Here is a 71,653-nt window from a genome sequence, read left to right as displayed (position 1 = left end):
AAACTGATACTTGGGTATTCTAGGTTTGCCTGAATCCTGTTTGGACCATGAAATGGCTCAAAATTTCCCCCCTTCCTATCATCATACATCATGTATTGCTTGCTGAAAAAATAGCACAGGCTAACATTTTTGTATTTTAATCCACAAATTGTACATATGAATCCATAAGAACTAAAGTGCAAGAACAATTCTAAATGGTAAAGCAAAAGCTTGTTTTTCAAATTGTCTTTTTTACCTATGAAACAGCACATAAAACTCATTCACGGAGATTAGTTTTTTACTAAAAAGCTGCAGGATCTTTAAAAGAAATGGCCCTTGATTATGTGCTTATCTAACATGTGGGGAGTTTTAAACTGACTACAGTGATTTGCACTTTGACCCTGCCTATTGAAACAAAAGTATACTACAGAAGGAACTAGAAGAAGCCAGTATTAATAATGGATGCTTTTATTATTCTAAAGCAGTTGCAATCTCATTTCTAGTTGGGCAAGTACTTATAGGGGACTGAAAGGGCTTTTACACAGAGATATGCTACATAATTTGTTTTGCATGCTCATTTGGAGTTCTAAGAGAAACTTATCGGGACCTGAGCTGAAAAAGTCTTCCTAAGCAAATAAAACTATAATAGTGATCTAACATATGCCTTCAACCATCTGTGCTTTGCTGGCTTATAAAATTTCTATGAGAGTTTGTTTTGATGATGTAAGCAGCATTTTCTCATGCTTTCTATGCATGAAAATACAGACAAATGCAGGGATATTACACTGCCTTTCCATAAATGAAATATTGTCAGTAACCTGTTTTCTTTAGGAAACAATGCTATACTGGCATTCCATATCCTCTCCACTACTTATAAACCAATAGGCCCAAGACTTAGGGGAAAAAAAAAAAAAAAATCAACCTTCTCTCTTATTCATATGGATTGCCTTTTTCCTTCACCTTTCTTCTGTTAAAGCAAATATTATCAATAAAGATTTTGTAAGTAAGTCTGACGTTCATGTTTAACAAAAGCTAGAAAGAGCTTAGAGAACTCATCCGATATAGAACAGGAACAAATTAATATTGTGATTAATGTGATTTTCTAGAACTAAAACTTTCTCCTGAAAGGAGATAACATGTTTTTTTTTACAGAGAGAAGAGTAAGAGGACTCTAATATTAAATTTCTTTGGTGCTTTAAACAGGCTAAACATATTTCCCTTTGTGTAAATATGAAGTGATGAAATTTTGGTTTTATTAAACTAGGTGGTACAACCACCATTGCAGATTTCTCTAAAGTTTCTAGCACTATCATTAAGACTGAGCTTAAAAGTGTCCATGCTCTCGAGAACCTTTCTGCTAAATGTAAGCTTCCATTCTTCTGATTTAGCAATTCAGCTGAATACTTATAAACACAAAAGTAGCCCCTAGAGAGCTCTGTCTGAAGTGTTCTCTGGACTATGCATTTTGCAAATGTGCATTAAACTTTTGAAGCTAGCATACCTGTAGGGCTGTTCAGTGTAAGTACTGGCTGTTTAAAGAACTGGGAAATCTGCTCACTTACTCATCTGTCTTTTCTAGTCAGTATTTCGATAACGTGTTGAGAAATTAAATTTACAGTGCCATATTTTCTTTTATAAAATTAGAATGTCTGCTTACTAGATCATTTACCATGCAAAGATGTTGAAATTATAATTGTCTATTGACTTTTTCATAGGTATGACAAAAATCAGACAATTTCTGCTTTCATCAAGTGTGATGATGTTACAGCTTTCTCTGAACCCCTTTTTGCCTATTTTTAAGTTTCCTCTGTGGGTTTTGAAAATTAATTTCTCTTATTGTTGGTTTTTTAGTTTTCTGAAAAGGAAGGCAAGAAAAGCAGAGAAAGATATACAAATACAAGGGCAAATGAGAGGCAGAACTGTAGTGAAGTCCTCACAGCATCTTAATCTCCCCCAGAATGGATTTAGTTCAGGTAATGTGGGAGAAACAGGGAGGGTGAGTGAGAGGAATAACAGCTGAGAACTGTTCTCATGTATGTTTTATTTTTAAAGACTGAAGTTAGATGTGCTATTCGGAGGTTGCTGAAAAATTGACCATGTCTTCCTGCTCATTATCAACTACTCTTCCTCTTTCTAGTTCTAGCAATTTTATATCATTCTGATTTTGTATGGGGAAAAAACAAAACACTACTGTTAAAAGTTTTTAAAATACTCTAGAGTAGAAAGACACAGACTGGCGAGATATTCCAAATATTGCAATGCCAGCAAATTTAAACAGAGAGTGATTTTAAGGGCATTGGAAGGGGATTGTTGAATCTGGAGTGGAATGGTGACTCTACACTAAAGTTGAATGCAGCCAGAACAGTACATTTGACTGGAGCCTTGTACACAGCATTGCCTTTCTTTTGCTAGGAAAACTTTCAAAAATCCAGCTATCTTTGAAAAGCAGAAAATAGATTTGACTACCAAGGGGAAAGAGCATGAAGCCTTGCAGAGCTTTTGCAGTCTCATAGAAAAGATGAAAAAAAGGGTCTATAAGAGAGATATAGAGATATAGATGAGATTCAGCCAGGTTTTGCCAAAATGATTGGGGTAAATAAGTCTACAGAGACATGTTCAGAAGCCGTCTTTTAGCAGATAATATTTCAGCTGTAAACCACTTATAATGAACAGTTCAGGTTCTTGTTGCTGATTGGTGTCTTCAAAATCTTTCAGTGTCTCAGCAGTATTGGTTTTGGACTATTAGATCTTGTCTATACAGGTAGTTACTGCAAGGTAAACATAAAGATATGATACTGTAGTACAGTGAGCTTTTCTGCATATAATTTCCTTTATAGGCTACCTGTGGGCAAAAAGCACAAGCTAACCAATTCCACTTTTAATACTAGCCCACGAGGAGTAGCTGTTGCATGTTGAATGCACAAAACAGACTTCTTCCATATCCTAATGCCCTCATCTGTGTTACTTTGCATAACTTAGACCAGTCTTGTGGCCCTAGTGTTACTCTAATTTTCTGTTGGTGCTATGAAACAGCAAATAGGATGTATTTTAGTAACTCAGCCCCCTCAACCAATGCCACTACAACTGAAATCTCAGTTTAGATTTTGGATGGCTTGATTCTTATTTTCTCCATGCTACTTTATCCATTCTTTACATTTTTTCATCATGTTCACTGTAGGGTAGTCAGAGCAGATTATGGGATGTGTCATGGTTCCCAGAAGTACTCTTTGCAAAAGACAATTCTTCCCAAAACAACACTACAACATTAGGCAATGGGTACATTCTGAAATCACTCCCATATATGTGCCTTGCTGGAAACCTTCTCTGGATATTGATTTTTCAGATATGCCAAAGCTTAAAGCTTTTATTTCCTTGGGTATCTTTGAGTTCCATGTCACCTGAAGAGTATGCACGTAAATGAACACACAAATACACACACCCATTCATTTTTCAGCCAGTGTGTTGGGACCTCCAGAGGATGAAAAACACTGTAAAGCAAAGACAATTTGACCCTTATTCTGGTCTCTCTTACTCTGTCCTGTTTTTTTTCTTCAAGGTCAAGTGTCTTTTGCACCTCTCAAACACAAAAATAAAACCTGTGCTTCTTCCTCTGTGGCAGAACTGTTTCTCTGTAATAGCACATTAAAATGGTAACAAAAATGTTTGTTGCTGTAGCAAGGATTCTTTAACCTGAAAACATTGTCAATGAATAATCTAGATTATATTTAAAATAGGATGAAGAAATGCAAAGGCTAGAAACCTTTGTGCTTAAAGGCATAAATCAGCTACTATTTTACCTAACTAAGCAGTTCCTCATATCTAAAGAAGTTATTCTGTAATTTTCCCTTACATCCTTTTCTTGCACTTTCCATAGAAGCTGGTCACCTTCAAAGACAGAATATTGGACAAGATATGTGGTGCTTCTGCTCTGGCACAGCAGATTCAGTGCTCAAATTCAAGGTGACATATGGCACAGCTGTTGTCCTTCGGTCCTGTAGCCTGTTCCCTCTGTCATCCTCTGGTAAGGTACAGCAGAGTGACAAGTCACTTAGATGTATTTAATGTGAAATGAAATAGGTTGCTTTTTGTTGCTTCTGTTTATTAATTTTTTATTTTAATGGTGTGTCATCTTAAAATATATACTTGAAAACACTTTTGAACTAGGGAGCATATTAGTCTACAGGTCACTTTTATTATTTATTTATGCTTTCTTCCCACACTGTCATGCTACCAAAATTGTAGCAAAGAGATTCCAATTTTTAGGAGAGCTAGGTAATGTCTCAGTGCAGAGTGAATAAAATCATAATATCAGATATTATTATCTTTTTTGGTGTGTTTCCTACTGTTTTTTAAAGACATATATATATAGTCTGGCCCACAATGACATTCTTCTACATTTGCATAGGAAAATACTAAAAGTTCTGTTAAATCCTTTCCTGTTCCAACCTTCCAGATCTCCACTGCTTCAGTGGATCCCTTCCATCCTGACCCGTAGCAGATATGTCCTGTTATGACAAATCATGGTAGGTTGTTTTTAAGTACCAAGGCCATGCAGTTTTCCATATACTTGATACTAAGGGCTTGATGTTCTCAGCCTGCTGCATCTATATCCTTTATCCCTATTTAACTGCATACAAGTTGAGGATTTGAGTTGCAAGGTAGCTAAGACAGCTCTCTGCCTAATCACTTGTAAAGGCAGAATTGCCCATAGGGCATGGAAACTTGCAACTAGGTATGAATGTCTAACCTAAATGCTGGGCATATAGGAGAAAATTCAACTGCTAATACTTGCGTGGGGAACTGTTATTTCTTTCTCAGGAAAGCTTGAATTATGACAGAGAATTTACACTGAGATCAAGCTGAAGTTTTTGCTTTCATGAAGAGTAGATGTTAATGGCTACTGATGATAATTATTTTAGCATAATAATCTAGGCTAAAAATCATGCCTGAGATGTATGCCCACAATGCCCAAATGTTTAGGCAAGCAGCGAGTAGGAAAGGTGGATGCATCTGTCACTTTATATCAGCTCCTTGAAAAGAATTCTACTTGCAAGGGTGAGACTGTGCAATTCAAGATATGAGACAGATGAGACCTACTGAAATAAGTAGGGTGAGATACTTGTTGGTTATTTTGAATTTAGTTGTATGTAATACAGTATCTCATTGCCTAATAAGATTTTGTTTTTAAATAGTTTGGTTTAAAACATATTCTTAGGAGTTGCTATTTTCTGGAAATTCTGTAGGACTTTTCCATGGGAGTTGAGCTCCATTCCAGATCCAGTAGAGGAGGCATACTTAGGGCTAAGAACTGCACTCTTACATTAATGTCAATAGCAGCTGTGCATGAGCATCCAAGGACAGACTTTTTTCCTCAGGGTATGTTCTACTTTGATGTTCCTAGAGTCTATAACCCTTTAAAGTTAATGGGAGTTACATGTTATAGTATGCATCAAGGAAAAAGATATACCCCGCAGTTAAATATAACAACACTCCTCTTCATAGACCAGTACGGGGCACTGTGTTCACATTGCTAAAAAACATACCTTGAATTAGGCTCTGAACTAGCGATTTGTGTAGTTATTTGCATCTGTCAGTGTAAACAGAAATAGATATGTTGAGTTTGTCATAGCAGTCAGTAGACTAACAAGTTCTTACTTCACCATGACATATCTTTAGCATGAAAAATCAGCAGTTCTGCTGCCTGCAATTGCCAGCTCCCTAGCAGAGTGCTGCCTGAGACAGGGACTAAAACAAGTGCTTACCTGCTGCAAGTGATTTCCCTCACAATTCTGGAGGCATGTGGGTGTCTAGGAGTCTTCTTGCCCCTATACAGTGTGCAGACAAGACTAGATTTTCTATTTTTATATCATGATGCATGTTGCTGGAATAGAATTTCTTTGTAATTTTCCATCATTCTTTTTAGCACTGCATAAGCATACATGTGTGTGTTTATGCACATTTCCTAAAGAGAGTTCATATGCCTTTGATGAAACTCTTTGGCTGTGAGACCATCTAGTTCTTACTTTCATTACTGTTGAAGCTTGCCACCTATCTTCTTCGAGCTGCTTCTGCATAAGGGCTTTGGTTTGGTGTGATTCTTTGTTTTGTTATAAGAGATAATATCAATAACTATTCAATAACATAACCAGGCTGTGCCCCAGAAATGGGAATACAATGTTTACCCCTGAGTATATAGTACCATTTTATCTGCTTGTTCTGAATGACACCTTTTGTCTGCAACACATTTTATATTGATGAAGCAACAACATAGCAGCTTCCTGCATCTGCTCTCTGCTGCCTGAAAGTGGCTGTAATTATTAACATGATAGCTAATCAACAAAAATAGCTGCCAGACACTACTTAATGGCCACAAATTTCTCTTCTCCAGAAACTGAGGACATGAAGGAGAAAATGAGTGCGCAATATGTTAGCTGATTGCAATATGTTCATTCTTATCTCTTATGTGTTTTGTGTTGAAATCCAGAAGCACTGTTCCACTGGAGTCTGAGCCACGATACTGAACAAGAACCTGTTCTACAGTACTTGTTAAAAGAGGAATTAAAACAAACCCTGTGGATACCGCTAACTTGTGATTATCTTCCTTGAAAATATCCATCTTACACTGTAGTTATAAACAAGTGGTATGCATGCTACCTGCTATGAATGGTCATAACACTATTGTTTTAGTTGAGTAAGCTTTATATTTTAAGCAGTATTGCCATCTTGTGGTTCTGACAGGTTTTATCATTCTGTTTCTTTTTGCAACCCTTTTTTTCTTTATTGTGTTGGCAAGAATTCCTGAAATGCCAGACTACATACAACAGAATTGGTATTCCTCAGCTGCAAAACATTCACTGAAAAAAATTAGAGAGTATATCTGAATGTCATAAAATATTTCATCAGCATTTCAACAAGATCAATTTCTCTCCTTCCACTGAAAGGGAGTAGATAGTCAAGGTTTTTATTAGAAGGGTCACTGTGAGACACCTGATTGTAAGAGCTGCCTCATTAATTATTGCCCACTTTTGAAATGGAGTTTGTTCCAGACACACATCCTTCAGAAAGTGTCTGGACTCTTCATCAATGGCTCCTGGATCACTGATAGCCCACAAGATCATCCACAAGATCATCCACAGTCCAAAAAGAGATGTGTACTACCTTAAGAGTACTTTTATTTCAGACATTAATGGTAAGAGCTCAGAAAAATGTTCTGAATTCACAGTGGCAGAAGTCCAATGATTTTTTTTTTCTCAAAAAATCATGTTTTCTGTTTGTACTGTGCTGGTATTAAGGGACCGTGCTCTGACTCTCTTGTGGACAACCTTAATCAATAGTAATGTACCACTGCCACTGGCCTCAGAGGATGCCCTGTCAGAGTTCAAGACATGCAGCCCATTTGGCAATGGACAGGACCACTCAGTGCTTCAAAGAGTGAATGCAATTAGCCTCTTGGTCCAGAAGACTGTAGATACAATGCTTTTGTCACCTTTGGTGACAGGAAAAGCTCAAGCCTTTTTACTGCACCAGTCACTTGTCAGATAACTCAAGAGCTCTGCCTTGTCAGATGAGTTGCTGAACACCTGATGGTCCCAATGAAAGAAAGTTGCTGTGACATCTGTTGGTGCTTAACAGAATCACAGAATCGTCTAGGTTGGAAGGGACCTTGAAGGTCATCTAGTCCAGCCATTAACCTAGCACTGACAGATCCCAACTACACCATATCCCTAAGTGCTATGTCAACCCGCGAAGAGACAGGCAGGATTTTTTTCTCTCTCTTTTCTATGAAAAATGTCAAACTGCTCATTGTCTGCTCAAATTTTTATAGAAAATAGCAAGTTTCATATTAGAACTACTTATATTCTTGGTATTAAATCTTCTGGTGACCCCAAGAGAGTGCCACCCCTCATGTCCAGAGCCAGGGCTTTCCATATCTGAAGCCAAAGCCCTGTAAACAAGCGATGGTTTCCCTGGGGCTTCGCTCTTTCCCACTCATCTTGGAATTGTTCTACCTAGTATAAAATCAGTAGTTTTCAATATTCTGGATTTGAGGTCCTGTAGAAATCTGCCAAGTACTAAGCAGGTAGCTCTGAAAATCCCACCTATGTAAAACACTGTATAGTGTACATGAACTAATGAACTTGCTGTTTTTCTTGCAGGTTGAGCCTACGAACAAGGATTTCCTGTTTGGCAGGTAAATTCCAGGGACACCACACTGTCAGGGGGGAAAGTTATTGACAAAGAGCTTTTCTTGATAAACCAAGGATTCCTGACAAACTTTCCCCATATTAAAGCTTATCAAAGCTGTACATGTCTGTGAAGTATTTTGTTTTTGATGAATCGATATCATCTCATGAAAAATCCCCATAGACTCAGAAATCCGGCAATTCTTGATTTACAGTATGATGTGTGAAAAGATATGTATATTTGGCATCTATGCACTTCACAAAATTATGCTCTAAGAGTCTATTCTGAATATTTTGTATTGCTAGTAAAAGACAACACACATCCCCCATCTGCCCCTCAAGCACCAGGCATCTACAGCAAGTGCTGCCATATAGTGGTGACTTCTCAGGCTGTATTACAAATCCTACACCTCAAGCTGTCCCAGGTTGAAATATTGTTTTAACTTTCCTGGTGATGAATCTAAAAAGATGAGTTTGTGGAATTAGTATATTCAGACTGAAAAGTCCCCAGATGAGTAGCCTTCTAATGGAAGTAAGCTAAACACAAACAACAGGATCTGTATTTATGCATGAGTTTCAGGGCTGAGTTATAATACTTATTGACATCCATTTTTTGTGCTTGAGCAGTGAGCACTGCTAAAGGAGCCGTGCTACATAGTTCCTATTTTTATTCCTAAAATGAGTGGCCTATCCTGAAAATACCATTTTGATTTGTAAGAAACTTTCTCTCTGTAACAAACCATAAGGCAAATATATGAAAATAGAGATTTTAACAGTATTTATGTCTTCTGATGGATAAAAACAAAAGACATCATTCTTTCACTGTAGTGATACCAGAAAATGAAGAGTTATCATGGTTCAGGTTTCAGAACACACCACGCATGACATACTGCACATCCTTTACACCTAGAACCAGATTGGGGGAGATAAAGGATGAGGATTACGTTTATTTATGCATGAATGTAGTGAACATCTGCCAAAATCTATCCAGTTATTTTAATTCTCCGTTTCAAAAAGTTGACCATCTGCTCTGTCATCAGCAAAGATCTTGTTCTAAAAGCTAAATCAAAAGATCACCTGTCTTGTGCATCTTGTTCTCACTTAACACAAACAAAATTTTAATGGTAGCCATCTGTAAGTATGATGGTGACCTGAAGCAGGTACATACTCATTGAGTCAAAATTAGCAGCTGGAGTTGTAGTAAGCAGAATGACAATTAAAATGTTTAGACTCTATCAATAACTAAAAGGCATGAAATTAGGTGTATTGCTTAAAAGAGTCACTCTGTATAATTGTAATACAGAATCTTCAGACAGCTATAAAAGCCAGTGACACAGAATTAAAACATATAAACTTTCCTTAAGGTGATGCTAAAGTCTGTAATGAAACTGCTGAACTTTTATTCTCTTTATATGTACACATTTAATAACACAGAAAGATTATATAACTGCATGAATATAAAATATAATACAATAATACAACAAATTGTCAAATTAGTTTTTAATATGTGAAACTGAGTTTTATAATATTCTGATTTTTAATATAATTGCTCAAACTACAGAATAGTATATTCCATTTTTTGCCTTCTTTTCTTGTTTCCCTCACTGGCAAAATGAGGGAAAATAAGAGGTAGAACCTTTTACACGACTTCAGTGCTCACTAACAGAAAAGGAAAATGTCAGAGAAGAGGATATCATATCGTTTGAGTTAGTTAATGGGCTTGCACAGCCCTCACTGGCCTCGCAGAATTTTATTGTGTTAGTTTTAATAAGAAGGTGAAAGCTTTACAGGACCATAAAGACTTCAATAAACTGTTGTTTCTCATAGGAAAAAATCTGCCAGAACCAGTAATCATTAGGGATGGACACCCCCCACCCCCCCCCCAGCCCCGGCTCAGGCTGTCTGAGGGACTGTGCTAACAGGAAACTCCATGTGTTACTGCAGCTCAGGCCAGCTGAACCTGGGCCTCCAGACTGCTGCCAATATTTACAATGGTTTTCTCTAGTTGAGGCTGCAGATAACAGTACATTGTTGATGCTTAGCACTTAGCAAAGAGGCAGCATTTATGCTATGCACTTATTTGCAATTGACTAGAACTGTTTCATCTAGCATTGGAGCGAACTTGTTTCGGTGCACTAAATATAGTAGTATCAGCAAAAACTACATGACTTCATCACTCTCTCTCAATACCAATTAGTGGTTCTTTTCCAGAACAGTCCAATTTAGATTAAGCTAAACTATTACGTTATTAGTACTTACATTATCCTGATGATCATGATCCAGTTTCTTTAATTAGGCACATCAGCACGTCTATGTAAGATTGCTCTTTTGTACACAATCTTTTCACATTTCTTTGTTAGAGACTCATTAGCACATCACTTTCTGTTCCAAGAAACACCTAGGAATTGGGCTTTATTTCTGAGTTACCCGTCTTCTGGAAATATATTTTAATTGAACAATAATAGGATTGCATTCAAGGAGTAGAGATGGTCTGAAATTAAAAAAAAAAAATTCTAGTTATGCTATACTACCTGTAAATTTAGGCTGTAGATTAGTAGAGGTAACAAGACTAAAGCACTATATTTACTCATGATGAAAGTAAATTTCTTTGCTCTCATACGAATTTACCCTGTCTCTTTCAAAATATTCCTCACAACAGCACATTCACCAGGTCCGCCTGCAGGATTAGCTTTGCTGGGCACAGGGAGGCCATGTGGGGCCCATCCCGTGGTACTTCCACAAGGCAGCCAGGGCAGGGCTGGCCAGGCAAGCAGCCACAGCCACCACCACAGCCTGGGACGGCCAGGCAGGTCCTCGGTGAGGCAGCCAGGCTGCAGCCATGGCAGGCAGCTGAGATGACTGGTTGGGGTGAGGCTGGCTGAGGTGCAGGCCTGGCCAGGGGCATGGCTGTGATGCAGCTCCGGCAGAGTGAACTTCAGGGTATCTCCACCCGCTCCAGCGTGGGGGTCTCCACAGGCCGCAGCGGGATGTCTGCTCCTCCACGGTCCTCGATAGAGGCCTTTTAAGTGATATACCCTGAAATACACACTCTAAGGCAAAGCTTTCCTGTCCATGACAACATCTATATTTTAATATTTAGGTTTGCTGGGTCATCTTACTGACTGGCTTCAGAGACCAAAGGATAGGAGATCCAGTATTTAGCTTTAAAGAGTTTTAGGCCTGCCACATTTTCAAACACAGACTAAGGATGACTGCTTAGTAATGCATGTGAAATAAAGATGTTGACTGACTGTCATCAGCAACTGTTACAGGCACAGTTACTCACGTGAGGTTAATCTGCTAAGGCCCAGCGCTGGTGGAGCTGTTTTCGACCAGAGTCCATGGTGAGAGGCAAATGATGAGAGACCATCCACCTTGTCTGAAGCAGAGAGAGGCAGAAATCCTAGATTTTTTTTCAGGTAGTGTTTTAATAACGTTTTTCTCTTAAGTTTTCCAGAGACTGGAGCCATGGCCAAGTGACAAAGAGGTAACTCCTGGTGTACAAGGTCCATGTGCACTCCCGGGGGCCCAAGCTCTGTCACTGCAGCAGGGCTTTCTCCAGGGCTCAGCCTGTCCTCCTCAGCCTCTGGCCAAGCCACTGTAGGTAACTGCTCAGCCAGATAATACTGGGGAAAAAAGGTCTCTGATATTTAATATACCCTTGACGCAATTTTTTCTCCATAAGGAATGGCTTGTTTGAATATATCAGATGTTCAAATAGATGACATTAGCATACTATCTCTGAACAAAGCACTTTCCTCTGCATTAAAGTTCTCCAGGTAATGGTAAAAAGTAATTCTGAAGGTTGATATTAAGTGTAATTGAATGCATTCAGGGCACAACTGCAAATCTCTTGAAGCTGTCATAAACCATGCAAAACTACTTCCTTGGTGACAGTTTGTTGAGCATAAAAATGGAATTTGAAGAGCCTAAGCTATTTATTTCAATTCAGTGAGATACTCAGTAAAGCTTACAATTCTGTTACATTCTGTAGAAATTCAGTGTCTCCTGAACATACAGATGATGCCATCTATATTATAAATATAGATACAACACTGCCTTTGTGTATATGTGTGTGTATATACAATATATACACACCGGTAGCTAGAGTAAGAATATATTTCTTTTGCACAATTTAAATACTTTCAAAATTAGAGATCAGCAGAATTGTGGTTTTATATACAGTCTACCTCTGGTTTAGTGCATATTGTTTCTAAAGTAAATAGCAGCATGGTTTAAAATAGCAAAAATGTGACCATGACCTCAATGGCAGCACAGATGGCTTCTCTAGAATCTCTAGATATTTGTTTTAGAAAATGTGTTCATTCCCACATATTAAAAGTTTGGGATTTTCTCAGTTTTGCCGATACAAGCATTTGTGGAGCTGTGTGGTATGTCTCCAAGCTAAAAACAAGCAAAAGATGTTATGAATGTAAAGAGTACTTTTTTATATATATATATATTGCAGGATTGAGAAAATTCAGTTCATGTTTGAGATACTGTAGACTGGAAATCCCATGCAGATTTAATTTCATGTAATCACTGTCATTATAGCAATAATGAAGCATAGTTGTGAAAAAAATAGTTTTCTAATGGCATGACACAAGGAAACTTTTTTTGATTGCTTGTTTTTTTGAGAGCAGAATATCTACTATTTTTCAACGATAGAAAAATACATGGAACCATAGACTGAAGAGGTGTTGCTAAGGTGCTTTACAGCAGTACATTCCTAAAACTTCAAAGTAATTTTAATTAGTAGCAGAACAAATGTTTTTTGAACAGCTGAAAAATATTATCATGAGTCTGCAAATACTAATTAGTGGTCACATATAAACTGAGTAGCGTTTCCTAGGAATTGTTTGGGGACAAAATTCTTTACCTAGGTCATTTATAAAACATAATTGTAAAATAATAGATTTATTAATTATCTATTTTCTGGTGGGTGAATATGCCAATAAAATATCTTTATTGTCAATCAGAAGACTGCTTTTTAATAACAGAAGAATTGAGCTGTAGATTTACTTGGAAGTTTTTCATTAGGTCTACTCTAAATCTGGCTTGAAAATATACACTTTATTGTGGAACAGTTAAAGCATAAAAAGGCACAGTGTTTTGAAACTGTTAAGAATGTGGGAACATGAACACAAGGTTGTATATATAGTTAATCAAGTAGTCAAAAAGCAATAAAGTCATGAGAATAGACCATTGTGACAAAATAACTCTCACTCTCATAAGATGAATTTCTTGACATTGCGTTGATATTTATTTTTTATTGCTGTCTTTGGCATTTAGATTGTGGCTTTATCCATCACTGTGATCAACTTACTGAACATTTATTCCCTAAAAATAAAGCACATTTTGTTGAAATGGATATGGCTAATATCTTGCCATTGAGAATATAATTTTTTTTGCGTTATTCATCATTCCATTTTAAAACAGGATGCATGCACAGTTGAAAACCTTTCCATCAAATATCTCCTCTTCCACGTATTCAGTGAGAGCAGTGGGTTCAGTATAAATAAGGAAAATTAATACAATAACATTAATGCTATCTTACATTCCTAATTGTGAACAGTTTTCAAAATGGAACCTGTGAATCAGGCCCCCAACATTGTTTGTTCTCAGGTATACAGTCTAGTCATGACTTAGACTAAGTGCCCCAAATAGATGTTACATCACCTAAACAAACTGTAGATTACATTCAACAGAAAGACTTAAGTGGTCCAGAAAGCCACAGACCAAGCATAGCTACAGCTTAGGCACCAAAACGGACTGAAAACAGATTGGTTTGTGTTCCCATCCTCCATCCTGAGCTTGGATTCATTCAGTCTGAAGTTCTCTTCGGAATGCAGGATATACGAGCAGAATTGTTATGTGCCTGTGGTACATGAGATGAGTGATTAGAGGACCCATCGGAGGTGGGGGAGAAGGGAGGGGAGAGAGAAGGAGTGTGTTGGGGTGTGTGTGTGTGTGTGTGTTGGTGTGTGTTTGTGTGTTGGGGATTAACATTGCTCTACTAGGCTGCAAATTATTTGGGAGGGGCAGGAAAGGTGTCCTTTATCTTTTGTTGAAACGGTGTCACTGGCTGTCCAAAGTTCACTGACAGAGAGACCAAGCAAGGGTAAGACTGATTGTGTGTCTAAATGAGCCAAAGACCAGTAGCCAAAGACCAGTTTCCTTTAAGAGGAGGAATGCTAGGACTCTGGCTGCATGTGGGGCATTACCTTGAAAATACTTTTTGGCCTAGTGTTTCCTCCTGGGAAGAGATGTGTGGCTCTCAGTTTCATATTCAGGAGCATGGGAGTGTCCAGAAACACCCATGGCTCCTGTACAGGTAATAATTTTCTGGGCCTTAGAGAGCTGTTCTAAGGCTTTCATGACATCACCCTATTCCCTCCTGAGTCTGTCCTGACCAACTCTTTATTTTGGCAGGCTGAGAACCAGGCATATCCAGGCTGTTTATGCCTCAGTTACCCTTCTGTAACACAAATCCTTCCCCAAAACAAGTTGCCATGATGATAAATTTGTTCATATTTTTCAGATATTTATGTATTAGGAGGAGAAGGAAGGGATGAGACATAAATGCAAAGATGAACAGAAGCAGCCTTACTCCACTCTCAGCCTTAAACTGAACTAATTTTAGGACAAGTATTACTTTAATTAAAGTAATTATTTCATTCCGACCGCCTTGTAACTAGACACCAAACAGACCTGTCAGCTCTCATGCTTTCTTTATGACGCTCTTCCACATGGGCTCCATGTGCTACTCCCCAGCCACAGTATTGGCATTATAAGCACTTGCAAAGCAACTCCCTGGCTCCAGGCTGCACACCAGATGACCCATGATGCTGCTTAGTGCTACAGTAGTGGTGTTGTCTCCTGCTGTAATCCCTGAACTCAAAAGCATCCTGCAGCACAGTTTACAGCCCCTGACTTGTCTCACAATAGCACAGCTCCATCATCAGATCCTTAAGTGTCCACCATCAGAGTACACAGAAGGCAAGAAAAATCATTTTTCTATTCTCTTTTCCTTCTTCCAAATCTCAAGTCACTTCCCACCACAGCAAATACTTCAAGTAGCCATGTAGAAACAGAGTGTACACCTGAAAAATAGTGAAGGGAGAAGGGCAGAAATCTGGTTTGCTTAAATACAAGTTTGAAAAGAAACTGCCATTTCTGTCATTTTTGAGGAATAGAAGAAGGAGCAGGGAGAGTTCAGACTGTAGATATTTTACTGTGTAAAGGGTGTTGGGCTTCAGTAAAAAATTCTCCACTTATTCACTCATTTGTTAGGATAAGGGTGAATTAAAATTCCATCTCACTGGAAAATCATACAAGTATCTTAGAAGTTGAGATTAGAACTCAATATAAAAATAAGACATTATTTTAAACATTTTTAGGGAAATATGCATAAACCAAAAAGATTAGTGTATCTGATCGGTCTGGTCTAAGTGTTGGGGGTTTTTTATTTTTTCATACTGATGTCTCAAGGAAAATTCTGGATGCACAAGAATTATGAGACCGGACCATTGATTATCCCAGAAATAAAACCTTATTTGTTAATTCAGATCCCTAAACAGTTATAGCAGAAATTTAACATAATGGAATCTAATAACAGTTCATGAAATTTCCATAAAGGATGTCCTGCAGGCATAGGGAATGGAAATACATATACACATGTAGATGTGTATGTGTATGGATACACACACACTATACACACACATGCTTATATGCTATTTGATTTTACATTAGTCAGACTACTTCTTTCCTAATCTTTTCAGGGTAGACAGATACATCAAAACAAGGTTATGCCTGCAATGATTACAGGTTAACTAACAAAGTTTGTAAGCATATAAGTATCAGATCATGTGAGGCCAAAAATCTACTGAATCATGTAGGATTAGAAAAAATCTATTGCTAGATTTTTGTGTCTACCTAGATGAAAAACAGGAAGGGAAAATTGAAAGTGGCTTCCATTCTGTGACAGTGGACTTAATTCTGATTAATCTACATTACACTGACATTCAGCATACACTTAGTTTCTCAGCTACTGATAGGAAATATTGTCAGGGGAAAGACAAGGCATTATTTAAGGTGATTAAAGAGTAATGAACTATAATATCAAAATGTAAATTTTAGCTTACTGATAAAAAGAAATATGCCCATAAAGTCCATTAGGCAGTAGAGTAGCTTTTCAAAAGAAGTTGCTGATGCATCAACAAAACTGTGTTCAAAGTAGACCAGATAAAACATTTAAGAGATAAGTGAAGAGGATCATCTTGTAATTATAGTGCAACTGAAATGACCCCAGTGGTCTTATCCAACCTTCTGATCTCTAAGTGTGGGATAAACAGAACATGGCATTTAGGTGTGAAGATCAAATGAACAGAAAGCCACCTGTGACACTAGAAGATGAATATTTTTCCAAAGTCAGCAGGCATGGAAAGAGCAATTGTATTGCATCCACGACAAATGGGAAGATGGTAGTAGTAATTCAGGGCTGGATTACGTGATGTTTCCTTCTTTTAGAAAAACACTGCCTTCCACAGTGAAGTTATATCACTTCTCCAGTTTGCCAGCTTTGTAAATGAGCTGCAGACTTGTTGAGACAAACATTCTCCAATCTCATGTGAGGCAAGAAGATGACTTGAGTGGTTGTACAATGAGTTTATGACACTTACACAGTGCCACAAGTGAATATCAACAGAGACAATATGTGGTTTTCCTCATGAAGAGGGGTAGAAGGCATTTTCCCCACAATGTAGAAAGTCAGGAAAGTGATTTTTATTGCAGCTATTTTGAATTCTGGTTTTGTGTATGTAGGGACTTCTTATGCAGGGCTGCCATGTTCACTTCCCTTGGCAAGCAACAGAGTACTTATCTAGAGACCACAACTTACTTTATCATAGTAAGGCTGGCAATGAATGTGGTAGCTCTTATATGTAAAAGATGGCTAATTTAAAAAAATCTGTAGAAGCAGATACTGAAATGGATTCCAAAGAAAAGTAGGGAACTAGATCCAAATCCACTGCTCAAATTTTTCTGCCACATTTACTTCTGTTTTGTATCATCTGAGGTCTCCTATCAGGAGGTTTTAACATCCCATTCCTCTTACACAGTATACGATCCTGACACCAAAATGTGGCAGTCTATTGTCAGCACAAGGTCATTACTTTTATTTTCATAGAGTAAAAAGACAATTTGCTACAGGTTACAGCTTCATAAAGTTCTATCATCACAGCTGTTCTAAGATATAATTTCCCAGTTAAAGCATGAAAGTCCTATCTACAATACATAAACACAGCACTTGCTGATCCACTTGCTTTAGTCCTGTCTTTTTTGTTGTTTCAATCATCTGCAATTCCTACCCATGGGTACACAGTTTGGTGCTCTAGACATGTCATCCAGGAGGAGTTTGCCTATTCTCTGTATTCTGTCTTGTTATCTATCATTTGTGTTTATTCATCTTGTCAATATCATATTTGCCAACATTGGTATTCATTCTAGCTTACCACCTATCTAATTCTTCTGCCGTGCAGTCTGTCCACCACTGACTACTCTGTCCTGTCACTGTCACCACTGTGCATATCAGCTGTCCATTGCTAACTGCACTGTCTTGTAAAGGGTAGATTCAAGGACTATTTGTACGAAGGCAGAAATGTGCACAGAACCCAGATCATGAAAGCTATTTTTTTTTTCCCTTCCATCTTAGCCTTTATTTCTTTAGTTACTGCTGTGTCCCATTATCTGACCTGATAGGGTTCAGAGGAACTTGTTTGAGTTGCAGTGAGTTTAGTTCATGGAAATTCACATTCACTTTATGCCAGTTTAGCCACCCTAGGGTCCATCTCAACAGTAGGGTTCTGACATTATTGATGCCTCGATTATCTTGCTGCAGTTTCACAGTAAGATATTGTCCTGCCATTTTCTACCAGACCATGCAAACTATATATGTTTAAATACAATCAAAATGGTGATTACAAATGCTGAAAAGCAGGAGAGTAAAAGACAAGATCTTCAAATGTCTGTGGAGAGGTGTGGATATATGTTTCTGAAGCTACCGTTATTTCCATGAAACCTTCATTTAGGAAAATGCTCTTCTTGCAATTGTATTGCTTTGTGGGAAGCATTAGTAGGTCTATAGACCAAGGCTGCTGCTGTTGCATCTGTTGTGCTTTTAACAGTGGGCTGTGGCCCCATAACTTCTTAACAAATGCTTGCTTACTTCACTTTTCTTGCTAACTAAGGCTATACAAGAGACTTTTTCCATTCACTTTGGTTTTAGTGCCAGAAAAGAAGACACAGGAAAAAAACAAGAAGAAAGCACCCGAGAAAAAGAAAAAATAAAAAAGCTAAAATTACCCTTTTGCACTGGTGTTAATCTGGCCAGCTCAGTGGTCTTTTCCTCTTCTTTTTGTTGTTGCTAAACACTATGACTGGTGAGATTCAGCTTGATTAGTATCTAAATGACTTACTTAAATTCAGTCAGTGGCTATTTTGCAAGTGAATGTTTTTATCCTATGAGCTCAGGCAGCAATTATTTAAGCTTAGTCTTGACAATTACCAAGACACAGATACGCTTACAAAATCTTGAAGACAAAATCTTAAAGACAAAATCTTAAAGACTTTGGACAATACAGTTCATTTTAAATACAGATGAATTCCTATACTTAAAATATACATGAGGTGCTGTAAGATAATGAATCAAAATTTTAGTGACTGCCTCCCACACACACTGTAAGGGACCACCTCAGGAATAATACCAGTGTAAATTGGGCCAATATCTGAATGTTCATTATTGTAAACATAATGAGTTCCCTGTAGTCATCTTGCCCAAATTCTAAAGGTTAACTTTCTTCAAGGGTCTTCTAACTGACTTCATGCTCCACAGAGTATTCAGAACATTGCAGAAATTAACATCCATTGTTATTACCATTTGTCAACTACAAACACAAAGAAATTGCTAAGCTTCCAAAGGCTGGAATGAAAAATAAAATGTGATTGTAGTTTTGTACATTTACCATGACATCAGCCTTTCTTTTTTTCTGGGGAAGGAAAAAAAAAAAAAAAAAAAAAAAAAAAAACAGAAGGAAAAAAGTAATCTTTGGAATAATAAGGAAGTATAATATAGTTAATTAAGCTGGCTACTTCTCAGTCTTGGTGGCTGGATAAGGCAATCTAATTCTTAGTTTAGGATCAAGGAAGGCAATGGAATTTCATTCTCTGAGAAATGTTTGCTATTTCCATTTTCAACTCACAAATGCCACAGAATCTCTCACACTTTACTGCTCTCCTACAGGGTGTAAGTCACTTTCTTAATCGTACATTAAATACTCTGACTATTTAGCCCAGAGCACTTAGTGTGTCAACTGTGTGAAAACCCAAGCACTTTCACTTTGACTCTAGTAATTGGAGATAATTCACCACTATCATCTCAAACGGTGTCACTGTAGTATTTATGACCAAGACTTTTGTATTAAATGTTATCTGAAAAGCAACATATTTAGTAGTATTTTTGCTAGTAGCATTCTTTCTTACCACCATTCTGATTTAACATCAAGGCGAAGTGAAAATTGCCCTGGCATGAAAACATTTGTGAAGGAAATATCTGTGTATTGTTCAGAATACATTGTGCAGCAAGACTACTAGACTAAGACTGTTAAAAACACAGATTGCAGATAAAGGAACAAAACACACAATCAGTAATTAAAAAGTTAGTGTTATGTGTTGAGTTTTTAATTTGTTTCCTTTTAAAATGGTAACTTGAATAAAATTTTCATAGTCTCTATAAAAAAGACAATAGACAGCTAGCTTCCCTTTACAGCACTCTTTCTTCTGTTAGAGAAACAACAGTGATTCAGGGAAATAATGAGTTGACACAGAGGCATGCAGAGCTGAACAAAAGTTTCCATTTTTGCCATTAAATTGAGCTGAGATAATAAATTGCCATGAATAATTTAGTAAACTTAACCTTCTGGTCCACTCATAGACAATCCACTATAAGCTCATGGTTTTTCTAATACCACTGTTTATTTCATCTTATCTGACAAATACATAATTTTAACTCTGTGAGTTAAACCCACTAAAAGGACAAATCATCTTGTGATGTATCGTATCCATCATTTCTCTTTTCTGATCAGGTGACTGTGAAAGTTTACTGCCTGAATGTGTCTCTATATATAACTTAAATATTCATGAGCAGTTGCACAAACAATTAGCCATTCACTTTGCTTTATTGTGCATCACTTCCATTAAATTCAGATCACTATTATGCTGAAAGCTACATATAGAGACAGAAGTATGGTGAGAAATTAAAAAAGAAAAAGAAAAAAAGGAAAAAAAAGGAACAGAAAAAGGAAAAAAAAAAGGAAAAGAAAAAGGAAAAGAAGAAAAAGAAAAGAAAAAGAAAAAGAAAAAGAAAAAGAAAAAGAAAAAGAAAAAGAAAAAGAAAAAGAAAAAGAAAAAGAAAAAGAAAAAGAAAAAGAAAAGGAAAAGGAAAAAGAAAAAGAAAAAGAAAAAGAAAAAGAAAAAGAAAAAGAAAAAGAAAAAGAAAGAAAATTTAAAAGGAAAAGAAAGTTTAAAAGGAAAAGAAAATTTAAAAAGGAAAAAGAAAATAAAACAAAACAAAGAATGGGAAAGAAAAAAATGGGAGGTAGTTGAGGCTACTAAGATGTCAAGTCCACTGGTTTTATTAGTTTTGCATTTCTCAGTTACAAAAAAGGAACAGGAAACAATCTTTTAAGTTTTTTTAATTATATGGATATAAACAATGCCATACTAGTCATATAGAGAAAGGTGAAATATACCACATTTTCTTTGAGCCACATCATTGTCTTTGAGTCACTTTGAATACTTTGCTTTCCCTACCAGTGAGATAAAATATGGGATTTGACACTAATATATTAAAACTGACCTTATTGAGAACATGTTTAGCTGATACAGAAAGCTACACAGGTAGTTCAGAAAAGTTGCACAGCTCAGTAGTGAATTCTTTTTCCCAGTTCTAAAGGAAATGCAAATGCTGATGTCTTCAACTTGATAACTATTGGTTTAGTCTACATGAGTACTGTACTATAAATATTCACTGAAAATATAATACTGCTGTGACCAGATCAAGCAACACAATAGCTGACAATTTATAGCATAATAAGTCATATAGCCCTAGGCTCAATAATTCATGTTAGGTTCTAAAGGGGACTGAGGAACTTTCCTTTTGCGAGGACATTTCTATACTTTACTTTCCTCACATAATCTACTGATAACATTAAAGATGTCCAATTTATAACTTACCTAGATAGCTTCTCCACTAGTAAAACCGCTGTGTTCTGCTAAATTCAGTGCAATGTCCTTTGTTTACATATATTCAGAAAAGACATGTCCAAAACAAATGGACATAACAAGAAAATAACATTTATTGCTATGCTTCATTTTTTTTTGTTCTTTTCCTGTATTTTAATCACGAGAAGTTTAAGTGAACAAGTGTTTTACACCTACCAAACTGACAATATTCCATTACCTTTCCCACACCACTACAATTAAAACATCACATTTATTTAGAAAACAAAGGACTTTTTTTCTTGTTTTACCACCCAATTAAACACAACTATAATTAGTTAAATGAGAAAAGTATAAATTATTCCTCATTGATTTTGCAAGTTTTTACTGTTCAGGATCTAACGTCCCAAAACTTTCTTAGTGTAGAAATGAAAGAAGTTAAGATGGTCAGCTAGAGGGCCATAATAAAATTTATAACAAGAATTGGTAAAGTCTTTAAACTTTCTTTGTAAAACCATTTAACTACTGTCCCTAAAATGTTCTCTGAGGGATACCATTGACACTAATGGATACTTATAGACCACTTGGGAGATATAAGTCAAGGAATTTTTCTCATACCTACACTGCAAATTAATTATCTCTTCATTGATCTTCCTTCTGTTCCAGTCTACTTTACTTAAATTCCTCCATATGTTGTATGGCACAAAACAAACCATGCTTGAACAACATGTTGATATATACCAAGTTCTGCTTAATTTGAATTATGGTACCTATGAAATGTAGCTATTCCAAATCATACCGTTACAGACTTCATATTGCTTGAAGAAGGTAGTACAGAATAGTAGTTACAGCCAGACTCATTCCACTTTTGCTCCAGCACAGTATAAAGACAATATCCAGCTTGTTCTTTATTTAAAGGTTTCCTCAATGCTCGCTACTGGTAGCTAAGTTACTTTACTGTTTGGTGTACCATAAATGCAAAACCTACCACAAAATCATCATTGCTTTGGGAGGTTGTTTGTTTTGCACATTATCCAAGAGGACACTATATTTCTGTAAAAATCATATTGTTCAAACAGTGGAGATGAAAATGCCCCTCATATAGTCTGCAACATTTCATATGGGTTTCCTATCTCACAAACTAAACAAATATGAGGAGCATTCCCTCTTCATGGCTGCCTGAATCTAACACAGTTGCTCTGAACTTTCCAAAGAGCACAAAGAAAGAGCTGACTAGGCCCAAAATGGTACTCAGCATGTGACAGAGGAGCAGGAAAAGCAAAACTGTGGCAAAAGTGTGGGGAAGTATAGCAGAAGAGGGTAGAACAGAGGGCAGTGGGACCAGCCAAACCAGAGACAAAAGAAGGAAGAAAGAAAGGCAGGTTTCTCAGATATGCTATTATCTTGTTTCTCATAAGTGAAGATGTACAGATTCACCTTCTGCTCCACAAATGTCAACTGAGTGGTTCCTCATGACCCAGCAATCGCAGTCATGCTCTTCTGCAGTGAAGCAACTTGAAAAGGAAATTGTGTAACAGAACTGGTTAAACTTCTCTGGAAGAGAAATCTCACAGATCCCAAAGGAAAAATAAGCTCTTACTATCCCTCATCTTTCTTTCATTCGCTTTAAAACCAGTCTGATAAACTGATAGTATGTGAAAAAGGTAACAGTATTTACCTTTGATCATAGTCAAGATTTTTCCAATCAGCCACATGGTATATCACTAAAAATGAAAATGTTTATTTTTATGTGCTTAATCCCAGCTGGTTAGGTTTGGGGGCTTTTTGCATGTTTAAATTCTACACCAAATTTCAAATAAAAATATAAAACCAAGAGAGTGTACCTAGAAGATTCAAAACTTGGAGTGAAAATAAAAACCAACTCTAATTCAAACCATTATTTTAAATTTCAGAATTTCTAGGGTCTGAGATATTATTTTGAAGGCTTGAAACTGGCAATATTACAACAAAATTTAGAGTATCAGCCTATAACAGGTTTTGACGTTACTCAATTAAACTCGGTTCAACAAATGAACGTGAGCACTACTTTGCAACAGAAAATGAGATGTTACATAATGCTCACAAAATTCTGAAATCTTACACTTCAGCAAATCTGTTAGATATCCTGTTGTGCCCTAGCAAATACCTTACTTTAAACTTGATAAATTTCATAACAGGATTTCAAATTTTCATTCATTACTGTCATACAAAATTAAAGCCTTTTTGACATCACTTTACATATAGAAGAGTAGTAATAGAAATGATAAAAATAATGATAAAAATTTCCTAGTGCTAATAATTTTTGAAAAAACTTAAAGGTCAATATTAAAGCTGGCTATAACTCTAAGTATCATGACTCATCTGAAAGACCTCGTGTTGCTCTGTATGACACTGTTGCTTTTTTCATCTTCTTTGTGCTCAAACTGTAAGGCAATGTGCCAGAAAGCTTGAAAAAAAAAGGAACAAAAAAACAAAGTCTGGAGACAGGTCTGATCTTTCAATTCAGTGAACATCTGGCCCACAATGTTTTACTTAACACCTAAGGAAACTGTCTCATGCTTTCTTTTTCTCCATATTGTATTTAATGCCACTGTTAAATGCAGAGCTATCTACCTACACCAGGCAAAACACTCACTGCACTCCAATGTAATTGAAAAGTGGATCCACATAGGTTCACAGGCACAGAGATATCCTTCTCCATATTCAGCACCTCCTGTTTATTTATGGACACCTCACATCAATGTGTGTCATTTCAATCATTTACCACAATAGCCAGGGGGCTTCGGTGTGGATTTGTAATTTTAAGGGTAGACGGACTATTACATTTGGGATTAGGTAATGTCTGAATAATAGCTAGCATAGAATCACACATTTTCTGAGGGTTAGAGCTGAATGCATGGCTTAAACAAACAAAGGAACAGTAACCCAGAAAGAGCAGGCAATGCTATTCTAGTTCAAAGGGGCAGGAGGGCTCCTTGACCTGACCCTGGGGGCACACAACAGGTTGGCAATGGCTATTAACATCCTGCCACATGGGTCTCCCAACCTTTGGCACCGCTCCAGCCAGCAGATCCAGGGGCTGCACTTTGCCAGCAGGCCCCCTGCCCTCAGCAAGGTGGTGCTGGCCACAGCAAGCAAGGGAGCCTGGCGGCAGGTCCAGCCTCTGGGCCAGGGACACTACCGGGGCCCCTCCTCCCACACCACGACTGCCTTGACAGACACTGCAAGCCCTTGGGCACATTGAGAGCCAACACCCGCCCCCAGTTTTAAGGGAAACAGGCCTTAAAAATACACCTTGACCTCAAAAATAGTAAATCCAAGCATTCCTCTTCCATTTGCTCCTCCAGACTGGGTTACAACGAGTGCTTTTGGCCAAGAAGACATTCTGACTTAAAGCAAGGGCTGCGCTCTTGCGTTTACCTCGGCATTTTCTCATGGCTGACCACAAAATTGGGAAAGCTGCCAAGTCTGTACTTTGTCTGCCTAATTCTCTGAGGTATTACAGAATAAGCAAGCCTAACGCATCACAGAGACAAGGATATGCCATGCCTCAGCCACTGTCACGAGGTCTAAGCAGTGCGTGGATATACAGCACACTTCTCAGACACCTCTGGAACAGCCACCGTGAAGGGTCATTTGCTGCAAGCCATTGGGGCTGACGATGGAAGAGCTGTGGTTTTGATTTGTACAGGCACAAACTGACTGGGAACCAGGCAACCCGCTGGCTTGACTGACGTCGTAGGATGGAATAATTGATTGGCCCAGCCCAGCTTCCTCTGATGACCCAGACCCTGGGTGTGGTTTGTCACAAGAATCGGATAAACCGTCTGTGTGTGTAGGCACTGCTCGTAGCTGACTGCCCACAGTGTGTCTGCCCTGGGATACAGATGTGTGTGTATGTACCGGCCGTGGGAATACAGACGGCATTGTAACTTACCCAGGTGTTGGTCTGGCTCCTTTCTGTTTATTTTATTTCCTCCCATGTTTCTGTGATGTGCGAAATGGAGTGCTGCATTACCTTAAAACCCACCACTGCATTGCCACTAGTTATGACGTGATAAAGTTACAATCCAACTCACTAAGGAAAAAAGCATTACTCTTCAATTTGATTGCCATTTATTACTCACTAGATACAGAGAATCATTCATGCTTGAATACCAGGGAATTGCATAGGGGGGAAACAAATGTACAGAGTAAATAGAGAAGGATATTTCTCCTGAGTTATAACTTGGCATTAACATGAATTGCAACAAATGGATCTTCGGCATTGTTACTAATCTGGAAATTAGCCATTCCATCACCAGAAACATACACCTGTTTTCCAGTACATTTGTTGCCCTCCTTTTGTCCAGAAATAACATCACAGTAGGTACCAGCAGGCAGTCCAGTTTGCAAATTGACGTTCATATTCCTATGTGAAAACAAGTGAATGCTATTTATCCACTGTTTTCAAAACAGTTATTTCAAGCTGGGTATAGGGTTTTTGAACTTGTTGCTACTCCCTTACTTTGAAGGGAAATGTAAAGGTGTGAGCTTTCTGATCCTACCCCTGCTTCCCCCCCTATGCTCCCGTTTTGGCTCTCTAGACCTGGCGTGCAATTGAATGTCTTTAGCTCAGATGGTAGTGATCGCTCTAATTATGAGAAAATGACATTCCCCTTCCCATCAGTATCGCTATTGAGGGATGCTATACTTCTTTTTGAGGACACGGTCTCTCCCACATACTTACCAGTCATCATTATTGAAAACGATGAAGCCTTTATTACCACGGCCAAAAGCTACTTGATTGCTGCCATTGTCCCACCAGTTGGAGAAAGGCTGACCATCCACCACATTACGGAAGATAACCATGTTCCTGAAAATGCAAGGAACGGCTGTCACTGTGGCTGCAAGAGCTCTAAAGCCACAAGGAACAGGAAGCAAAAGCAACTGCTTTTACTCATGTTTTCTCCACAGTGTCCTACTTTATTTGACGCCAGCGATGTTCACAAACCCAGTCGTTGCCACAGGTAGTGTCTGCATTGATTGTAACAGGCTTTACTGACCCATCCGAGTTACTTGGGGGGCCAATCCAGTCATTGACATCCTGTAATGAAAAAGAGAAGTTTATAACTTCTCACTGAAAATGCAGAGAGCCTATCTGCAGAGAAAAGCTGGATGGAGCATCAAAGTTCCACCTGCTAGATCCAGCAGGGGACAGAGAAATCACTCAACAAATTTAAATGCACTGGACTGCAGCTCTGGGCCTGTTCTGATCCTTATTCACCATGAACGTATCTTCAGCATTACAAGCTTACCCGTCCATTTACAAAAGATCTTGGCCAGCGAAAACTTGACATCACACGTGTGAACCCATAGGGATGAGCAAGCATGAAACCAACTGCCATTTTATAAAGCCTGTTTGTTAGACAGAAAAAGTAGTGAGACGTGGAAAGAGAAAGCATGCCAGAGAACAGAAAGACAAGCAAGCAAAAGGAAGAAGCATCACCCAGACAAGACCACCCCTTTACCTGGGGTCCCAGAAGGTCAGAATGGAAGCTCCACCGGCCCCATGCCCCCGCTGGTTGTCGTGATTATCCACAAAGACCAGGGCTCTGTCGGAAGGCACAAAGCCCCAGCCTTCTCCCCAGTTCCTAGTCAAAAACACAAGGACTTGAAGCTACCCTGTCAACCTGTGTAGCCAGCGTATCCTGGATAAGTCGCAGCATCTTCAATCTTACTTTAAGTAGGCCATCTTTTCCCCATTCCACTTGCGGATCACTGTCCCCAGTTTTGCACCGTATTTGAATTCCGTCACTCGGCCATTTCCAAAGTAGTCACTGCCTTTGATCGGCTCTCCGCCCAAGTCAATTACCTGGTACACAAAGGAGAAACTGTGCATCTGTTCATATCTCAGAGAGACAAAAATGCAGTGTACAGTCCTCAATATTAGTTCTTGCTTTACATTGAGAGAAAAAGTACTCAAATATGTTTATTTCTGCTGTGTAGATCAACCCAAAGTCAGTATAATACATGATGGACACATGTAAAAACATAATTGAAGAAAGAAAATGTAAAGTTGAATGACAATCTGTTGAGGAGGTATTTTTAAAATGCAAAACTACTTATGTCTGCAGGGCTGCTCCAAAGATAGCTCTTTCTGGGGTAAAGTTGGATGAAGATGTAATCCCACCATTCCTCTGAAGGAGGAAGGTAAAAGAGATAGCAAAGACAAAGACAAACATAAGGGAAAAAACACAATTACCTCCTGGTAAATGAAAGGTTTTGTTCCTGCAGAAAACCATTTAGTATTTAAATTTTTCAGCTTGTCCAGAAAGGCTCTTATGTCCCCAGGCCACATATGCTTAGCAGCATCAAGTCGGAAGCCTGCTACACCAATATCAATGAGATAGTTCATGTACTCAGCAACTTTTGAGCGTACATAGTCCTTCTCCAGGGCCAGATCAAGAAGGCTAACCAAGCGACAGTCCCGGACCTGTGTAATGAAAAAAAAAATTTTTTTGAGGTGCCACTCTGTCAGCTTGTAAAACCTGTCAATGAAATATTTGCATGTTTTGAGACATAAAATCAAGTTTGTTTGGATATCTAATTTGCACAGAAGAGAATTATGCCAAGGTCTGTGTGCTGATTTTGGCTGGGATAGAGTTAATTTTTTTCATAGTAGCTAGTATGGGGCTACGATTTGAATTTGTGCTGAAAATAGTGTTGATAATATAGGGATGTTTTTGTTATTGCTGAGCAGTGCTTACACAGAGTCAAGGCCTTTTCTGCTTCTCACCCCACCCCACCAGCGAGTAGGCTGGGGGTGCACAAGAAGTTGGGAGGGGACACAGCCGGGACAGCTGACCCCAGGGATATCCCACCATACAGCATCATGCTCAGCGTATAAAGCCGGGGGAAGGAGGCAGGGGACATTCAGAGTGATGGCGTTTTGTCTTCCTAAGTGTCTGTTATGCGTGATGGAGCCCGGCTCTCCTGGGGGTGACTGGGCACCTGCCTGCCGATGGAAAGTGGTGAATGAATTCCTTGTTTTGCTTTGCTTGCACACACGGCTTTTGCTTTACCTATTAAACTGTCTTGTTCTCAACTCATGAGTTTTCTTACTTTTCTGATTCTCTTCCCCACCCTACTGGGGGAGGAGTGAGTGACTGGCTGTGTGGGGCTTAGTTGTCGGCTGGGGTTAAACCACAACAGTCTGCACCAAGACATAGGTAAACTCAATATGCAGCTCAATACTCAAGTTAGGACAGTTGGTGAAGGATATCACCTCCCTGTGCAGATGTCATTCAGAACTGAGGATGAGAAACGGCACAGTATATTGTTGCAAATTGGCCAAAGGAAGAGCAGTAACCTTGAGAAAGAACTGACATATTCCATCTACCAAAAAGAGTAAGTTGCTCAACCAGGGTAGCACCTTGTACTCCTGTCAATTTTCCAAGTGGGCTCCTTATCAAGATCAGCTGAGTTTACAAGCTAAAAGAAAGAGCTCACCAGCTGAGCTGAGTACACTGGGCTCTGTTCAGGAGCAAACTCCTGCACATGCCCATATGAAACGTGCAGGGAGGGTTCTTGATTTCTCAGTACTTAGGGTATTTTGCACCACAAGTACCTTTCCAGTACCTGTGTTCACTACTTCATTCCCTTGTCAGGTGACTAAGCACAGGTTTTGTGAGAAACTACTCCCTTTGTTTTGCCTTACTTTAATGTTTACACAACAGGTTAAAAAAAAAAGAAAAATATTTCAAACTTTTGCCAGAGAAAGTTACCTGATACATGTCACCATAATTTTCAATATCTCCACTTCCAGTTCGACATTTGCCATCATTGAAATCCCAGCCAGAGTAAGGCACAGCTGGAAAATCTCTGTTCCCAGCATTAAAATAGCTTCCACAGGTAGAATGTGTGCCTGAGCCACCTGCAGCCCCACACATATGATTGACAACAGCATCCACATAAATATGAACCTGGAAAAGCAGTAAGTGCATTTCAGTATGTTTTATAATGATGGTGAAGTGATAGCCAGAGCTCTATCACATCACTATTAATTCGATCTTTTTTTTTCCCCTTCAGTTTATTCTCAGTTTATGCCTCCTTTGAGGACAGCAGCAGTAACTTCCCTCAGCTGACAGAGCACTTCTTGCCATATCAGATACAGATTTTCAAGGCACTTACTCCAACATTGTTGCATCTGGTCACCATGTCTCTGAATTCATTTTCATTTCCTGATCGAGTGCAGAGCTTGTAGCTGATGGGCTGGTATCTTTCCCACCAGGGTCTGTTCGGGTTAGTAATGACAATATTTTCATTTGGAGGTGAAACCTGTAGATGAAATTATGTACTTTGATAAGGAATCAGTTGAATTTATTTTAATGTTTTAAGGGCAAAATCTGTGCTCAGCACCTCTACCCTTAGAGACAGGCTACCACTCAACCCAGTCTGTCTCTCTCCCACAGCACAAGCTCAGTCTGTGAGATGTCTGTCTTACAGACTGGCAAGAAAGAAGTTGTCTTTTATTCCTGTGGGCTGCTCAGGTCCAGCATGGGCCTGCCTTCAAGGACAGGCACATGGGAGGGCTGAAGCCACAGGAATTATTTTTACCTGGAATGGTGACACCCTTAAGGAAAGACTTATGCCCTTCCCTCAAACAACGTAAAGAGGAGAACTTAGCTTTGCAGAGGAAGCCTTTCAGAGGAAAGCATGCCCCTTTGTAACTGATATTCTAGAGATACAATATCGTTCATTGGCCCTGCGGGCTCTTGTGTCTAACAGCAGTTACTACTTCCATCCCCCCCTTTCCAACACCAAAGTTACCCAGAGCTGGCTGTTCCCAATTCAGGCATTTTTATTGATTAAATGAATGCCATTTATTGAGTGCCATTTTCCTACCTAGTCACAGACAACATACTTACCTGAACTCCTCCAAATCCATTAGGACCTAAATAGCGTTCACATTCAAGAGCAATATCGGCCCAGCGCCATTCAAAGAGATGTACAATAGACGTCCTCCCAGAGAGAGTATTGGGGTTGTACTGTGCCCAGCAAAACCCTACAGCTGTGAGCAGGAGGAGGACTTGCATGATGACTTCAGTATAAGGCTGTTGTCTCTCCACTGGCAATTTATACTCCTGCAAGTTGACAAAGTTCCTATTGCAGCTGTCAAAATTCACACAGATCGATGCTATCAGTTATTATTTGGCTAGCAAGCTCGATATCATTCTTCTGTTTTGTTTTTTCCTGGATTGCCCAGCAGCTGAAGATAAAATACTTTTTCACAATGATTACACATTATCATAAACCAAGCAGTCTGTGAACAGTGCACCTAAATTCAGAATTGTACTCTTTCCAACCATGTAAACAAAGATACTTTATCAAAACTATTCCAAAACATAACGCATAGACCCTCAAAGGGGGCTCTGGAAGGTAAAAGGAAAGATAGGTGATTAAAAGACAACTGGAAATCTAACGGCTCTAGGAGAATGCATGAGTTTGCAGGCTATCAGAGGCGTCTAGCTCTCAGAATTAGTCCAAGCTCAAACCAAGGTACCTGATCAGCCGCTCTCAGTCAATAAGAGATGTATCACACAACACATCATGGGTCTTCACCAGGTGAATCACACTGGTAACTAGAAACTGACTCCTTTTCATGCCTGCAGTTTTCCTAGCGTCATTGCCAAGTCTCTGCTAGTAACTCTTACTGGTTCTCTTCACACAGTCATGCAGAGCACCCGTTGCTCGACCTGACTGAAAGTGATCAAGCTGCAAGTGTTCCCCTCTCCAACAGACAGTCTGCATAAATGTCGTGGTTTAAGCCCAGCTGACAACTAAGCACCACACTGCCGCTCACTCACTCCTCCATGCACTGGTGGGATGTGGAGGAGAATAGGAAGAAAAAAGTAAAAACTCGTGGGCTGAGGTAAGGACAGTTTAATAGGACAAAACAAGCAGAGAAGAAATAATAATAACAAAAACACTAATAAAAGAATATATAAAGCCAGTGATACACAATGCAGTTGCTCACCACCTAGAACCCGATGCCTGATGCTCAGCGTGTTCCTGAGACGCAATCCCTCCACCCCCTGGCCAGCTCCCCCAGTACATATACTGAGCATGACGTCACATAGTATCAAATACCCCCTTGGCTAGTTGGGTCAGCTATCCTGGCTGTGTCCCCTCCCAGCTTCTTGTGAAAATTAACTCTATCCTAGCCAAACTCTGGACAATAAGGTTTCATCTCACTTTAAATGACCAATGATTCATCTGAGTCAAGGAAGGAAACCCAAAATCAGATGAAAAGTGATACAGAGGATGAGTTTTAGCTGCCTGACATAAAACTGAATTTGAAAGCCAGAGCTGTTGCCCAAGTCCCTTCTGGCTTTTCCTACACTTTCCTCTTTCAAATAACCTTATGACTTTTGTTCATGACATAATTTCAGATCTTCATTTGGAACTGACTTACAAGATCAAGGTCTCAGCAACAATGCTCCATGAATAAGCTTGAGACATGCCAATGATAAAACAATACTCTGAGAGAACACGAAGACCAGAAACTGCCTGACATTTGATGAATATCCATGACAAAAACGAAAAGTCCACAAATTGGCACATCTACTCCAAGAAAAAAAAGACTTTTAGTTTTTTAGTGCACTTTGTACTTGAACTGCCTCTTGTATGTTCTTTCTGAAACCAGCTGTGCCATTGAATGTCACATGCATCCTTCTGTTTCCCAGAATTTGTCTTCAAGGATGAATGCAGCTCCCATTTGCCCACCTGTTCATTTTCATATCACAGACCTTATTAAAGGTCTCTTTTTCCACTATAACAATGAAATAGTAAATTACTGCAAATGACCTAATAACAAGGAACCAGTGAGATGATTCCACCTCATGATTACCAATTCAGTGAGAACAGACCTGCCCTGTCCCATTCCTCAGTATTACTGAGAGCAACCAAATGTGCCTGAGGTTAATTTCTGCATCACCATTCCCTGTGGGGTTCCACTGATGCAATGGCATGTCACTGCATAACATTCAGTTTCTAATGACATGCATTTTCCACTGAAATACACTGCTATCAGCCAAGGACATAAGGACCCGTCCTTGATAGCCCAATGCAACGGATGGCCAACCCACTGGCAAGGGGACTGGGAGCCCTCATGTGACAGGCTATTCAGCAGCTCAAACTGAGCAGGCTGCAGTATTTTAGCATGCTGAGGAAATGCATGAGAGCAGGAGAGACGGTGGGCATCCAGCACTGATGATTTATGAGTCTTTCTGTAGTATAACCCCAAGTAGAAAGTATTTAATGTGCACACATTCAAACACAGCATCTCTTTCAGTATGGTAAAAACATCAGCTACCTAACAAATTGGCTCTGATTTTCCAGGGAGTTTTAGGGAAGTTGAAGCTTTGGGCAGATAGACGTTGGAGGGATTTGGCTTTGTTTTGAAATCTCGTTTTAATCCATTTGATCCCCCAGTATTATTGGAAACTTGGTTGTGAAGAACTAGAGGATGTGGGTTTTAGACACTGAAATGAGACTCTTTTATTTGCAAGCTTTTACACTGCAAACCTAAAAAAATAGGCCTGCTCTTATATGTCCCTATGTGCTCATAGCACAGCTCTGTCAATCAAATACACAATCAATACTATGCTGCAACAGCAGCGTTTTCCCAATACACTGCTGCAGTGTCAATGTGCACACAAGACATACCACCACGTGACTGACCAGTAAACCCCTCCAGAGGAAGCAGGCTCAGAGGAGACAGGCAAGAAGGACTTGCCCATGAAGCTCATGGAATAATGCAGGCTGTGACTGGCCACCGGTGTTGTGAAGAATGCTGACTTTATCCCAACACAAAGAGGGCTACAGGGTGGCCTTTATTTTAGATAAACAGCTATGTCAGTTGAATGTATCAGCTGGTAGTGGAACTGTTTATCCCCGAGTAAATTAAAAGAGTGTGAATGTCCCCTGGTTTAGCCAGACAAGCATGTGGAGGAGTGTACACGTGGCTCAGCACAACTGAGATGATAAAAACTAAACAACCTACAAAAGATTTCTGAAGATAGCAATGGACTTTAGCTGGTTTCAACCCACATATTCCCTTCCACTGACTGGGGACACCCAGCATCCTGTAATGGAGATCACATTGATATTGTGATTGACCTGTATATTGCAATTGTTATATTTTGCTATGTGTAGCTTGCATTTGGATTGTGATTTCAATATATTTTGTATCACTCAGCTAAGTCAGAAAAAGTATCCAGCGTCAATTATCTTCAAATAAGTAAATTTCATATTAAACATCACACCCTCCACACGTGGAATATCTAAAAGAAGCTGGTCAGAGTACTGGACTCTGACACAGTCAGAGCACTTACAGTGCAATCATCTGCCTGACTGCTATTTAGCTTGACCAAATAAATAATCAATATTGTCTTGCTCTGTTATAAAAATGGCTTGAAGGGTATGAAAAGGTGGTTAAGTGTGCCTGCATATTAAACACAGCATTGAACCACTCCCAGACAGGTTACTAGAAACAACATTAAGGGAGATTACAGTCTTAAAGATGCTCAGTTAAGAGATACTAGACTTGAATTATCATCTTTTAAAAAAAAAGAACGTCAACATTTATTGCTATTCACCAGACAAGTGAGTATCATAACATGCTACAAAGTTGAGATTGTCCTCCTCTCAGGAAAGAAACAGTTCTCAAATTTTAGTGATATCTGCAATAGCAAGTCCACTGGAAATCCCAGGAAGGGTGGCAAACTGTGACTTCAGAGAAGCAGAGAAAGAGAGAGGACAAGAAAGGATTAAGCTCTCATAGCTGTAGTACCTAAAAAATCATGCCAGTTTCTACAGGAGAGGCATATTCATCATCTTGATTGTAAATTTTCAACTGCCAGGATACTGCCACTAACATGCACTACATGAGATGTCACGCTTTTAAACGACTTTTCCTGAAAATTGACTTCAGGACTGTTCACAACAGATGTGAACCCATCCCTTTGCCACGCCAGTTTGCACAAACAAGTGGAGCCAGTGTGCTTCAAAGGGGCAGGAGGGCTCCCTGACCTGACCCTGGGGGCACACAACAGGTTGGCAATGGCTATTAACATCCTGCCACATGGGTCTCCCAACCTTTGGCACCGCTCCAGCCAGCAGATCCAGGGGCTGCACTTTGCCAGCAGGCCCCCTGCCCTCAGCAAGGTGGTGCTGGCCACAGCAAGCAAGGGAGCCCGGTGGCAGGTCCAGCCTCTGGGCCAGGGACACTACCGGGGCCCCTCCTCCCACACCACGACTGCCTTGACAGACACTGCAAGCCCTTGGGCACATTGAGAGCCAACAGCCGCCCCCAGTTTTAAGGGAAACAGGCCTTAAAAATACACCTTGACCTCAAAAATAGTAAATCCAAGCATTCCTCTTCCATTTGCTCCTCCAGACTGGGTCACAACGAGTGCTTTTGGCCAAGAAGACATTCTGACTTAAAGCAAGGGCTGCGCTCTTGCGTTTACCTCGGCATTTTCTCATGGCTGACCACAAAATTGGAAAAGCTGCCAAGTCTGTACTTTGTCTGCCTAATTCTCTGAGGTATTACAGAATAAGCAAGCCTAACGCATCACAGAGACAAGGATATGCCATGCCTCAGCCACTGTCACGAGGTCTAAGCAGTGCGTGGATATACAGCACACTTCTCAGACACCTCTGGAACAGCCACCGTGAAGGGTCATTTGCTGCAAGCCATTGGGGCTGACGATGGAAGAGCTGTGGTTTTGATTTGTACAGGCACAAACTGACTGGGAACCAGGCAACCCGCTGGCTTGACTGACGTCGTAGGATGGAATAATTGATTGGCCCAGCCCAGCTTCCTCTGATGACCCAGACCCTGGGTGTGGTTTGTCACAAGAATCGGATAAACCGTCTGTGTGTGTAGGCACTGCTCGTAGCTGACTGCCCACAGTGTGTCTGCCCTGGGATACAGATGTGTGTGTATGTACCGGCCGTGGGAATACAGACGGCATTGTAACTTACCCAGGTGTTGGTCTGGCTCCTTTCTGTTTATTTTATTTCCTCCCATGTTTCTGTGATGTGCGAAATGGAGTGCTGCATTACCTTAAAACCCACCACTGCATTGCCACTAGTTATGACGTGATAAAGTTACAATCCAACTCACTAAGGAAAAAAGCATTACTCTTCAATTTGATTGCCATTTATTACTCACTAGATACAGAGAATCATTCATGCTTGAATACCAGGGAATTGCATAGGGGGGAAACAGTAAAGGTACAGAGCAATAGAAGAAACATATTTTCAACTGAGTTACAACTTGGCATCAACTTGAATTGTGCCATGTTTCAGCACAAGGGTGTCTTCTGATTTTTGGACACGTTGTTAATTCCCAGCCCAGCTTCCCCATAAAGAGAACTACATTTTCACAGAAGCACAGAGCAGCACAATTTAATATTCAGTCATTTCAATTTTCTTCTCATTTTTTTACGAGTACCTTTAACTGAATAAAGCGCACTTACAAAGGCAAAGAGGTGTATACCACCTCTTCCAGATCTCCACTAGCACCACTAGCTCCTGTCTCTGTATAGCAGCTACTCAGTATTTCATTAATCTAAGCTTTGCTCTGTTGCGGTTCATTTGGTGTTGGAGAGCCGAGACAATCAGACCACCTTGCGTGCTACTAGCACAAATACAGAGAGAAGAAACAACACATGCACAACAGGTCTGGTTACAATTTAGCATCAACATGAATTGCAATGAACGGGTCTTCCTCTTTACTAATCAGGAAATTAGCCATGCCATCAGCAGCAACATGAACTTCAACTGCTGTACAGTAATCACCTTCCTTTTGTCCAGAAATGACATCGCAGTAAGTGCCAGCAGGCAGACCAGTCTGCAGAGTTACATTCAAAGGCCTTTGGAAAATATTGAAATGCATTAAGGATTATTTGGACTCTCAAATGCTTTGCAACTCATGCTAGAGACCTTCTCAGATGTTAAGTAATTCCAGAGTTGTTATGTTGCAGCACTTCTCTGGACACTCCAGAATCTATTCTCCCACAAAATGACAACACTCTAAGACTACTGAGTGAGGAGCCGAGAAAAACATCAAAGGTTCATGCTGTGCTCAGGCATCGTAAGGCTAGTCAACACACACTAGTTAAAATAATTTTTCATGTGAGCTCCTTTAAATTATGGGCACTTAAAGGAATTTGGTTCTAATTACAATCCCTTAACAATGAAGAAAAATAATTACAAATAAATTAATATAGTAGTATTTAAGTATTTACCAGCAATGACAGGAAGCTTGGGTGTTCTCACTCTCCAGGAACTTTAGGACTTGACCTCCAGAACTTCAAATTGCACTCTAGTGCAATTTTCATTTTTCTATACCAAACCCCAGTTAGCTTTTTTAGATTATCCCATTACAAGTTCTCAGAAATGTCTCTGTTAGTAACCTGTTTTTTAAGGAGTTTAAAGGTACTTGAGAAATGCCAGATTCCACGCAAATATTGTATTCCTGAAATCACGGTACCCTAGAGGAACATATCAAAATAGCCTAAAAACTGTCAGCCCTAATAAAAGTCCCCTCAAATTGTTGCAGGATGTCCAATAGGAACTTCTGTAATGGACAGCACATTAAGCTGGAAAACAAAGGTAACTGAGAACTCAGCTACTACATCCTTCAAATTGCTCCTCACCCCAATCTACTTCTAATTATTATAGATCTGACACCCTCCCGTTCTCTTAAATAATCTCACTCTTACATATAAGATTGCAACACAGTTTTTAAAACTGTCGCTTTTGGACCATATCCCCGAGACCACAAGTTCCCCCATTTCTGTAAGTTCAGACATTGCTGGCTGACCATGCTCTTCAGTGACACAGCCAACTCCAGGAACTGGGAAACAGCAAGAACACAGTATAAGGCCTAAGCTTGGATAGTGAAGAGTGCTCCTGGTAGAGTGGAGAATGCTAAGCTTAAACTGCCAAGAACTGAGACTGAGGAAGCGTCTGTTACAAAGATCTGTAAGAGCTCGCAACACCTTAAAAGCTTTCTCTGCTAACTAGAAGAATTATAATGTATTCCTCTCTTACTTACCAGTCATCATTATTGAAAACGATGAAGCCTTTATTACCACGGCCAAAAGCTACTTGATTGCTGCCATTGTCCCACCAGTTGGAGAAAGGCTGACCATCCACCACATTACGGAAGATAACCATGTTCCTGAAAATGCAAGGAACGGCTGTCACTGTGGCTGCAAGAGCTCTAAAGCCACAAGGAACAGGAAGCAAAAGCAACTGCTTTTACTCATGTTTTCTCCACAGTGTCCTACTTTATTTGACGCCAGCGATGTTCACAAACCCAGTCGTTGCCACAGGTAGTGTCTGCATTGATTGTAACAGGCTTTACTGACCCATCCGAGTTACTTGGGGGGCCAATCCAGTCATTGACATCCTGTAATGAAAAAGAGAAGTTTATAACTTCTCACTGAAAATGCAGAGAGCCTATCTGCAGAGAAAAGCTGGATGGAGCATCAAAGTTCCACCTGCTAGATCCAGCAGGGGACAGAGAAATCACTCAACAAATTTAAATGCACTGGACTGCAGCTCTGGGCCTGTTCTGATCCTTATTCACCATGAACGTATCTTCAGCATTACAAGCTTACCCGTCCATTTACAAAAGATCTTGGCCAGCGAAAACTTGACATCACACGTGTGAACCCATAGGGATGAGCAAGCATGAAACCAACTGCCATTTTATAAAGCCTGTTTGTTAGACAGAAAAAGTAGTGAGACGTGGAAAGAGAAAGCATGCCAGAGAACAGAAAGACAAGCAAGCAAAAGGAAGAAGCATCACCCAGACAAGACCACCCCTTTACCTGGGGTCCCAGAAGGTCAGAATGGAAGCTCCACCGGCCCCATGCCCCCGCTGGTTGTCGTGATTATCCACAAAGACCAGGGCTCTGTCGGAAGGCACAAAGCCCCAGCCTTCTCCCCAGTTCCTAGTCAAAAACACAAGGACTTGAAGCTACCCTGTCAACCTGTGTAGCCAGCGTATCCCGGATAAGTCGCAGCATCTTCAATCTTACTTTAAGTAGGCCATCTTTTCCCCATTCCACTTGCGGATCACTGTCCCCAGTTTTGCACCGTATTTGAATTCCGTCACTCGGCCATTTCCAAAGTAGTCACTGCCTTTGATCGGCTCTCCGCCCAAGTCAATTACCTGGTACAGGAAACAGAACATTCCTTTCTGCTTAAAAAACCCAAACAAGTAGAAGGCATTGCCCTACACATTGTTCTAAGGAAGAGGCACTACTTGAGCTAAGTATATTAGGTGGCTTACTTGCAACATTGTATTTAAAGCTATTTTCTACATTTTATCTCAGGCTAGCTGCGAACTTGTTTTCCCTCTCCATCCTAAATTTCCTTACCCTGATTCATCACTACCACATATCTAAGGCTCGGCCATACCAACTTTGTATTTAGTCTAGTGACCAATGCCTCTGCTTCCAGCACATGGGCAGCCTCATTTCACTATGTAGCTAAAGAATGTTTCACTATTTGCCATAGACCTTGCAGGCCAAAATGTGTCTAGCAACTTTAGCTTCTGCTGACAGAAACCAACAATTACCTGCTTCTTAGGTCTTGTCAATATTTGCTATTCAAACATAAAACCCGATTTTGGAATGTCAACTAACACTGGTTATGTCACTGAAAAAAAAAGTATCAGGCCATAATCACCATTTATATCTTCTGCTTCAATTTATTATTCAGAATTTAAAATTCAGGGAGTAAAATCTCCTTTTTAAACCAACAGAAGTTTTCAATAACTTCTCTGCAGTGAATTTCATCCCAAGTGAAATTTCCAGCTTACCTAGTTCCAGCAGGTCCAGCTGGGGCAGTTTGCATGTCAATTACCATTTGTAGGCAGATCAGATATTTGTAAATCATGGTTATTAAATCTCAATGATGATTTCTATAGATCTTGAGACTGAAAGCTGCTCCAGCCCAGCTCAAGTAAAGCATCCCTTACAGTGTGGGACTGAGTCTATACTGTGTCTGCAAGAAATATGTTTGTAAAGTACAATTAAAAAAATAAAGATTACCTCCTGGTAAATGAAAGGTTTGGTTCCTGCAGAAAACCATTTAGTATTTAGATCTTTCAGTTTTTCTAAAATTGCCTTCACATCCTCAGGCCACATATGCTTAGCAGCATCAAGTCGGAAGCCTGCTACACCAATATCAATGAGGTAGTTCATGTACTCAGCAACTTTTAAGCGTACGTAGTCCTTCTCCAAGGCCAGATCAAGAAGGCTAACCAAGCGGCAGTCTCGGACCTATATAAAAATTCTGAAATGAATAATTTCACCTAATAAACTAAATGTAGTGTTCTACATACATTTTGAATTTTGTTACCTGCATTACAATGCCAAATAAAACCTTCACTAGCCATTGTTCACCATGCATATCTTTGCCTTGGACAGTTGTCTGGGACAGTCATCTACACAGAAGGAACATTAAGAAGTCTGCATTCACCCAGCTTAAACAGCTGTAGGTGCTGAAGGATTATAACAGAGTCAAGCCATTAAATCTATAATCAGCTTTTTAATGCAAGTACAGGGCAAAAATATGATAAATTGTAGTTACTCCAGTGTATTGAGGAGCAGATTCATTACTATTTCAAATGCTCTCATTTCTTCTCTGATGTAGGAAAGGTTTCTAGAAATTGTATTTGTAAACCGTTTAAAAATCTTGAGTTATTATAGCCTTACGAAACATTAAACTTTCGTTTTCTGTCCCCTTTTTGCCTTTGTTTCCTGTAAATACAAATTGATGGGCATCAATTTTCATCAAAAGAATACTTTAAACATACACTGAATATACTGAAATGCTTTTTTTAATAACTCTTATGATGGGTTTCCATGGCTATGCACATCTGCCTAGAGAGAGCAAGGTGCATCAGCCTATGCTGTAAACTGCACTAAAGAATTGGCTATAAAGATGCTCCTTTAGAACTGCTCAAGAATTCAGGGACATTTAAAGTCTCCCCTTCTTCTGCCATTTCTCCATAAACCCTCTCCCCTCAACTTAGACTCAGGAAAGATCAGATGTATTTGAAAGGCATAAGATATTATTCAAGAAAGATAGGTATTTACCTTTATAAAATATTTTTTAATGCTGTGGTAGTTTTAAAGTCCTGACCTTGTAATCTGATATAGAGGAACAGATAGACTCCTAGGAAATCTCTAAACAGAAGCTTAATTTTCCAGATTCTATTTTTCTTTATGAAATGCTAATCTCTCTCTTCTGAAACTAAGACCAAAGAAAATTTCCAAATTACAATAAAAGGCAAATAATAACTCCTACTGCAAATAATAACTTACTATTTTTTTAAACACAAAAACCCCACACAAGATAATCCCTAAATAGGTATTTATGAGCTTTAAAACTGTTTGCATAAAGTACCTAAGTACATTTGTCTAAATCTGAAATTGAGCCATTAGCTCAAGTAGAGCTATCCCTTTAAGAAGTGGTGTTCCTGATAGCAATGCTAACCTCTATTATCAATTTGGATGGTTTTCCATGAGGGTTTTTGTTTTGTTTTGTTTTTTAAAAGTGTCTGACACTAAAGGGGAGCAAGGAAATCACAGCCCAGGAATGGATGTACGTGAAAAATATATTTATAGGTCTCAGTTTACCTGAGATATATCATGGTAATTCTCAATGTCTCCACTCCTAGATTTACATTTACCATCATTAAAGTCCCAGCCAGAATATGGCACAGCTGGAAAATCTTCAGTCTTCACATTGAAATAGCTTCCACAAGTAGCATGGTCACCAGCACCAGCATTAGCTCCGCACATATGGTTGATTACTGCATCCACATAAATGTGTACCTAGAGAACAGTATTCACATTCCAATTTGAGAAAGCTACTTCCCACGGCACCACTTATCAACATGCTCTCTCTCTTACCTCTTGTCCTATCCCCCTATTTCTGCTTGTTTGCTTCCTCTATTTTTCTCTATAATTTCTCTATTATTAACATATAGCGATGGTGATACAACATGCATCTCAACAGACAGGCAGATTAACATTGTACCCATTTTTAAAAAGGGTAGATAGGAGGACCCTGGGAACTACCCACCTGTCAGCCTCACGTCTGTGCCTGGGAAGATCCTGGAACAGATCCCCCCAGGAGCTATGCTAAGGCACATGGAGGACAGGGAGGTGATTTGAACAGCCAGCATGGCTTCACCAAGGGTGAATCCTGCCTGACCAACCTCGTGGCCTTCTGTAATGGAATGACTGCATCCGTGGGCAAGGGAAGAGCTACCAGATGTCGTCTACCTGGACAACTGTAAGGCCTTTGACACGGTCCCTCACAACACCCTTCTCTCTAATTTGGAGAGATACAGATTTGATGGACGGACTGTTCAGTGGGTGAGGAATTGGTTGGATGGTCACATCCAGAGGGTAGTGGCCAACGGCTCAGTGTCCAGATGGAGACTGGTGACAAGTGGTGTCCCTCGGGGGTCCGTACTGGGACCAGCACTGTTTAGTATCTTCACCAGTGACACAGACAGTGGGATCGAGTGCACCCCCAGCAAGTTTGCAGACCTCACCAAGCTGAGTGGTGCGGTTGACACACCCGAGGGACGGGATGCCAGCCAGAGGGACCTGGACAAGCTCAAGAAGTGGGCCCATGTGAACCTTGTGAGGTTCAACAAGGCGAAGTGCCACATCTTGCACCTGGGTTAGGGCGACCGTCGGTATCAGTACAGGCTGGGGGATGAAGGGGTTGAGAGCAGCTCTGCAGAGAAGGACTTGGGGGTCCTGGTGTATGAAAGCTGGACACGAGCCGACAATGTGTGCTCACAGACTGGAAAGCCAAGCATGCCCTGGGCTGCATCAAAAGAAGTGTGGCCAGCAGGTTGAAGGGGTGATTGTGCCCCTCTCTCCACTCTGGTGAGACCCCACCTGGAGTCCTGTGTACAGCTCTAGAGCTCTCAGCACAGGAAAGACATGGACCTGTTGGACCAGGTCTACAGAGGGGCCACAAAAATGATCAAAGGGATGGAACACCTCTCCTATGAAGAGAGAGTTGGGGTTGTTCAGCCTGCAGAACAGAAGGCTCTGGGGAGACCTTACTGCCGCCTTTCAGTACTTCAGGGGGGCCGATAAGAAATATGGGGAGCGACATTTTATCAGGGCCTGTTGCAATAAACAAGGGGTAATAGCTTTAAACTGAAAGAGGCTAAATTTAGACTAGATATAAGGAAGAAATTTTTTACAATAAGGGTGGTGAGACACTGGAACAGGCTGCGCAGAGAGGTGGTAGATGCCCCATCCCTGGAAACATTCAAAACCAGCTTGGACTGGGCTCTGAGCCACCTGGTCTAGTTGAAGATGTCCCTGCCCATGGTAGGGGGGTTGGACTAGATGACCTTTTAAAGGTCCCTTCCAACCCAAACTATTCTCTGATTCTACGAAAAAACAAACATCTTCAGTACTACCATGTCTTCGCTTCTAAATTACTGGTTGTCTATATCCTTGCATTGTTAACACCAGAAGGTTTTTCAAAGCACTTACTCCAACATTGTTGCACCTGGTCACCATGTCTCTAAATTCAGTTTCATTTCCAGATCGTGTGCACAGCTTGTAGCTGACGGGCTGATATCTTTCCCACCATGGTTGCCAGGGGTCAGTAACGATAACATTTTCATTTGGAGGTGAAATCTGTGAATAAGATGGTATCTCTTGGTAACAGGATACTGATAATAGTTTATTTGTTTCCCCAGTATTGTTAGAGAAAGAATATTAAAATAGAAAATCAAGTCCCTTTAATGGAAGACGCTCACAATACCTAACCTATATAGATCCTCAGTATCCTCTGCTTACATTGTAGGGGGCTGGAAATAAAAGACTTAGACCTGTACCTTCAGCAAGTAGAAATGTACTATAAAAATGAGGTCCACGGACATAGTGTCCTAATTATCCTCATAAATGCAGGCTTCAAAGATCAAAAGAAGGATCTGAAATCTGAAGGACTAGGTCAGCAGAGACAGCCCAGAATCAAGAAGGAACTGCAGAACAATTGACATAACATCCTACCCTTAAAATTGATCAGACTTTCATTTTTGTAATGTTTTGGATAAAAGGGTTCTTGATATGAGACCAGCCACAGCTTCCAGATAAGCTGTACCTCCTCCTTTTATAGACTTTTTCCAGGTTACTCTTCAGGCAACAAGCTTTTGCTGCTACCTCCAACTCTCTGGGCATAATCACCTGATCCCACCATTTCTCACAAAGATACCTAGCGGAAACCTACTTAGCTGCCACGCCTTTGTGACCAGCTCAGCAAGTCTGCATCTGAAAAAAACTTTCTCTCTGAGACCCTGTTACAGCATGGATTAAAAAGATATCCAAACGTCTACCATAGTCTGAGAAATCAGTTTAAAATCAATCGGGCCTGGGTGCCTGGAAAGAAGGCTGCAAAGAAAAGATGTATTATTTGCAAATTATGGGAAAGTTCTCACTCAGGCCAACTTGAAAACTCCTGGGCTACAAGAGACAGGCAGACTTCTCTCACCAGTTTTTCGTGAGCAATCTGACAAACAAACTGAAATAGTTTAATGGGTGACTGCTCTCCAGCTGTAGAATCCCACCCATCTGACACTACTGGTTCCACAGGAACACGTGTTTGTTGTTCAGACGGAATAGATTCACATCGACACACCTCCACCAGAACCTGTGTTCAGTTCAGTTCTGCCTGCTCACACCAGGTTCCTGCAAAGAAGGTCTATTAATGGCTTACTCTGACTCTAGGCTTTATAGAGAGAAACTTGCCAATTTAGGTGAACACAATTAGCAACTTTTTATATTTGTTCATTTAAAACCTTCAGCACTTTGATATTCTCTTTGGAAGCACTTTTTTTTTTTTTCCAGTCATAGTTTCATTTTATGTTTATCTAGCTCTTAAGAGCTTCCCTTGATTTAAATAATATCAAGCAGATAAACGCAGGTTACTCTTCACAGCAGTAAAAAAAAGATTTAGCCAGTAATATGCAATTCTAATTCATCTAAATGTAACAGCACAGAGTGCAAAACATGCACTTTGGAGCAATGAAATAAATTCATGCTTACATGATGATTGCTGAAGAATATATTTGTCAGCATTTACTACTTCCATTACCAATTTCTATTTTTCTTTCTCAGTACCTGTCCTTTGGTGAATTGAACATTTTCTCTGAAAAACAAATTATCATCCATGTAGCAATTTTACTACCTACTGATAGGAACAGACATACCTGAACTCCTCCAAATCCATTAGGAGCTAAATAGCGTTCACATTCAAGAGCAATATCAGCCCAGCGCCATTCAAAGAGATGTACAATAGACGTCCTCCCAGAGAGAGTATTGGGGTTGTACTGTGCCCAGCAAAACCCTACAATTAACAGAAGAAAATAGATACCCATCCTGTGCTCTGTGATCAGTTGCACTCTTCTTACTGCCAATTGATGTTCCTGCAAGAGGGTAAAGTACACATTACAAAATACACTTTTAAAAGTAAATGCCCAGCTCTGGCATCATATTTATTTAACTTTACTTGATTGTCCTTTAGTTTGAGAATTGGACTCTAAGCTACATCAACCTCCCACACTAATGGTAACTTTGTTTTTCTGAAGTTAAAATTCAGACATTGTCTAACACAGGCTGTCTTTAGTGTCCAAAAGTTGTATTTTTGTTAGTACAAAACCAAAAACAACTCCAAAATGCAAAGAAGTACTCATATAGACTGAAATGGACATTTTAATGGATAGTATTTTACATTCTTATTTATCCTTGAGAGGCATCTTTTTTTCCCCAATCCGTGTTACTGTGACTTCTGCATATTTAGACAAGGCCTTGGGGTAGCGGCATGTTTTTTCTTGTGAGTTGCTGCAAAATCCCAGATATTCTGGAGGTCTAACATATGTGAGGCTGTCATTTGTGATACACATGACATCTATCATTCAAACAGCCCTAATATTGGAAGGACTCTCAGATACAGAAGCGGCTATACTGACTCAAAACCAGAAATGCTAAATGTTTAATCTCTGTACACCTGTACAATTTGTGTGGAGATACTCTTCTTCCAGAGAACACAGTGCAATGGCATGCAGAGGTCTGAAGTGCTGTGAAGCTCCATAACCAAGAAGTCTCCACAGTGCCCAGGTACAGAGTTCTGCAAATGCACTGAAGGAGCTTTCGAGAGGAGGAAAACTAGCTGCATTACCCAGGAACTATACTATCCAAATCATATTGTATTTGTATTTACTTATATACGAACACAGATGATGAGCCTATTAAAACTGCCTCTCCTTTTTTCCAGGCAAAGAGAGATACAACTTATAACAAACCAGAAGTTAAACAACTATCAAGGTTTGCATTACACTGTTTAGGATCCCATTTTGCACTCTTCATGTTTAGAAGTTGATTTAGAGAGACTGAGATACAAAGAAGTCCTACAAGATCTTTTGCAAACCCTCATTTTTATTTCAAGGAACAGATGATCCGTATCTCTCAGTCAGTGGAGCTGCACTCTTTGGAGCAAATTCAAGCACAAAATATGCCAGTTTATAAAGTGTAGAACCTGTCTCCCAGAGCTGGTCGCTATCAGCTGTCACTGTACTTCACAGGCAGCCAGAGTTATTGAGAATGAATCATTCGGTAAATTTTGCTGGTTTTTCTGCTTCTGAACAAAATAATTTTAATGAAATTATTTACTTGTAGATCTTCGGTATAGTATACAGATAAACTTCAGCCATAAGCAGTTGCTCTGTGTGCTTCCATTTTCAAGAAAGAATGCTCCTTTGCCCTGATAGGAAGAACATACATTAACAGAAAACAAGCTAAGAAAGTTTGATCTTCTCTGGTGAGACAAGCCATTTATCAGATTAGCAACCTTTATTTACAGCAGTAAGTACACAAAGCAGTAAATTACAGAAAGCAGAAAGAATAATATACTTTGACCCAACCAGCTCCAAGGCCTAGTGCTTGACAAGAAGATTCAATATCGTTTTTCATTTCTTTGAAATAGGTTTACGGCTGCTTTGACTTCAGTACAAGTAATGACGAGAATGGAGATGTTGAAATCCCCAACACACTCTGAAGGCTCTAGCTTCAAAATGCTTTTGAAACTTAGAAAAAAAGTAGGAGGCCTGTATTCTCCTGTGGAAGAAAAGGGAGGACAACTGATAGCAATTCAAAGAACATGGGAGAAAACTGTTTCTGAAGAACACTATTGCTGTCTCGGACAACATAAGAATGTCTTCTGCTGGGTTAAAATCTGTGGTACGAAACTCAGCTGCTACCTCAGAAATACTAGCAACAACCGATATCTAAACTTGTGAGAGGTTTGACGCAGGCCTGCTGAAACTTCAGATGTTAAAAGCTGTTACAGAAAAGTAGTTTCCATGTGAACTTCTAGGCCCTCTCCGCAGAACTCCCCTCAGCAGCGGCACGCTTCACGCAGGCGAAGCAACTCCGCCTCGGCTCTGCCCCCCGCCCAGCCCTCGCCGGGAGCAGCTCTGCCCGCCACAAACGCACACGCCGGCGATGAACCCACCGCACGCTCGCAGCCGCGCTCCTCACGTACCTGCGGGGGCCACCGGCCTGGGGCCCGCCGCAGCCCCGCCGCGCCCCCAGCCCAGCCCCTTCCGCTGGGGCGGGCCAGGCCCCGCCCCGCCCCGCCCCGCCGCTCGCAGCACGCGCCGGCCCCTCAGCCTCGCGCCGGGCCTGCCCGTCAGAAACGGTTCATCCGGAGGCTTTGTGTTACGCGTGATTATGTTGATCCAAGATAAAATTACATTCTGGAATATATTTGTTCTCGAGATTTGAGAAAGAAAATCTCTCTGCCTACAGCCTGATCTCCCCTTTTTTTCCCCCAGAAGTATTTTTGTCTTTGAGTATAGCACCACCTTGCTGTTATCCTACTCCACTGCTTTGGAAAGCTACTTGGCTTTTTATGCAGTACGGTAATCGCTTGGTTCTGTGATGTCGGGAGGTAGGGCATGGTTACTATATACCTTTTTACATGCAATAAGTTGAGTCACAAAGCTCTGTAAAGTGGCTCCATCCAGATGCAGACTGAAAATGTGGTAGCACAAGGAAGGGTTCTGCATCTTTGAAGGCTACAGTGGATTAACTAATGTTTCCTACTTTTAATTTGCTACAGTGGCTTTGCTATACCAAGTAACAAATGAGTTTGTCACTATCAGAATAATGCTGCTTTTCTCTAAGAACAGTCAAAACCACAACGAAATATTTGTCTGTATGTAACATAAAAGGATCTTGCCAGAAGCTGCTTGCTAGGCTGGAGTAAGACTCAGGGAGGAGTTGCAGGACTCGGGTGTTTGTCCTACAACAGGAACTGTAGCAATGTAGCTACTTAAGGAAACCAAAGTATTTACAATGACAAATGTGTTCTCTTCAGTCTTGTATCGAGGGAGATATATTTAAGGAATAAACTGGAAGCAGTTGGAAATGTCCTAGAAAACAATAAAGGAAAAGTGATTCTCTGTTTGACATTAGGTGCCTGCTTAGCTGTCAACTTCCAAAGATATGAAGGGATAACAAAGATGCAAGCTAGGTAAAATGAGCAATGTCTTAGTGAATTTTCCAAGTTGCTATTGTCGCAAGGGTAATTTAACTAGAAACCATTCATTTCTGAATGCACATTAACTCCACTTTGCAGATGGCATTATTATTTTTACCTTCTCAAAACCAAAACTTCTTTTCACGACCATATAGTGAAGTCCCTAAAAATCAAAGTTTTTGAGGAACAAACACTCAAAAGACTGCAACTGAAGGGGAGCATTATATATCAAACTCACACTGAGGACACTGGAGAAGTGTGCATGCTTTTTAAAAATTCATCTCTTTAAAATTAAAAGCATATTAGAATGACCACCTGAATTTGGCTTTCAAGGAAAATTCTGACAAGGCATACAACTCACATTTATATATAAACAATAAATCTAATTTAGCTTCTGCTATCACAAGACCTTTGCTATATCAAGGAGTCAATTTATACAAGAGCACTGTACAAAAATTCTTGATTACTAGATTATGAGTCAGCCTCACCTTGAAAATTAGTGATATGAGTATATTCAAAAGTTTAATTAAATAAGAAATGTTGCTGTGCCTATATGTCATTAGCTAATGAAGAAATTGTGAAATAAGCCTGCATTCACTGCTTATGTGTGATCTCTGAAGCCTGCTCTAACGACGTGTTAAAAAAAAAAAAATAGAGGTCATTTGACCTGAAATATCAGATCAAACAGAACAAACATTCTAAGGGAAAAAAAACCCCATCAACCCAAAAACCACAAACCAAAAACCAACCAGCAGAAGTGGGTATACAAAAAAAAGGGAACAAAAGCTTTGCCTTTTGACTTTAAAAAAAAAAGTTCTCTCAACTGGACTGAAGTTTCCTTGAGAGATTATCAATAATAGGATGGTGGGCAGTATGTTTCATTTGTTCTTTAATAATGACCCCACCAAGAGCACAGCTTAGCATTAGCATTCATAATGGAATGGCCACAGAACACTACAAATTTTTTTAAGCCACTTTTTTCTCTCTTCTAAGCACCATAAATCCTTCAGAAGTTCTCATAAAACTTCCTCTAAGTGTATTTTTCCTGGCCTACTACTCCAAATACAGGTAAGATAAACTAACAAACAACTACACAGTCCATATGGGAACACAGCAAATAAGCTAAGCAGAATTCCAGTAAAAGCATTTTAAAGTAATCTGCTAAATCAGTTCATATTGAAAAAACAGCAAAGATACACTTATTTTGGTCCAGCAATCAGTCCTAGTGATTTAGGTTGTTTGCAGCTGGAACGATGACAAAACAAGTCTTTACACCAGCCTGTTACCACACCATTAACTATGAATTAATATTTTATGGAATAGTTTTCTGCTTAAATCCATTGGACTCTCTTGCCAAGTAAACATCATTGCAATATTTCCCAGGCGGTTTTAGAAAGTCACACTGATCTTCCTAGTATGTAACAAATCTTACTATGCAAGCTCCATAGCATTGATTTTTCTAAACACAGTTCAACACACCAACACTGGTTTAGCACTGTTTTAACTGCTACTCTTGTTTTAATGACTTTAGGCTCACTAGTGATATTTTTCAAGATGCGGATGAACAATGAAAATTAATTACTGAAGAAAAAACAGTGCCTAATTTCACAGTACAAATTCATGCCAGTGTATCCTCCTGCTTCGTCTCCAAGACAAGGAAAAGATTTACACTAAAATGAGATTATCCTTAGATCTTCTTATCTTTTTACCCTGAAACACTAACAGCTAAACACCACGCTCAAGGAGGTGCATATGAATATACGCTCTGAATCATGTAGAACATGCTGCACAGTTACAATGGGACTCTTCACCCTTTCAAAACAAAAAAAGTGTCTTCTTCCTCCTTCCCGCTCCCAAACCCCACAACAAAAGACAAGTCAAAATGAAGAGAAAGGAAATAATTTATTAGAGATTTCACAAGCAAACTAACGTACATTTATCATATAAGTCTTGTGACAGTTTAAAGATATCTGGAATCTTTAAGATGAGAAAATTTATACTCTGCCTTAAATACTTTAGAAACGCTACTACGCACAGTTCAAAGAGTCCTGATGATTACACTGCTTCTTCCCCCAGCTTGATAATACTTGAAAGAGATGGAACACAAAAGGGACCTGGAACATCACAAAGGCATGTTAAAAGTAAGAACAATCAGGAAATAATAGTGTTATGCTTTCTTTTGACAACTAAATTTTTCAAAAGATGCTTAGTATTTAGAGAAGTGCCGAATGTCTGAAAGAAATCTAACTTAATAGATACAGGCTGTATTAATTTTATATTACAGTAAGTTAAACAATAATGTAATATGAAACCCACAAGAAAAATAAGTCACTAGCTACAACACTACCTCAGTGCAGAGACCAATCTAAACAAAAAACATCCAATAAAAATGTAGCGTTGATAAATAGTTCAATTCCAAATACTTCATTGCGAGATACTGTTATATTTTCTTCTCTAGTCAAAAAAGAAAAAGTAAGGAATGTACAAACTAAGTCAACTACAGATCATTTCTCATATACCAGGACAACAGTAACCATCAAATGATCTAAATTACTGGTCAACCCTTTAATATTATTAAGAATTGCTCTGCAACATATTTTAACCAAAATATTATTATATTTATTTAAAGAAAAAAAAGAAGACATCCTCAGTGCGAGCTCAGCACAGCTCCACACACATCAGTGGAACACTTCTAGCTCATATGAGCTGAGGAATTGGACCACAAATTAGCAAGTTATATGACCTCTGAGGAAGAAGGTAGAGGCCACCTTTTAAGAATAGAAACCTTCATTGTGTCTATTCACGCAACGTAAACAACGCATTGTTTGGTTTTTTTTTTTCCTTCCCTTTTTTTCCCCCAAAAGTGCTCTTTGCTTTTAAAATTACCAGATTAGTTCAAGCTCTAAGACATGTAAACTCCTCCCCACACCTACTCTATATAAAACTTAGATGTAGTTGAGTGCTACGGGAAACATTGCACAAAAAAAGGATACAACAAGAAAGGATACACTCTGCATGACAGTATTACTGCAGTATTTACGCAGGAATGTTTCTAAAGAAGAACAGCAGAATGTGGTTTAATTTTACTTGATTCTCAGTATTGCATACACATAACTTTATGCTACCTATCAAAAGCAAATATGCCTCTGATAAAATACAGTTTTGACCCCTTATGAGATTTAATGAGGGCTGATGAGTCCACCAACACAAAACTCAAAAGTAAATACATTTTTTGATAACTTGAACTAGTAGGACAACACCAGATTTTTCTGTCTCATTAATTCTCTTTCAAGTCTTTACCATTTTCCAGACTCACTTTTTCCATCAGGTTCATAACCCAATCATGTTTCAATTCAATGCAGACTTTCAAGTCACTTCTTCTCTATGAAGAAGCTGGAGACCTCTCAACATCAGTTTCTTCTACATAACCTTTCTCCCAAAAAGCTGTATTTTAGCTACAGAAAAAACAGTCACCCCAAATACTAACTGAAATTTTTGCCAGTCCCTCAAGAAAAAGACATTTCAGCCAGCAAGGAGTTACAAAGTAATTTTTATAAACCATATGTATTATTTTCTCTACAAAGGATAAAATATTTGTAGAGAAAATACTAAAAAATACTAAAAATACTTGCAATAACATTCATGAATTTAACATAGCTTCTTCCTGTTTAAAAATAATCAAAAGTTTAACTTATGTCAATTTAGTTGATTAAAAAAACCCGAACTACACTGAGATGCAGAATACAGATCAAATTTGAAGTCCCTCAAATGTTTGCATAAGCTTGTTTATATGCGTATTTATGTTTCACATGAGATTCTGACACTGTTCTTCCTTACAGACTCAGATTTCTGTCATGGAATTTTGCATCATAAATCAGCATCCATCAGAATATTCCATCAGGAACAGGAAACCATAACAGGGTTCAATTTCATCATTAGTTGGGAAGAGAAGTAAGTATTTTTAGTTAAACCTCACTGATCCCTAGAAATCTGTATTAGTCTATGGCACATTCTGTGATGTTTACATACAAATGGTCAAGGTAAGGAAGAAGTCCTGCCCATGACACATTAAACCAATGACACCAAGGTAACTCATGTCAGACTTTCAGGTGCACAAATAAGTCTTACATAAGTACATGTTTGCTCACTCTAAAAGAAGCTGCTGAGTTGACCATCAACATGATTAATAACCAAATAAGCACCTCATTATATTCTTTCTGTAATTCAAGTATTTTTTAGCATGTTTAGTGAAGTCAGAATTAGATTTAATGTACAAAATTAGTTGGAAAGATGTGAAATTCCTAAAAGAATAAAAGTGTTCAGACTTTGTTTATAAGGCTTTCCAATAGCTAAAATACTTCAAGTTTCTTTTTTGCATTTAAAGAAGCCTTAGTAATTTTCTTATTAGACACTGGATAAAATAATACAAGCTTTTTTCTAACGAGGAAGGAGTAAGAAACAAGACAAACATTCCCATAAACTTGAGCCAAGGCTCATTTGCCTCTTTTCAATGACCAGTACAGAAGAATGCCTATAAAACCAGTGATCTTTAACTTGATAAAAGTAAAATACAGATTTTGCAAACCACAAATCAGTAACTCAAAAAACCCAATAGCATCTCAGAAATGAGGAAAACAAGTTCCAATGTAATCTGATGTCAAAAATCCTTAGCCAAGTGACAGAACAAGAAACCTACAGTTGAAGTAACTTATAAATACTACCCTCCCAACAACCATACTGCAGAGCCTCCAACCAATTTTTAAAAATCAAAACCAGCTTTTCACATCCTTTATGTCAAACTTCAGGGTTTTTTCTCCAAAGTAACAATGATCAAAACATCCAGATTAGGAACATGTTATGGATTAAGTAGAATGTTTCAGAACTTCGAGTTCATTTGGTTTTAGGTGGAAGCGTAACCAGAGTGATGCCCAACCAGAGTGATGCCCTTTAAATCTGAGCTGGCTGATCTATCAGAGGGTGCAGATTGAGAAATAAGTGCTTCTAATTCTTGCACCAGTTACTTCACATGCTAATTTGAGACAGTTCACTTTTCAAGTGTTTTTAGGCCATGAAACCCCTTACAGTTAGGTTAGAGCTGATTTTGCTTGAGTTACTCTCATATAAAAATAATCAGAAGTAAAGCTATATGATAGGAAATAAAGTGATTACTTTCTGCTAAAAGTTACTTTCATATCAAGTTTAGACACTAATACCAAAAATCAGGACCTCTGCATTCCACAGCAAAAGCCTTGATTAATGCAACATTAAGTAGCACTTTCTGACACAATATATTTTCCTAAATCAGACAAGTTTAAAGGATGCTGCAACAGCACTCAGATCTCATTTTTCAAAGTTAGCAAAGCCAAAGGCCTTTCACAGAGCTAGCAGAAGTGAGTTTATTGCTGCAAACAGTTCTTCAGGATCACTTTAAAATGGCAGGGACAGAAGGGAAGGAGACAAGAAGCAACTCTTTTCAAAGCCAAAACCCCGAAAGATTACTAAAAGGTAAATAGTCCAAGTCAACAGAATTATTCTCCTTAGCTCCCGGACTAAGGATTAGACAAACTGACAACTACCCTAGGATAGCAGGATTAGGCAAATGGCAGTCTCCAAGTTTCTAAAGAGAGGAAGAAGCAACATTTAAACTTACACCAGCTATATCTTGCATTCTGGTTTTCTGATTTAAGTGCACATTTAAGAAATTAAAATTGTATAGAGAATTTCCCCTCTATTATCACTATTCCTAAAGAAGTCATTAAAAATATAATAAAAGCAAACAAACAACCTGAAGAAAACAAATGAACATAAAACCCCAGCCTATTTCTTATTTTTATTTTCAGGTAGAGAATCCATACCTTATGCAGTGTTCTACTTTTTTCTTTTCCCTTCATTGGCATCCTGTTTTGGTCTAGCTGAGCGAGCAAATTGCTGAGATTCTGTTAAGGACTACAAGTGTCAATAATAAACAAAAGCCAATCAAGAAGCAAAGTAGTATTATTTCAGTAAAAAGTGGCCTTTATCTGTGAATCAACTACAGTATTAAATATTATAACAATAGTGTCTATTGTCTAAATTTTATAACGGTAGTGTCTATAAGTCAAAGATTAGGACCTCACTGATCTGCAGTACAAAAAATTTTAAGTAAGCCTGTCCAACAGTTTACAATACTAAGTAAATAAGGAGGACTAACTGGGGATGGGTTAGGTGCAAACAGAATTAACTGCAGCAGGATAAATGCTTGATATTTACAATTCTTCATCCCAGCATGTTAATTCCATAACTTTGATGTCTCAATAGGTATTTGGGAGGGGAAAAAAGCTAAAAGGAACAGAGGTTGGGGTGCACAAGACTACAAAGAAAAGGAAATAAACTGTGAAACATTTAAGTGAAAAATAAGAAAGGAATTATAGACAAAAAACAGGGCAATGCAATCAAAAAGTGTAGAAATCTCAACATGTTACACAGGCCTAAAAAGTAACTGACAGTTCCAACCAGAAAGCTAAATATGGTCTAAATAGAGACCACTGACCCTGACAGGAACATTTCTTTATGTTCTTAATTCTGTAAACACAATCTTAACCAAGTCAAAAAGGTTACTTTATTTAAAAACAATGGTCATACAAGCAAAATTATTTTTTCTATTGTGCTTGCAGGATCAAAGAGCTAAAACCAGACAAGACAATTTTATTGTCTTCAATAAAGGACATTTACTTTCCTATTTCAGAAGAGGTGCCTCTATATAATTTTCAGTTATCATAAAATTAACAATAGTAAGTATACTATGCTATGCTGCCTGGTTTTCTTAAGGTATTTCCCCTTTCCATAGATTTCTAATAAGTGGAACACTATGACAGCAAAACTAGAGCTTGAGAGACAGATTACAAAGAATAGAATGTAAATGTTTGAAGAAAAAGATACAACCACCATGGGTTTTTCAAATAAGACATATCCATTTGCTTCTTTTAAAGCCTTAGCAGCTGCTTTTTCATTAGGAAGTCCAATGAAAGCCTGTCCCTTCATACGGCCTTCTTTCATCAAACGTATATCAAACCTAGAGGCAAAATAAGAGAACTGGGAATTACTCATGTTTAACCACACTTTCATATTTCACAGAACAAATATAATTCTCACGCTTCAAGTTGGAGAAATAACAGAAATGGGAGCAGAGCCCACAACCAGGAATTATGTCATTTGCAGACCGTTTTGCCTGGGGCAACCATTTAGTAAAAAGTGACATTAGACTGCAGGATGGCAAACTGGTGTGCAACTGGAGTAAATATGACATATGCAAGATAATCAGATACACACAATCATCTACACTGTTCATTCTGTGTTACTCAGCCAATAAACAGTAAATTTGGTAATGAAAATATAAGAGGAAAATAGTAGGGTCTTCAGACACTGTTCAAAAAAATAATTCTATTTCTGTACCCGTGATAAATGAAGATTTTCAGGTGAAACGCATTTTTTTCTTTATGCAGAAGCATAAAGAAAAAAGATGACTAGTTTCTAAATCACAATTTTCACCGTATTATAGAAGTTAACATAAAAGGCTTAATTTTAACCAAGTATCAAATTAACTTACATATTTCGTTCCACTTCTGACTGGAAGTCAACGTATCTTCCAAAAATGAACTTGAGATCCTGAAATTAAAGAGTAGGCATAAGAGAAAAGCTGATTAACAGCCCTTTTGATAAATATTTACTTTTCTTGTTTACCTACCTTTTCTTGAACTTGTTTAGCTAAATTCTTCACATATATCCTGCAATTTGGATCACCTGGCTCATAGTTTTTGAAAACAGAAAATTTTTCCATTTCTTGAAGACAAAAACAGACAGACAACGTTTTAGCTCATTTACTTACTTTGTATTTTTGCTCAGTATAAAATAATTTAATATATGATCAATTAATAAAGGAAATATTTATTTAAACTATTTGTTGCAACAAATCAAAGAGCTATTAATTGATAATTTATTCTGACAGTTATACCTTCTCTAGAAAGTCTGTTTTTTTCTAGATCCTTTCTAGAAATAAATTCTGATGGTATTTCATCATCCTCCTCTTCAGTTTCCATTTTATCATTTGAACTAGGAGTTGGGAAGATCCTTCCAAAGCCTGTATTATTGATTTCTTCTGTGGTTGCATAAAGGTCTGAAATTTCAACACATTATATAAAGTGGTTTGTATGTTTATTCACAAAAGGATCAACAGCAAGCAAAAAAGTATACTCTTTTCATTAACGTTTTAATATAGTAGACTTTGTAAAGAAATCTGAACATATCCTTAAAGAAATGTGTCTTAATCCCTGGTTTGACAAACACACCTGCTCTATATGGTCCTATACAATCAACTGTACTACAAATAAAAGCCATGGCATGTGCCAGTGAGGGTAAAACTAACCTTGCTGTTCAAGCCTGTATCCATTTCAACGATTTATCTAATTTTCATTCAAAGAAACTGGATATTACTGTGAAGTACCACAAAACACAGACTGACCATAACCCTGTAAGAAACCATCACACCTCATTGCTATTATCGCCCAGCATTTTTATAGCAGATAATCAGTGCATCACAGAGAAGGAGATGGCAATCACTTCAATGCTGCTAAGAGCTGGAAAAGGAAAATCTGAAATTAGCCTGATATATTCAATTGCACTATATAATACTGAGAATGCATTTTTAACATTTGTTAAAAACACCTTAACATTTAAAAGAAAGTGCAATTCACCATAAACCCACAGATCACACAGGGGAGAAAGAGACCTTTAAAATCCTCTAGATCCTTTACAGTACCAAAGCACACAGTTCTGTGCTTTACCACGGGACAACCAGCAAAAATGCAGACAAGATGCAAGTTGGTGTTCTCAAATTCTGATGTATACTATTTATGAAAGCTCTAGTACAAAAGAAGAAAAGATTTTCCTGGCCTAAATTTCAGCAGCCTTCTACACACTGAAACCATGAGTTTAATATTAAGTACGTTTGAAGAATGAACTCTCTTACCATTTTTCAGTTCTTTTTCCGAGTTTATCTGAAGAACAGCTGGGATGTCAGTAGTAATATGGAACTCTATTTTTTTTGGACCTACATGCTGTGGCTGCTCAAAGACATCTGAAGGTGACAGCGTAGGGTGCAAATTACTGTTTAAAACAACATGTCAATTAAAGATTTGGACACTGATGAATGCATAGTCAAATACAAGATTTCTTCCAGATAGATTTTATGCTGCTGTTTACCACAAATACGTGAGTTTTCCATTTTGTAAGTTTCACCCAATACAGTTCAAGTTGATTAAAACACTACAAATACAGTAGGTATGTCTGGCAGTGAGAGCAAAACCAAGAATTACATACCACATTACAGTACAGACAGGCACTTATGAAAAGCTTTATCAGTAACTTAAATATGAAAAATAACTGGCCTTGCCACTGCTCTCACAGTGTATAAAATATACCAAATTTTAAAAAAATATAGCAAATCACTTGGAGTGAGAAGGGTATTAGTGAAAACGCATTCACAATTGATGATCACTACACAGAAATACTACACTGGTGTCTACTGTGCCATAGTACTGCAGTTTCAGAAACCAAACTTATTTTAAACTAAATCATTTTTTCTTCTTCAAGTATCATTCTTTTTATTTTTTTTATTTTAGTAAGTATCCCAAAAAATAAATCCAGATTGCTTCTGTCAGGGCTGTGATATGAAACTGTGTTACTTTTTTATGAAAAGAGGATTTTTGTTAGTTTGATAGCAAGAGAAACACAGGGCTTGAACCAGTCACACTTTACAGATTTAGACTGTTGAGCAAACTTGAGTTCAAATTACATGGAAAATCTGGACCTTTAGATCAGTAAAACCAAGCATGACTATAAGGGAAGTCCAACTCCACTACCAAATTTACATATCAGTGAAGAATGTTTGTTTTAAAACAGCAACACTAAAGCAAACATGATAAAGAGAACATCATTTAGTAAAAGGAACAGTCTTCTGAAAAAGTGCAAAAACCACAGAAATAATACAAACCTGTGGGGAGTACACACAGGAAGATTCAATAAGTCTTTAATTCTTTGCTTTTTTCTAACACCACGCCTCTTAGTGTTTATTGGTCTTTTAGGCTGAAGAGTTGCTAATTCCATCAACTTGGTCATTCTATTTTAAACAAAATTTAAAAAAGAACCAAAGTGGTTTACAGTTTATTTGAAAATACTAATTTTGAAAATCCTTCCCCCTTCCTTAAAGCCCCTGAAATACAACTTTTCAGAATATGGTTAAGACCAAAACTACATTACTAAACTGTAACACATAGCAAATCAATACACACAGAGCATTTAAGTGACCGATCAAAATCTGTTTCCGCTTGACAGGAGTGCCTTTTTCCAAATGCCATGTATTTTTCTGAATATAGCATAGGGTCTTTCTGATTTACATTTCAGTTCAAATAGCAAATAAAGAAAATTGCTTCTTTGTTTAGCAGTAGTTTAAAAGATTAAGAAAACCAGATAAGATGTAATTCAGTCCCAAAACTCCAAGAGAATCCTCAGCACACACCACCTCCCATTAGTATTATTCCTAGCAATACACACTGATGTGCAAAGAACGTTTGAAGTCAAGAGTGCACATATGATTCAGGCTGAGTAGCTTACTCAGTAAAGACGTGGAAAAATGAAGAATTCAGAAAACAAACTAATTATTGCTTCCTTATATCTACACACCCTCTTCACTCTGAGTTTTTGTTCTGTTGGGTTTTTGTTTCTTGGACATGGGAACAAATGATCTGCATACCATTTGGCCATTTTATTTCTCTTACTGTGATTCATAACAGCACTGTCCTTCTGTTTTTAAGTCACTCTGGAGCTTCCTTAAGCATCTGGAAAGATTATCTATATACTGCAAACATTAACAGATTCCACCATTTGCTGAACTAGAAGCTAGAAAAGTAAACACACCACTTTAAAAGAGCCCAAGAGCTTGCAAATGACTGTAAAATGCATACCTCTCCTTTTCCTCCTCATCATCACTTTCATATTCTGATTCATCTCCACTAGATAGTTGCTCTTCTTCCTCTTCAGGCAAAGGAGGCTCTTCAGGAGGGAGAGGTGGGACTGGGGGAGGTGGCACAGGCACTGGTAAATACTCTTCATACTAATAATGGGGAAAAAGTTCAAAAAGGTAATTAAATGTTTTAAGAAAAAAAATCTGCATATCTTTTTTTCCTTTACGTAATAAAAACAGTCAAAGCGATAAATTAGAAGATGACAAGAAGCATTTTTTCGAAGTATGTTTATAGGAATCTAGATGCTATTTTGCTAAACTACATTACTAATGAAAACCTTTCAACAAGAAAAAAAACATTTGCTGCTTTCTGAAGCATAACAGTGAATGTTTTAATTATTTTGAGAAGAAAAAATATAGCAACCACAGCCCTGAGTTTTCACTTTGCACTCAGCTTTAAGGACTTCCCTGAGAAGAATATGGTCAAAACATATGGGAGGAGGCCTAAGCTCCCAAGCTATCTCAGTTTCTACACTGAACCTTCCATCACCTATCAAAGTTACATTTCTATTTTCGTAAGGAGTTAAGATTTCATGAAAGGAATCAGTTTTTTCATTGAGACAGCAAAAAACACACATAAGGAATTCTCTATGTACAAAATCATCTCCAGCCCCACTTTCAACAATCTCACTACACTTAACAGCTACTTTTATGTACCATCAGTTCCATAAGGCACTGATGTCTTCTGGCATTAGATACGCTCTGTGCCCTTTCGAAAATGCTCTAGGAATTTCAAGGACTGACTTCTCAACTTACAACACTTTTTTGCATGACCACTAAATCCGCAGTGCTTAACCTGGTCGAATACCAGGCAACTAGGAAAATTATTCCCAGAAAGTGAGTGTGAATGAATTTATTTGACAGATTTCAGTTTTCTTTACCAGCTAGCTCCCCTGTTATTAGGAGCAGGTGTTCTGTGAGGGCAAACACAAAGTGTAGCACAGCACAGCTGCACTATATTCAAATATTGTTAGCTATTGCTATTAATTCAAGCCCTCACTTGCTCTATCTTCCATTGGCAGTCAAGCTACTCTATCACATCAACAGAGAACAGAGACCACAGAGCTGGTATTTCTATTTCCCTCGAGAAACAGCTCCTCCTAAGCCTCTCCGAGTTTCCCTCAACCCTGTCTCTTTCAAAAAACATCCCTGAGACTGAGCAAGTTACATTCAAAAGCACTGTACAATTGCATTACCAATCTGAATCTAATCAGAGCTCAAAGAAACACATGGATCAAAGGACTTAACATATCTTTGTAAGGCAAAAGGCTAATGGTATTGTTTATTTCCTGGAATTGTAACATGATGCTACAACCTCCCATTTTTTATACTCAACAGTTTAAAATATTCAGTGCTACTGTCATACATTTATATTTCTTTGTTCTAAAGAACATAGTTAAAATATTTCTTTAGAATAAAGATGAACACATCTTCTAAGTATAGTTAAAAATATTTCTTTAGAATGAAGATGAACACATCTTCTAAGTATAGTTAAAAATATTTCTTTAGAACAAAGAAATATAAATGTATGACAGTAGCACTGGAATATTGTGCTGCTGCTCAGACAGGACCTGTCTCAGGGAATGCCTCTAACTTCCACTTCGGTGAAGGTCACACTGTGTTTTGAATAATCTGCTCCTGTGTGTAAGTAGGAGGCAGCGTGGTCTCATGTATAGAGGATAGGCCATGGAACTGTTGGAGTTGTTGGGTTCTCTTAGCTCTGCCATGCAGTGAGTAGTGCCAGAAAAGTGATTGCACTTATTTTCTTCTTCCCTTATCCTAAAAATTGAAATGAACGCATTTGTTTCTGTCTGCTTGTGGAGATCCAATCTAAGCACCTTCCAAAAGCCCAACATCCTGCTAAGGTGAAAAGATTGAGGAGCAGCTGAGGGAACTGGGAGTGTTTAGTCTGGAGAAGAGGGGGCTGAGGGCAGACCTCATCACCCTCTACAGCTACCTGAAAGGAGGTTGCAGAGAGCTGGGGATGAGTCTCTTTAACCAATTAACAAGTGATAAGACAAGAGGGAATGGCCTCAAGTTGCGCCAGGGAAGGTTTAGACTAGATATTAGGAAGTATTTCTTTACAGAACGGGTTGTTAGGTGTTGGAATGGGCTGCCCAGGGAGGTGGTGGAGTCCCCATCCCTGGAGGTGTTTAAGAGTCGGGTTGACACAGCGCTGAGGGATCTGGTGGAGTTGAGAACAGTCAGCGTTAGGTTAATGGTTGGACTGGATGATCTTCAAGGTCTTTTCCAACATAGATGATTCTGTGATCTTAGTCAATTAAATGCAGCAGTATTTGCTATCCTCTAGAGATCTCTCCAACTTCTGTAAGTTTGAACTTAGATCTCCTACCACGTTGCTAACATTTTAAACTGTGAATCCATTTTACAGTACTTAAATCATATATTAAAAAAGTTACCATGGGAGGGCGAGCTGTAATTGGTCCAAAAGGTGGAGGAAGATTCATTTTATTCATAAGATGAAGTACCTGAAATAATTCAAGATAAGCAAGATTTCCTTTAAATAGATAAATGAGAACAGTTTCTTGCTAGGTGTCATAGCCGATAACTTATGGCAGGTGTAAATCAACATAATTTTAATGAAGACACAACTACATTGATTATTAAACAATGTGAAAGCCTGCACTTGGGATCCAACACTAATGGTCAATATGAGCAACGCCCTAAAAAGGCTAATCAAGAAAAAGTAAAGCATCTTCTCAGAACGAAATTCCAAGTACTCAAGTGACATCCCAACTAGGAAGATCATATCCAGTTAAGTCTTCAGCATCAATGAAGCAAGTTACTTCTGGTCAATGAAATCTTATTATCTCAACATAATAAAAAAACAACACTGGTTAACACCATCACAGGAAAACTAACTTAATATTTACTATGACAAAAATGATTTCTGTGGATAATTAAAAGAGAAAAAAAGATAGATTTACTTTTACACTTTCTTTTTTTGCCATTTTTTACTTACCTGAACATAAAACTTGGGCACACTTGCCAAGGCATTTGCTATATTTGCTAGAATTGTACTTGAAGGTGGTGGATACAAATATTTGAGGCAAGAATTGATGGGAAAGGTGAGACTGAGGAAAAAAAGATTAAAAACAAGACATCTTAGCACCATTGCCACATAATGGCTGATAATAATTAATGGTTACTAGAGGTTTAACTATTGATTACATCTGAAGTATCACAGAAATATTATTTCCCTTGTAACAGTTTTGAGCCACTTACATTCTGTCTTTTAACATCAGGGAGCAATCCCCTCACATATGACAGACTGACTGGGCTTGGGCACAGTGAAAGTACCAACACACACAGAAAGCCTAAAACGATCCAGGTGTTCAAAGTCAAAAGAACAGCATAGCATGCTGTACAAACATCATAAACTCAATGCTCAAAGTGCTCAATTTATTAGCCCAAAAAGAAATTTATTCTGCCCATATGCAATCCACAGCTTCATGGCTCAAAGCACCAGTCATTACTCAGCTGTGAGGGTTCTAAACTTGATTAACTAAAATTTCATCTTTATGACAATTCCTACAGCTATGCATGTAGAACAGCAGCACAGTATGAAACAAAACAAGAAAGAATGCAGCACACTGCACTCTCTCTTGTTCCAACAGTGTGTAACACTGATTGCAAAATAAACTGTAACGGAATAAAATAATTAAGACAAAAAACAACGCACTAACCCATGGTTGGGTGCAATTCCATTCTCTATTTTAACACAGCTTGGTTCTTTCTTCTCTTCTTCTTTCACTGGCTCTTCTGAACTGAAAATTAATTTAGCATATATTAAAACTGAGCAAAATTTATGTGCCTTACATAATGTATGAAATATGTTTAATCTCATATATTAAAAATATAAGAAATTGGTTAGTATTGTATTTTTAACATCTTTTATCAATAGCATTACTAGAGGCATTATTAACTCTTAAGAATTAATACATGTGGATAATTATAGTAGCCAGACTTCTAAAATCAAGATTTATGCAGATTTAAGTAAATCTCTCTATATTCAAACACTTTGGACTTAAATCTACTCACAGGAAAAGAACTAAAATTATTTCATGTTACACTCTGTTCAGAGACTGTATAAAATCAAAGGTATTAAATTATTGATTTGTTCAGAGAGTGGAATAAATAACTTAAACCCTCTATGATTGATTTAATTAAGCACTATCACATAGCTTCTGTCACTTAGTTACATATTACACAGGTAAACCTGAAAGTCTAACTAGGCAACTTATTTTTTTAATTAAGTACTTGATAGACAATTGAAACCCAAACTATCACAGTTCTTGGTCACACTAGCATTAGGATTCATTGATTTTTTTTTTTTTATTTTTAACTATTTAAAGAGAGATTTGGACAGTTTTGTGTTTGTTCTGCTCATGCTTCAAGCTAGACACACGCAAATCAGCTCTAGCTTAGAAGTCAGTGACTGTAACTATAGTCTTATACAGTTATGCTAGCAGGTGTCAGTTCTGCCTGACTCTCCATTAGATTAGAAAGAAACATCAGGAAAGCATGGCATGCACTGTTTAACAGCAAAAGAAAATTATAATCCTAACAAAAAAAAAAGTACAAGTCTTTTTTTTAACACAGGAAACCTGTGCAACACAGAGGCCAGCTTACGCAGACTGGAGTCTTGCTCTGTATATGAGAACAAACAGGACCATCTGCTGATTAAAGATATTAATTACTATAGCAATAAGGATGGAAATTGTTTCATGATGATACTGAATGAAACAATACTAATGGGAGGAATGCAGTCACCTATCTATAGATCTGAACCTGCCTGTTCACACTTCCAAATGGTTTCAATTTAGCCTTTGACTTAACAGTACTACAAAAGTATCATGAATTTCCTTTCCTTGACCACAAACACAGAAACTAAATTATTACGCACATACCTTTTACACTTCTCTGAGACAGAAGGCTGGCTAAGTACCTGCACACTATCTTGCTCCTTCGCAAATTCAACAACTAAGGTGTGACCTAAAAGTTTCAGCTGATGCAGTCTTGACAAAGCCTTCAAATAATTATAACAGAGAAAAGAAAGGGAAGAGGAAAAACATCAGAACTATTTCAAGGCATCATTGTTTTTTCTTTGGTTGGTTAACTAGCCATAGGATGCAGTCCCAGCTGCTTTAAGCTATGTCTGTGCTGCTACAGACACAGGTAGTTCTGCACTGCTCCTGCCTTCGCTGTCCTGCTTTTAGCAGCCTCTTTCCTGCTAGCAGGAAGGAAAAAGAACCATTGCAGAGGCTTAGGTCATCTGAACACAGTAGCGAGACTGCGACCTCAACAATGATACTTATTACACAGTCTAGCATATCTCTGTGATTTCAAGTAACCAACCTCTTGCTCGTGAACTACCAACACGATGAAGTCCACTAGTAATAGCCGGGAATTTTAAAATCAAGGTTCTTAACAGTGATGCTAGGAAGCGCCAGCACTCTGCAAGTCCAGATGCTGACAGGCTGCTAACAACTGACACAAAGCAACCTAAATTCGCCACTGTTCACCTCACAGTGTTTGTAACTTTTTGGAGCATGGCCTAAAAAAAAAAAAACAAAAACCAACACCTAAAGAGCCCACTAAAAAAATCAGGGCATAAGAAATTCAGGACACAGTCTTTTTACCAGATTCATATTTAAAAAACAATATTAGTATTACCTTTTTGGCATCCATCTACCCCATTAACATGGTAGTTTTGTTTTTGTTATCAAACTTAAGCATTCAAGGCAGTCTTGAATGGTGCACATCACTATGTCTGAATTTTATGGCAAGTATGCAATTATGCAGGAGACAAGTAAATTATGTTTGCTTTATAGCTTATACATAAATGCACACACACCCCCTAGACAAGGCCCTGAGCAGTTTCAACTCACATAAGCTTGCAGCGCTCTAAGTGACAGGTTGGATCAGATGATTTCCACAAGCCCCTTCCAACCCACCTTTCCTATAACTCTACAGAAGCGTTCGTTTTATCAAATCTCTCAAGCACCTCCTGAAATAGAACTCTAATATTACATTGCTCTGCATTTTTTTTTCCCCAACACCAAGTACTAGGTGATGTGCAAAACATTTTAGAGCACAGCTGGCAATTCAGAAAAGTACTTTGCTAAAACTTTCAACAAACTCAATACAAACCTTCACAGCTGCATTTTCACTAGGGAAGGTAGCAAAAGCAGTATGTTTCTAGAAAACAAAGAAAAAGAAGCACCCCAGTCACACTGAACTCAAATCAAAAAGGTTAAGAAATTGCATGTAAAACATGAATCCACAAGTAATGCCAAAGTTCAAGTTTACATGTTTGAAAGCTTCCAGATAGTAGTCATCTAACTCCCATTTGGGGTAAAGGCAAAGGACTAGAAAACGTTTTTCTTAAGAATTTAGGACAAGCACCTCCTGCCGTCAAAAATTAAGACAGGATGTCAGCAGTTTGAAGAATACGAGTGAGCAAAAGCCATCCTAAACTGCAAGAAGTATAGATTGATAAAGAAGTTTAATCCTCTTTTCAAAAATGCAAATTTATTTCAGCACGTCTCATCAGAACATTTTCATCAAAGTAACTCCTAAAGGTAATACCTTCCCTGCTACAAAAGTCATAACTATTGTTGTGCTCTGAAAGTTTGGATGGCTTCTCACTAACATCTTCTCTTACTTTTTAAGTTTCGAAAAACTTTAAACTTTCCAAAATAGATCAAATCCTCACAGAATACACAGTTAATCTTAAATTTGTTTTAACAAACTTTACCACTTCATCTTGCCACTACATGATTCGGTATTAAAAACCCAAAACATTAACTGTTGTAAAAGCAGCTATCAGGAAAATCATTGTAATGAAGTCAGTATTTTTAACACCCTGTAAAAGAAAGCATGACCCTGACACAAGACGCGGCTGTAATTTATCTGCCTTTCTGCAGGAATACAAGGCTTTTTCCAAACAGCATTCATCACCAGACAGATACTCCGATGCTTTTGTAATTTGGAAGAAAAAATAAAGATTTCGAGAGACACACCTATGAAACCGCATCCCTACGCCTACCAACAGACCCTTCCCCACTGCTTTTCCACAGCCTCACTCCTAACAAGAGCCGAGGCCAAAGCCGCGGCCAAGGGCACAGGACTTGCAGCCGGCGGGGAGGCGGGACCCCCGTGTCAGCCGCTCTCCCGACCGCCCCGGCCCGCCGGTGCTCTCCCGGCGCGGCAAACGGCCCAGGGCGGCGGCAGGTCTCTCCTCCCGCCCCCGCCGCCCTCCTCAGGCCCCGGCCCTCACCAGCCGCCCGTGGTCCGACAGGACGCGCACAGACACGGCCCCGAAGTGCCTCAGCAGATCCTCCTTCTCCGCCGCCGCCAGCTCGGCGGGCAGGTGCCGCACCAGCAGCGTCCGGCCCCGCCGCCGCGCCACGCCGGGGTGCGGTGGGACGCCAGGGTGCGGCGGGACGCCGGGGTGCGGCGGGCCGGCCCCCAGTCCCGGGCCGGCCGCCCGCGCCTCCTCGCCGCCCGGCGCCGCCATCGCAGTGCGCAGGGCCGGGGCGACAGCGCGCGCACCCGGAAGCCAGGGCACAAATCTCGCGAGAGCTGAGGCGGGAGCTGGGGCCGCAAGTCTCGCGAGACTGGCGGCGCCGTGGGACGGGGCTGGCGCGGGAGGGAGGGGCGGGAAGCGCGCGCTGAGGCCGTGGTCGGGGCTGGGGCTCTGCCAGCAGCAGGGGGCGGAGAGGGGCGCCGCGGTGGCTCCTGTGCTGACGGGCAGCCTGAGCCAGCCGCCAGGGCCTACCCCCCCCTTCGGTCTCGCCGGGGCCGTAAGCGCTGTGGTGAGCCGCCCGTGAGCCGTTCTTTAGGGCCGTGACCCTGTCAGGTGATGTCTTAGACATATGATATACCCAGTCTGCCTCACTCATATGTGAAATAATGTTCCAAAGGAGAGATGACCCTTCCCTCCTTCCCCTCCCTTAACAATTAAGAGCTTGTCTTCAGACTAAATAGTAAGAAGTTGTATTGCTTTGAAAATACCATTCTCATTAGCCTTTAGCTGAAGAGACTTCTCTTTTCCTCCCGCCACTTGAACAGTAGGGTATCAAGATCTTTCTGGCATAGATGTTAATACGCCACTTCAGGATAGCAGCTGTGTCTGGCCAAGGCAAGCAGCACGGGTGAAGCACAGCCATAATTACAACCTGTAATTATGGGCATGAGATGGGATTCTGCAGCGTGAGCAGTGAGTACAGAGGCAGTTACCAGCCAGCTACTACAGCAACCAGACAGGCTGATCCAAAGGCTGCCCTTTTCTCTGAGGCCAGAGGCTGAGATCTCAGAAGGGAGAAAAAAAAAAATCCCTAAACTTGACTGATGAAATCTCAGGTCTTAACATATTTAATTAGCTGGTTGCTGGCTGTGAAAAGCGTTGCCTGCCTGGATCACTATTGCCACTGGGTCTGGCAGAGCCATAGCGCCTGATGCCACCATGCAGAGCCTGAAGGACTTGCTCTGCCACGGGGCAGCAAGAGCACAGCAGGAGACCCAAGCGCTGGGACTGGTGTCTGGGGTGCACTGAAGCTAGCCACAAAGAAAACATTTTTTTGTAGGCTGTGCAGTGTACCTGCTGAATAGAAAGTATCGTTTGTTGTATCTTTCAGTAGAAAAAATAAGGCCTTCAGTCCATAAAGTCCTCAAGGCTACTTTTCCTTAAAGAGTCATGACGGACCTGGCACTGTATGTGCAGTATACCTGAAGGGTCTTGCACCATGCTTTTTTTGTGACCTAACACTGACAATCTGAGGAAAGATCTGGCTGTTGTAGGTGGACACAGCTATTGAAACTAAAAGTAACACTGCCCAGACTAGTAAGTTCCATGTGTGGCTTGTGGTTTGTACAAAGTCCAGAAAACTTTCTGGGATATGCTGGTCAGCATGCAGTTGCAGCAGATGGGAGCATCAGGATTGCAAAAACAAGTCTGTGATGGCTGTGCTGCTGTATCCTGTTTAAATTGGCCTGACTTTTAGTTCACTCCTGGGTAATGACACGGGGGAACTTTTTATGCAGCATATCTGTGAAACTTGTAGACAAACCAAACTTCCCTGTTTCCCTTATAGCTCTCTAGTACATTCCAATTCTTAATCTGCACATCAGTCACCAGATAGGGAAATAATGATATAATTTCGAATATGTTTTCCTCTCAGAAGTAAGAAACACTATTCTCAGTTCCAGTCAGGGTAGGCTGAGAAAAACATGTATTTTGTAGTGATGTTGAACACTAAAGTAACAAGAACAAGTTCACAGGAAACAACTGTAATATCTCATGGCTGTTCAGCCCACCTGTCCCTCTCAGCACAGAATCCCCCTCAAAGAAAGAGAATTTTAAAGTCTGTTCACCCTGATGGACCAGGCCACTGAAGCTGAACATCTCTAGAGCAGAGGTTTAACAGAGAATCATGCAAATCAAGGCAAAAAAAATGTGGAGTTTTTTTTTCTAAGTTGCAGAAAGAAATTTTTTTTTTTCTCTCCCCCTCATCCAGTTATTCAAAATAGACTACTAATGTGTTATTTTTTTTTACTTTCCAAGATTTGTAGATATTTGAACGATAGGGTTACTTAACACAAACACATCATGGTTTTGTGTTGAAATTCTATGTTCTGGACTTCTTTGCTTATCCAGAGAGAAATTTCAATGTAAGTGTTTTTATAATACCAGTATGAGTCAGAACTACAGACTCATTCAGGTCAGAAAGGAAGGAGAGGAAGCAGAGGAAAGGAAAGGAAAGAAAGGAAGGAGGTTTTTTGTGGAGCTCTCTAGTCCAGTTTCCTACTCAAAGCAGGGTCAGCACTGAATTCCAACCACATCACTCAGGACTTTCTCCAGCCTGGTCTCAAAAGGCCCTAAGGGTGAAGATTCTACAGCCTGCACAGACAAGCTTTTCCACTCCTTAATTAACGTCCCAGTGATTTTTTTTTTTGCTCCCCTTTTATCCTGTTGGAAGTGACTATATTTGCATAGATGTGTGGTAACTTCATAAAGCCAAAATTTCAAATTCCCAATTAAAATGTATTGAGTTGGTAAGAAATACAAGCTTTTTAAAAAATCAGGAAAGCTAGCTTTGCAGACTTCCCTGATGTTCTGCACACTATTCATTACCCACCTCATAAAGTTGTCCATTAGTGACATTAAATCAGCAGTGGCCAGGGGCAGATGCAGTTGTCCAAAATAATAGAAGCCCAACTCAGCCCGTCCTTTAGTTATTTATGAAAGCAGCAAATCAGTGACACACTGAATGGTAAACTGGTTTATTTAAATTTATTTAAAAAAAATATGTAAGGGCCTACTTGAAACAGATGAATTTACTTTTAGATGGTATGAGTTAGCAGGCTCACAATTTTTTTGGAAAGCATTTATCTGCATCCTTAAACAGGGAAAGGTGAGCATAATTTTGAAAGCAACGATGCTACTGTTTCTTGGAGCAATTAAGATACACAAGGATGCTGTTATATCATCATCCTAACAAAGTGAGACCAGAAAGAGGCTAAATGTTGAAGAAAGGCTGCAGTGTGGGATTTCTGGACCCTGCTATTATAATTATTGATTATGTCTCTTTTTTTTTTTTTTTTTTTTTTTAATGCTTCTAGGTATTTTCTGTTGTCTCCAGTGAATGTTCAAGTTCACTGCACACAAGCAAGCTCTGAGTGATGAGACAAGTAGCTGCATTAGCATGAAGATAAGCCCAAGGTAGTATGGCTTGTTTTACCTTGTCTACAAAATACGGTGTACCCATGTACTTAAATGTATTTCTAAGGTCAACCTACATTTTGGAACTCTCTTGTACGACTAGGATCAGAAAGGCCACTAGAAGCAGAGTTTTAAATGGCCCCCAAAACTGGTTGCACAATCCACAGATTAAATAACACTGTATAATGGGGTCACATTATTTCATTAATTAAATTGCATTTACACAAAACTACGGAGTGTAAAATTGAATTTACTGACTCTTCTGGTTTTATATTCATCCTTTACTGACACAAGAAAAAAACCTTCAGATTACAACAGCAGCAACTCCAAATAACCTTAATTCAAGTTTCTTCCCCCAGAAAGAACAGACAGAACTTTTAATACAATTTGAGAGGCTGTCAGAAAAAGCTTCTTTAAAGAAAACAATCTCTTCACTAAAGGGAAGAAAACAATGTTTTCCTCAGTTATACGATTGTCTTTCTTGGGTTTTTTTTTCACTTTAATGAAACACACGAAAGACTTGTTACTTTCCATGTATTGTGTACATTATTCAGACTGTGGCAACTGGAATTCCAGTATCAGAGTAAGAAAAGCATTGTCCCTGCACACTGAGAAGCCTCAGCAGCAAGTTCTAATAATTCATTTATTTTTTAAACAAAGTTCACAGAGTTTGTGCTAACAGTGGTGCCTTTTGTCATTCTTTCCCTGTGCAGTTGTGTGCTGGTTGCTTTTCCTCCAAGCCTTTGTTTGAATAAAATTTTTTGTAACAGCATCTGCATGTTTAAGCATGTCTTGCAGCATAGGAGTAAGAAACCATTTAGTGTAACACTGTATTATAAAGTGCTACATTTTAACAGTAACATGTCAATCAAAACAAATTATGTTTCGCTCAGTGTGTTGAGGGGCCAGCTGTATGATGCATTTTGTCAGTTTTCAAAGTCAGTTCTCAGGTTACATGTCTAATGCTAAGGTGATGTATTTCACATCTTAAAGCAAGTGTCAACAACCTTTCAGGTGAAAGCATAAATACACTCTGCATAAGCTGAGTGCCTGGTTTTTTTTACCCACAGGGGATCAGGTTCAGGACCAATGCCTTTTGTGTGTTATACTTCTATGTAAGACACTTAGTGTCTTTTTCCACCAAATACAATTGATACTTTATATGCAAGTACAACTTCATTCTAGATCATTGGGCTATGAGTTTTCAGATGTGCTGGTTTATATTGAAATGAAGAGCCTGTACACTCAGATACATTGCCATTCCAGAAGTAATTGAGATTTTACTTTCAGCAGGCTGTTCAACACCGCAAGATCTGGCAAGTGCAATCTGCAGTTTCCCCTCTTTCTGTTCCTCCTGCCTTGTGGAATGATATCGATAGCTATGTAAGAAACAATTATAGGTGACAAAAAAATAGCTAGGGGTGGGGGAATCTTTGTTTCCTTCAGAAAGAGGAATGTATAACAAGCAAATGGCTTTTAGAATGATATCATCCACAGGAATATCATTTTAGATGTCCAGAGTTGCAAATTTGGCACTTGTCAAAATTCATTCTTTCACTCTCATCCTGTTTTTTCAATTAATATATTTTCTGTCTTATTTCAAAAGTCATCAAAAGAGACTTGGTTTAATCAAAGACCATCTAGTATAGGACATTCATTACTTGTGAATCAGAGTTAATTCACTATATAGGATTTGGTGACATCATTACTCTGACTTTAGTGCTAAAATTGTCTAGTTACTTTAATATTTGCATACCAAGT

General features: G+C 39.1%; 3 protein-coding genes across 6 annotated transcripts; all 3 read right to left on the bottom strand.

The window, feature by feature from the left end:
• Positions 1 to 25,536: 25,536 nt before the first annotated feature.
• On the bottom strand, positions 25,537 to 37,671 carry LOC141946600 (pancreatic alpha-amylase). Its single transcript, XM_074876664.1, has 11 exons — positions 37,549 to 37,671; positions 30,347 to 30,562; positions 29,610 to 29,756; positions 29,204 to 29,401; positions 27,682 to 27,912; positions 27,158 to 27,291; positions 26,948 to 27,070; positions 26,735 to 26,834; positions 26,402 to 26,523; positions 26,167 to 26,292; positions 25,537 to 25,848 (listed from the first exon to the last, which is right to left on the bottom strand). Exons 2-11 carry the CDS (start codon positions 30,512 to 30,514, stop codon positions 25,659 to 25,661), a joined length of 1,539 nt encoding a protein of 512 aa, XP_074732765.1. The 5' UTR covers positions 30,515 to 30,562; positions 37,549 to 37,671; the 3' UTR covers positions 25,537 to 25,658.
• LOC141946598 (pancreatic alpha-amylase-like) lies at positions 35,631 to 50,212 on the bottom strand. 3 transcript variants are annotated; one of them, XM_074876658.1, is made up of 12 exons: positions 46,460 to 47,004; positions 46,220 to 46,310; positions 44,761 to 44,897; positions 43,043 to 43,189; positions 41,150 to 41,347; positions 39,557 to 39,787; positions 38,540 to 38,673; positions 38,330 to 38,452; positions 38,117 to 38,216; positions 37,784 to 37,905; positions 37,549 to 37,674; positions 35,631 to 36,361 (listed from the first exon to the last, which is right to left on the bottom strand). In XM_074876658.1, the coding sequence occupies exons 1-12, from the start codon at positions 46,517 to 46,519 to the stop codon at positions 36,175 to 36,177; spliced, it is 1,656 nt and encodes a 551-aa protein (XP_074732759.1). In that variant the 5' UTR covers positions 46,520 to 47,004; the 3' UTR covers positions 35,631 to 36,174. The 3 variants fall into 3 exon arrangements, with proteins under 3 accessions (XP_074732759.1, XP_074732760.1, XP_074732761.1); XM_074876659.1 differs by lacking the exons at positions 46,220 to 46,310; positions 46,460 to 47,004 and adding an exon at positions 50,125 to 50,212; XM_074876660.1 differs by lacking the exons at positions 46,220 to 46,310; positions 46,460 to 47,004 and adding an exon at positions 47,091 to 47,142 and having other exon boundaries at positions 44,761 to 44,976.
• RNPC3 (RNA binding region (RNP1, RRM) containing 3) lies at positions 49,973 to 66,688 on the bottom strand. 2 transcript variants are annotated; one of them, XM_074876663.1, is made up of 15 exons: positions 66,449 to 66,688; positions 65,320 to 65,367; positions 64,077 to 64,195; positions 62,853 to 62,933; positions 62,129 to 62,240; positions 61,566 to 61,634; positions 59,087 to 59,235; positions 58,117 to 58,242; positions 57,094 to 57,230; positions 56,080 to 56,241; positions 55,813 to 55,907; positions 55,675 to 55,733; positions 55,008 to 55,140; positions 53,945 to 54,017; positions 49,973 to 51,141 (listed from the first exon to the last, which is right to left on the bottom strand). In XM_074876663.1, the coding sequence occupies exons 1-14, from the start codon at positions 66,686 to 66,688 to the stop codon at positions 53,958 to 53,960; spliced, it is 1,590 nt and encodes a 529-aa protein (XP_074732764.1). In that variant the 3' UTR covers positions 49,973 to 51,141; positions 53,945 to 53,957. The 2 variants fall into 2 exon arrangements, with proteins under 2 accessions (XP_074732764.1, XP_074732762.1); XM_074876661.1 differs by having other exon boundaries at positions 49,973 to 50,203.
• Positions 66,689 to 71,653: the final 4,965 nt, after the last annotated feature.

This window comes from Strix uralensis, chromosome 8 (genome assembly GCF_047716275.1).
Source record: "Strix uralensis isolate ZFMK-TIS-50842 chromosome 8, bStrUra1, whole genome shotgun sequence".
In the NCBI taxonomy this organism is placed as follows: domain Eukaryota; kingdom Metazoa; phylum Chordata; class Aves; order Strigiformes; family Strigidae; genus Strix; species Strix uralensis.
The sequence above is the reverse complement of the archived record's forward strand: the minus strand, read 5'-3'. Positions and strand labels throughout refer to the sequence as shown.

Coding starts and splice junctions, on each gene's coding strand:
- LOC141946598 (XM_074876658.1), bottom strand. CDS start 46,519: ATGAAAAACGATATTGAATCTTCTTGTCAAGCACTAGGCCTTGGAGCT. Junction 37,906..38,116: donor GATCTTTTGTAAATGGACGG/GTAAGCTTGTAA, acceptor TTTTCATTACAG/GATGTCAATGACTGGATTGG. Junction 37,675..37,783: donor CATCGCTGGCGTCAAATAAA/GTAGGACACTGT, acceptor TTGCATTTTCAG/GAACATGGTTATCTTCCGTA.
- RNPC3 (XM_074876663.1), bottom strand. CDS start 66,688: ATGGCGGCGCCGGGCGGCGAGGAGGCGCGGGCGGCCGGCCCGGGACTG. Junction 62,934..64,076: donor GTCTCAGAGAAGTGTAAAAG/GTATGTGCGTAA, acceptor ATTAATTTTCAG/TTCAGAAGAGCCAGTGAAAG. Junction 57,231..58,116: donor CCTGTGTGTACTCCCCACAG/GTTTGTATTATT, acceptor TGTTTTAAACAG/TAATTTGCACCCTACGCTGT.
- LOC141946600 (XM_074876664.1), bottom strand. CDS start 30,514: ATGCAAGTCCTCCTCCTGCTCACAGCTGTAGGGTTTTGCTGGGCACAG. Junction 29,402..29,609: donor CCAGATGCAACAATGTTGGA/GTAAGTGCCTTG, acceptor CTGCTTTTCCAG/GTTCATATTTATGTGGATGC. Junction 27,913..29,203: donor ATTATGGTGACATGTATCAG/GTAACTTTCTCT, acceptor TTCATTACACAG/GTCCGGGACTGTCGCTTGGT.